At 41.6% G+C, this 72,089-nt stretch overlaps 1 protein-coding gene across 1 annotated transcript; it reads left to right on the top strand.

The window, feature by feature from the left end:
• The first annotated feature begins 1,451 nt into the window (after positions 1-1,451).
• nalf1a (NALCN channel auxiliary factor 1a) lies at positions 1,452-40,311 on the top strand. Its single transcript, XM_050063694.1, has 3 exons — positions 1,452-2,617; positions 32,640-32,811; positions 35,855-40,311. The coding sequence occupies exons 1-3, from the start codon at positions 1,937-1,939 to the stop codon at positions 36,151-36,153; spliced, it is 1,152 nt and encodes a 383-aa protein (XP_049919651.1). The 5' UTR covers positions 1,452-1,936; the 3' UTR covers positions 36,154-40,311.
• Positions 40,312-72,089: the final 31,778 nt, after the last annotated feature.

The following is a 72,089-nucleotide window of genomic DNA, read 5'->3' on the forward strand; positions in this document are numbered from 1 at the left end:
TGATATGTGGTGGCTGTTTTATAAAGTACACTTCATTTTAACGGATTGAAACATGGAAAAGAGTCGGTATTGTCCTTTAAAGAGGAAACAGGCTCCTGTCTTTTGATAAGAGCATCTTGCCTGAGGCTGAAACCAGGTGAGTACCAACCTGTCTGACTGGCACAGTGTCAAGACCACCGCAATATAGAGAATAGAAATGTCTGCTGGTGGAAATTTCAAAATAAAACAGTCATCACAAACTTTCCTTCTCCAGTCAGCACATGTTATTGTTTCACATCCTCTGCGCACCTGCATGCTTTTACTTGCAGGTGTTGTTTAATCTTAATTTTTCTAGTATACACCTAAACAACTGAGACAGTGTGTATTCTGGAGACTGAAATCACAGGCTTTCATTCTGAAGTCATAATTAAAACATTTCTGGTGACATTTTTGCGGGCTCTTTCTGACTTGACGCACCTCAGCGCCGACGGATGCGGTGACTGCGATGCGCGCGCATAACGTCAGAGATGGAGACGTTTGTGAAGGTAGCAAAATTAGGTAGAATAATACCGGATGTAAGGCGATTTGACCTTCAAAGTAAAATACAATATGCATCTCAAACTATGCATGCAGTTATTTGTACACACTGGAATATAATTTTGCTGTGTTGCAAAACGCAGTAAACATTATTTAGTGATATACTGAGCCAAATAGTGCACATTTGTAAAAGCACCAGCAGGCTTTAAGTCAGCATACATTTGCTTTAAAAGCTTTAACATTATAACAAAACAATTAAAATGCATTTTGAGCAAATGAGAAAGTTGGACTTTGGTATATCAGTGGCTCCTAACCTGGGCTCAGGAGATAGCAAAAATATAATTATGTTTATTTGCTCTGACTTCTCTAACTTGAACTTTTTCCCTGTGAAAATGCTGGATTGTTTTGCTTCAACTGAAACAATATGACTGGCATGTGCAGACTTCAGGAAGGACGCAGGGGGCAAACTCAATATTCAGAACATGTGCTTTTAAAGTAGCAGATGACTTTAATTTTGACAAAATTAAAAGCATTTACACCATAAACTGATGCAGGAAAAGCTCATAGCTATTCAAGATTCAAGAGGTTTCTTATCATGTACACAGCAAACATAAATGTGGTTACAGGCAATGAAATTCTTACTTTGCGAGTTGCTCTGACACCACTAAAATACACACTGACTAAACTAGAATAAATAAGAATAAATTGAAAAAAGAGTAAGTATTATATACAGTCAGATATGTTGTGCAAATATTGTTGAAACAAACCTATACGCCCTTGCTGCTAATATTAATGAAAACAGGACACAGGAATGGCACAAAAACAAAACACGCCAGACTGCGATCTTTATTTTGAAGGCTACAACCGGAAATGCTCGTGGTTATTGCCGCTGCCTTGACGCAGATTCCTGCAAACACACACCGTCTCTTGGCGAACATGGCGGCAACTTGACAACGGCAGCGAGATGAAGACGGTGAGGGCTTGAAAAAGAAAAGAGGTCTGTTACAGGCTGTAGGCCCATCCGCCGACACAAAGACAGACAGCTTCGCCATGTTGGAAGAGGATAGCGCCCTTGTCCCTGCACGACCGAGGCCAGGGAAAACGTAAACGCGTCGGTGAGTGTTTCTAAAAACGGAGTCGAGGCTACGCAGAGGAGCGGAGCGGCGCGGCGCGGAGCTCAGGGCGGGCGGGAGGACAGCGGCTTCACCGGTCAGCCATGGAGGATGCGGCCCGTGGTCGCCAGCGTCTAATTTCCCATCCGGCCCACGCTCATTTTAATGGGAATTACCGCTGAACGCAAAGGCAAGCCGGGACAACCCACCACCTGACATTTGAGGGGAAGAAAACGCGAAGCGGACCCCACGTCAATGACTGTTGCGGCAGAGGAGCCCCCACGGTGGAGTCGGCCGGTTCCCAAAATATGACCAGGGGTGCTGGGACGTGTTGGCAGCAAGAAGATGACGACGGCTTCCAAATCTGGCTAGAGCCCCCCCGCGACAACCAAAAGCCATTCACCGACTCAGAGAGGGCGCAGAGATGGCGACTGTCCTTGGCATCCCTCTTGTTCTTAACCATCCTCCTCTCTGATCACCTGTGGTTCTGCGCCGAGGCCACACTGGCCCGGACCCCGGTCAAGTTCGCATCCTCCCACCTCCTCTCACCCCAGACCCACTCAGCACACAGCAGCCTCAGAGGAAACACAGATGATATTTTTATAGGAAACTCTACTTTGTGTCCGCTTGAAACTTACCACCAGGATAGTTTATCTAAATACTGCTTTACTTTCGCAGATGCCGACGATTTGTGCGAGGGCCTTTCCGACAGAGAGGGGACGCGGGCTGTAAATATGAGCGATTTGTACCTTTCCTTTTGTAACTCCTACTCTCTGCTGGATTTGTTTTACGGCTCGACAAGTCCGGACAATTTGAACTGCAGCCTCGACGTGCTCGGCGATGGCGACACGAGCAGATGCAGCCTGTGCGTCCAGGCGTACCAGCGCTACGACCAGCACGCCCAGGAGAAATACGAGGACTTTGAGCTCCTGACTCAGAAATATGAGCCGGGGGAATATTCAGTGAGGACGTGCATGGAGCAGTGCAAGGTAGGCTGCAAGAGGGAAGGGGGCGGGTGGGGGGTGTTTGGAGGGAGGGAGGGGGGGGTTGATGTGGTGGCCATCTGTTGATTTGGGCCCGGATAGATGCCAGTTTTGGTCCTCCTCCTCCTGTCGCCATGGAGACGGATGACAGATTCAAGGAGACTCCCGGCTCCGGGCCTCATGTTCATTCATCTCCTCATTGTGTTTAGGCCCCATGCTAATGTGCAGATGGAGGCCCTGCTCGTGTTTTTCAGCATCCACACTCTTTTACATATCTCCCCTTTTAGTCCACGCGCTGTTCTTTGACATTGCAGCCCATAATCCGCCGGATCAGCCATCGATAACCTAGATATGGGCTTGTTAGAGCTGCTCTGGTGCTCGAGCGCTTACAGCCTGGCGTTTACAACAATCTAATGAGCAGGAAGGAAGGCTGTTGGCATATGCAAACAACTCCTGGAGCCTGTGTGTCCTGTGTGTGTTGTCGCAGTCCGCCAGGTGTTCATCATGGCCGCCCACTCCATATCGAGAGCGTTTCATTAAAGTCAAGAGGTGGTTTCCCTGCCTAATGTGGCGGAAGGCTTTCTTCGCTTCGACTTGTGTTTGCTCATTACCAGGCCCCGCGCTGCAGGCCTCGTGTCGGCTAGGCCCGGGCTCGCTGTTTGATTGCCATGCACTGTTTACCAGCTCGTAGCGCACGCAGGTGGGTCAGAGTGGGTTGTAATGGGTGTCCGGGAAACGGCCGCTGTGAGCACGCGGTGCCATAAGGGCTGCATTCAGCACCGCGGACAGCTCCACGGTGGCGCGGAGCTGTCCGCGGTGCTGAATGGCGCTCCCCGGCTCCATTCACAGAAGCCCTGGCCAATCCCAGATGGCCTCCATTCACCCAACCAGTAGCAGAGACACACGCATAGGCGTTTAACAAGGCCATCTGCCTGCTTATACAAACCCAGGTGCATGCTAGAGCCACATGCATGTGAGCTGGGCCTAGTGTGCAAGGCGAGCTTAAATCTAGAGACATAAAAACAACACAAAAGAATAACTGAACCCCTTTTGTGTGTGCTGTATTCATCAAACAGTGATTCACCTTCTTTTATATCGTCTTAGCTGCTGGATGTCTTAATCCTGGCAAAGACAACACAGCCTTTTTAGGGAAGATAGGAAGGAAGACCTCACATTAAACATTCACACACTTGTTGTGTTTGTTGAACAAAGGAGCTGCTGCACTTTCATTTACTGTTCATAAAATCAGGTTTTACAGTTTTATACTGAATGATTTTTGCGATCACAGTCAAGGGCGTAGGTTTCATTTCAGCATTTGGGGGTGGGGGAGTCCTCTGCCAGAAAATTTTGAGTGTCAAACAATTTCCTGCAACAGATATGATGAATTTTTATGCACTGATTTGTGCACAAAAAATCTCCATATTCACCACAAGTGCTCTGCTACTTTCATGTGTTTCTTGGCAGGGAAAAATACACGTTCTAATTATCGATGGAGATGTGTTCCCTGCGTATCCCCCAGAAATCACCTATGATCACACTCTAAAGCCATACTCTTCTAGTTAGCTATATGTTTGAAATGATCCTGCCTCTGAGACAGAAAAACTATCGGTTTTGATAATTGATCTTTGAAGTCATTTTTCAAGCAAGAATAGTAAAAAACAATACCAAGCATTCTCTGCTCCCTTAAATCTTTGTAAACTGAATATCTTTTGGACTTTTGGTCAAACAAAACAAGACATCAGAAGACACTTGGGCTCTGAAACAGGCCCAGGGGCCCAAAGAGTCAAGGGTTCCCCCTGGCCTTCACTTGCAAAATATTACTCAAATTAACACGTAGCCACCAGGAAGAGGCTCAAAATGACCACAAAGAGACACAAGAAGACCACAGAGAGGTGCAAAGGAGCTGCAAAGAGACACAAAACCACAAAAACATGATGCAAAGCCACCTCAAAGTCTGTGTGTCTTACCCCTGTGTTGGAGAGGGTTTAGGGCCCTTTGTGTTTCTGTACCCAGGGGCCAACTGTCGCATAAGCTGCCTATGAAAATGGGCCCTTTTTCACCATTTTTTAACATTGCATAGACTAAACGATCACATTAACCGACAATAGATAAATGAAAAGAATCATTAGTCGCAGCCAGTTCTGATAAAGCATCATTGGTGGGAGCTTCATATCACATCTCAGATAGCTGAAAAAAAGTCTGCCTCCCAGCGCCTTTACTGTTATGCTATTTTGTTATGTTTTATTACCTCAAGGTCTGTCGGTCGTCAGCTTTAGAATATGCAGTCATGCTACACAGGGAAAGAAAGGCAATAGCGATGAGTGTCAGTGAATGCCAAGGTATGCCAGCCTTTCCAGCATGTGTCAGCCATTGAGGAGTGCTCCCACTGAAGCCTTCCTTTCACTCCACACATATTTCATGTCTTATCCTCTGCCAGTCTTAAGCTACCATTTCCCCACTCTCCAAGCTCACCTCGTGGCACTCAGACAGAAAACAGTCATTTAGCCACTGACCCTACATAACAATGACTCTTCTCTGTCACCTTCTTGATTAAAGGTTTGTTCGAGTCTTAAACGTGTGGTCGGCAGCGTTACAGAAAGAGCGGTGTGACTCAAGCTGTAATGTTAAGCTCTTGTAGACTTAATGGCTACTTGCCTTGGAGAAAGCTTGCGGTAAATATGGCAAGATTATAGCGTGCAGTGAGCTGGCAAGTGTGAAAACATTAACCAAATACATACCTGCCTCATCTTCTCATTTCAACATGTAAGGGGATAGGTAGGTATGTATACAGTGTATGGTTACCCAAAGCCAGAGGAAGATCTCTGACATTTCAACTGATGATATTTGACATGGAAGGAAGCGTTGTGTTGTGCAGGAGGAACTCCTGTGGTCCGCAGGTGGTGCTTTGATCCTTCTAGCCTGAGGTGAAACATCACACAGTGGACACGGCCGGTGTGCTGTTCCTCACAATGGGATTCTCCATCATCTGACTCTGTGAAAAACCCACCATTCATCTTGACAGCGGGGTCGGGCTCCAAACATTTAAACCTGGGCTGACGCACTAATGCCGACTTGAAAGCAGCATTTTTTTCTCCACCTTATCCCGAGCGTGAACCAAAATGTCAGACTCGCTAGTTTCACAGGCAACAATAAAAAACAAACCTGGCTTCTCAAAAAGCATGCTGGCAGTACAACAAGTGTTAGCCAACAAAGGCCCGGGGTCTCTGCGCTCCATTCACATCATTTAATGTGGGGTTTCCTACCTGTTTTGCCAAAAAATCTGCAGTATAATAGCATACCTGTTATTGTCACCTATTCACATGGCCCATTTAAGCACACAGGTGTATAATTTTCAATGCAGGGGTGCACTACAGGTTAACTCAAAAGCCTTTTTTTAATTAACTGATTTTTGGGCACACTGTGGTATACTGCTGATATATTCATAATAATTAGGAACTATGAAGGTTGTCTTCTCCCCACTTCTAAGAGCGCAAGTGGCGAGGGGGGACAAGCAAAACAATCCTGGTGTTTGTTGTTATTAGGACTGCAACTAATGATTATTTTCGGTATTAATAAATATACAGATGATTTTCTCTATCATTTACTAATCACAGTTTCCCACTGCTCATTGGGATTCATTCAGATGTCTTGTTTTGTCAGACCAAAAGTCCAAAACACAAACATATTCAATGTACTATGGTTGCAGAAAATAGTGACAACCTTCCATTGCAGTTTCCTAAAGCTCCAGGTAATGTTTTCAGATCGCTTGTGTTGGCTGACCAACAGTCCAAAACCAAAATGTAATTGCGTTTTATAAAATATTAAGAAAACTAGAAAACATTCACATTCGAAGGCCCAGAAAACTTCTCTCTTTGTGCTCTTTTCACTGGTTTGAAGTGGGCATGGATAAGGTGATGTCACATACGTCACATACGTCCATGCACTAGTCAGGATTTAGTAACGTGTGTGTTGTTTGGTCACTGTCAATCAGATCTGATGACACATAACCTCGCCTGTTTTTGACTCTCAAGCTACAGATGAATTATACCTAAAAATGCTTTATTAACTTTGCTGTTGCGACCAATGTAGTCATGAATATTTAATATAATAGATACGTTTCTAAAGTGATGAAGTTTTGACTACAGCACAGAGTGTCTGCCAGCAACCAATTACTTGCAGAGGCTTCCTACAACTTGTTTCAACGGTTCCGATTTAATCAGAAGACAAATTAAACAGGATGACTAGCCAATGTGAAAATCAAAAGAAAGCTGTGCAAAACTCCACAATACAATTAGGTCCGAAAAAACCCCGGAGTCCGCCGCCGGCGCACCCCCCTGCTGTGAACGAATATTCGTTATAAATTCTGCCGAAGGTCCGAATGTTAAAAAATGGTATTCGGGACAGCCCTAAAAGCTAGTTGTTTTTTAGCCAGACATAGGTGGCATTTCCAGTGGCAACTGTGACACCAAAAGTGTTTATTTTAGCGAAACAGCAGTGGCAGTTTTAGCATTGATTGTGACACCAGGACTGGGTGTATTTTAGTGAGACAAAGCTGCATTTCCAGTGGCGACTGTGTCACCAAAAGCTGTTTTTGGCGAGACAGCAGGAGCATTTCCAGAGGGAATTGTTCCACCAAAGCTAGTTGTTTTTAGCCAGACATAGGTGGCATTTTTAGCGATGATTGTGACACCAGGACTGGGTGTATTTTACTAAGACATAGCTGCATTTCCAGTGGTGACTGTGGCACCAAAAGTGGTTGTTCTTGGCGAGACAGCAGTGGCATTTTCAGCAGCAATCGTACCACCAAATCTGGTTGTGTTTTAGCAAGACGAAGGCGGCATTTTCAGCAGCGACTGTGACACCAGAACTGGGCATCTTAAGCCAAAAGTCAAGTGGTTTTTGTGGATAAGCATAACCAGACGTAAACCACAGTGTTGTTGTAACATAAAGAAAAGTAAAGTTTCAACATATCTGCTACTATTTACTATTTATTCTGGCAATTGGGATGCAACATGGACCCACAGCTCATTTTTCCTCCTAGGGCCCTGTTAGAGGGTTGGTCACACAGAACATGTAGTTTGTTGGGGTTCCCCACCAGAGATGATGAGTTTGAAGGCTCTTTGTTTTGGAAAACATCCCAGTTTCCACCTGACGTGATCACAGCATGACACAAAAATATCTACAATTTTTCCCAAAACCACACTGACAATCGTTTGACAAGAGTAATGAACGGGCTGCACAGGTGTCTGCACCCTTGTTCCTCCTCCCTGGTAATTTCCTCCATTTGTGAACTTGAAAGACAGAACTCTCTGCACCTGGCCAAGTAATCACAGCCTCTCTGGAACTGAGCAGCTCTATCTGCTCCTGCTAATACTTCCACTGTATTATTACTTCTCCCTCTTTGACCCTCTATGACTCTTAGTGCTACTACTAACAACCCTGCTACTTCTTTCTCTGCTGTTACTACCACTACTGTGGTGTAAAATAATTTCAAAACACAATCACTGACAAGTCTGTGCACAAATCCATCTCCTCCCCCACCCTCCAGGTCCAATTGAATGTCTAATCTTAGCCGGTGTTGTGTGCAAGTGGAAAAGAGGACAGCGTCCACAGCGTCCTCACTCTTTAGATCCTTGTCATCCGCACACATCTGCATTGATCTGAGCTCTTTTTTGAGCCAGAGGGACGGGTGGCAGCAATACCAAGAGGTTGATCCCTATTGATTTGCACCAAGCCCTCCGCGTTCATTCGTCCTTCATTTGATAGTGGGCAGCTCCTCCGACCAAAATAGGGCAGTGAAGACATCATGATACTATCTGAACCTGTTGGATTGTACCAGAGACCTGTGTGTGCGTGTGTGTGTTTCTGATGTACAGTTCAGGTAGACCATTGTTAAAGCTGCCCTCTCTTCTTCTGTTATCTCCCTATCTACAACCTGGACAGTTTTGCAATTCAGCAGTAAATGATGTGTAACAACAAGGATATCAGTTCTCAGTTGGGGGGCCCTGAAACAAAATCTAAACACAGATGGAGCCTTGTGAAGTAATGCGTCTTCTTCTTAGGCTTTGGGAAAAGACTTGAGCTCCACGATTGGATGAACAAATCTGTCCTTTCAATGAAATCTCACTGAAATGTGTAACAAGTTCAGACACTTTGCAAAGTTTGGGCTGCAGCTGCATCGATTAGTCTGAGATTTTTAGCTAGCAACATGGCAAAGACTAGAATATCTCACCTACCATTGAATGGATTGCAATGAAATTATTTGGTACAGACCATAGACTGCATAAAAAATGAACATAGTCTTTGTTTTTTAAAGATATATTTTTTGGCATTTTTGCCTTTAATGCACAGGACAGGTCAGTATGAAGGGGGGAGAGGATGACATGTAGCAGGGGGCCATGAGCTGGATTCGAACCCGGGCCACTGCGGCAACAGCCTTGTATATGGGGTGCCTGCTCTACCACTAAGCCACCGACGCCCCAAACATAGTCTTTGTGATGTTACCCAAAGGTTCCTCAGGAGTCTTTCGGAGGCCCAAAGGGCAAAGAAGTGGAGCTTGGTTGGATCTAACATGGGCAGAATGAAGCCTGGTTGCTGAAACAAGCCCACCTAGCTTGAAGCTACCAAGCTAGCCAAGACTAACAAGCTAGGCTAACGAATGGCTCCACCACAACCACCCCAGACAGAGTGAAGGGGTGCTGGGGTCTCGCTCATAGAGTGAAGCACAATTTAGAATGGCATAACGATCGCTAACTAACGTAGAAGCTTTATTTTTCAATCTTACAAAAAAGCATTGTATTATCACTCTTGATTCTTCGCTGCATGCTGGTTTACTAACTGTGGCTAGTATACGTTCCATTTAGCATTGTTAGCCCAGCTGGGCCAACCCAAGCCTAATAATGAGCTGCCATATTAGCTAGTTAACGAACTAACTCACAGAAAAAACTGGAGGACAGATTTCTTGGACACTTCGCTTGTACAATTAACCGCACATCAGGCCATGTTATTTGTCAAATATTTGCATGAGAGATTCTTTAAAAGGCACCAGCACCACAAACATCAGTGACTAGCTGAGATGAAGCCTCGCAGGCAGCACCCACCTGTCACTCAAAGCAGCCATGCCTTTAATTATTCATATCTTTAAACCTTAATATAATTAAAACGGGTGAGTTATATAAAAATTTACCCGTGTACAGTTGTCATGAACAGGAAAATTAGCTATAGAGACCAAAACAGTTTTTTACCAGGCTGTAAATATGTTTTAGTTTTGCTGTGAAGTTGGGCATTGAGTGCCTTTTGGGATCGACTCACTTTTGGAGCTAGCCTCAAGGGGCCATTTGAGGAACTGCAGTTTTTGGCACTTCTGCATTGGCTTAATTTTTCATCCTCGAAATTTGCTGCTTGGTACAGTACAGACAAACATGTCCCCCTCAAGATGAATAGTAAGAACTTCGGTGACCCCTTGACCTTTTCTCTAGCACTGTCATCTGGTCGAAATCTTAATTCGTCCAATACTTTTGTTTCTGGCTAAATACCTGTAATGGCATCCCATCAGCCTCAGCTTTTCTTTGTGTTTAGTGCTAATTAGCATGCTAACATGGTAAACATATCTGCTAAACATCTGCATGTTAGCATTGACACTGTAGCATTTAGCTCATGGCACTGTTGTGTCTCCGTACAGCCTCACAGAGCCTCTAGCATGGCTGCAGACACTCATAATTGTTTAGTCTGAAATGTCAGAAAATAATGAAAATGTCAATCACAGAGTGAGAATTATAAATCTATTGATACTGGAGGGAAATCTGGTCAGAGCGTTGTACTGAAATCAATATGAAGTTGTCATAGACAGCCCATATCTCTTTGGCCAACTCCAAACTGAAAATGCAATCAATCAAACAGCAACATGTCTCTCATATCAGAGGGACAGAAGCTGGTATCCTTTCACGTCAAGGGCCAATATTGGCCTGCAGATCACTGAGTCCTGTATCAGTGTGGTTGTATTCTTTGTATTCCAGTGTGTCGTGTGTATCTGTCCAAACAGCAGTGATTATACTGGTTTTCAGGGTACCACTATAGCTTTGATTTGCCCCCTCACTTATCCCTTCAGTACTTGACAACAAAACATAGATACACAGACTCTCTCATGCCCAAATCTATCAGTTATCTTACAGTATAAATGTGGTTGATCTCATCTGCATGGATATCCTGTGATCACTCATGCTTTTTTTAATCGCTGCCTTCGTTAGCCTTTTATTCATTATTCATATTAGCCGACACAGTGTGAGTGTGTGTGTGTGTCTCAGACTCACACAGCCTCGTGTGCATCAACAAACGACAGATTGTTCACCCGTATAAGTTGCACAGGGAAGCGCTCACGTGTGATTTTCACCATTGTGTCTTCCTGCGGCGGTTGGAAATGCTGACCTTGGAGAGGATTTTGTCCCTTCAAGATGCCTGGCCCACTCCACGGAGGCCCTTTTATGAATGGGCAGATCCCTGAGCAGCATCCTAATGAGGCGGGGAGGAGAGAGGGGAGGCTAGCTGCTGCAGTGCACGGCACAGCTTCCATATTGTTTTAACTGTGAACCGCCGTACGGAGAGCAGATCACATCACATGAGATGACAGCAGGGCTGGAGGAGGGGGGGGAACGTATCAGGGAAAAGGGGGTTAAAGTGGGTTACCTAATTAACAGCCCTCATTTAACCTCTGTGCCATCTCATTTACAGGTGACATGTGAAGTCATTTCTCTGGCATACAGTAATGTTGTCAATTAAAGGTGACGTTTGTAATTATAGCGACATCATTCCTGTGAAAAGGAATGATTCCATTTAGCAAATAATGGCATTCCCATCAGCTTTAGCTATAACGTGTCTTTAGTGCTAATTAGCAAATGTTAGCATGCTAACACTTTAAACTCAGATGGAGACCATGGTTAATATTATCATGTTAGCATTGTTGTTGTGAGCATGTTAGCATGCTGATGTTAGCATTCAGCTAAAAGCAATGCCTCACAGAGCTGCTATATTTAGAAATATATGTATATTTTGCAATAGAAAAGGAAATCGATATCCACCTTATTTCTGAGGGCACTACTGTAGAAATGATTATGGCCGCAACTTCCTGTGAGATAGCAGAAGTAGCAGTAAGCTAGTTAGTCCCATAGACTGTCTGTGGTTAGCTAGTTAGTCCCATAGACTGTCTGTGGTTAGTCCCAGTGGCTACTCTTGGTGGCTAACCGCTAACACTGGTTCTTTGCCTTCAGTTTAGCAAATACTGATTTATTTTTTAACACATATTTCACTAATGTCAACGTAGCATTTTATAAAATGTCTTAGCGGAGCTCTGCTACCTGTTGCACTGTCCGTGTCTATAACGACTAACAACCAGTCTAAGCTACATTTTTTTCTTCAGCAACTGTGTTGAACATGTAACCAGAACAAAAAGGGACTGTTCTTGTTGCCAGAGGTACCATTGATATGAGAAATAAAACCACAAGAGTTTCACAAGACATAGCGACAAAGTATTAGTCCTACTTCCTTTATATCATATAAAAAAATGAATGCCAAATGTTATTTATTTTACTATTACTGAAGTCTGCTGCTATAAATTCAGCTTTATGTTTCGCTCGGAACAGTTTTTAATAAATCAGAAGTTTAAAAAAAAGGTGTAAACTACGTCGTTAATTCAGACAAGCGGAGGATTAGATGGGAAACAGTTAATACTGAATTATGTTAAATGTTTGCTGATTGTGTTAGTTAATAAGTCATCAGAAATTATCTTTAGAAGGAGCAGATGTTACCTTAAGCTAGCAGAGGTATGATCACATAATCCAGTTTGAGCTATAACAGGTGGTGTGTTCCATGTTTTATTTCCCAATTGCTCTTGGAAAGAAGAATAGGGTACTGTAAACAAACTGCTACCATTGGAAATCGCTGGAAGTTGCACCCATAATTCACGCAAGGTATCATGGGGGCTAGGAGTGAGGTGGATAGCATAGTATCGCGATATTTTTGCATGGCAAAATCGAATCAATGCAGACGCCAAGTATCAAGTAAATTAAACTTTTGGTAGTCTACTGGAATAATAAAATCATTTGCTTTTCTCAGTCGACTAGATAGGTTTCGCTACAATAAAATATGTTTCATTGGGGACATAATCAGCAGTTGAAATAAATGTAATAAATTGCAATATATAGTGTAATAATGCCATAATTTTTCTTATTGCAATACCCAGCATGTCTCAACACGTTAAAAAAATGTAACAATATTGTATTGTGACTCAAGTATTGTGACAGCATTGTAGCATAGGGCCTCTGGTGATTCCCTCTCCTTGTGTAGGCTGAACCTACATTTCCCATAATGCAACTCAGTGGTCTCTTTTGTTAGACCTTCCAGGCACAACCACATCTTTCAAACTCCAGTCTGTAATGAAGGCTTTCTGATACAAATTAGTAGTCTCAAGCAAAATATGACATAATCCAGATAACTTGATGTCATCAAGTTATCTCAAATTGAGACCTCATATTTTTCTCAGACTTCAAAAAGCTTCCTCTAAAGCCACAAAGGAAATTACACAGCTGTTACTTACTTATCAAGCATGACAAGTAACATTATCTTCATGTATTAAATTTGTGGAGTTTCTCCTTTTTTTGAGTGAAATTTTAAAAAGTGCATGTTGCCCTAAAGAAGACACAATCAAAATGACATTCTTAACTATATATATATCATATAAGTATAATTGGATTTAGTTGGCAAGCTGTTCCCCTGTGTAATAATAGAACAACCAAAATGTAATTATAGTAAAAACATTGTGAGAAAATGAAGATGTTGCAAGCAGGATGTTTTTTCCCTGTGAAACACCTAAGGGTCAGACTAATACCTCCATTCATTTATGGGCATGACATCAATTAGTCTAACAGTGCTATTGTCTGCATAGGTATTTGAATGGATTATTTTTACAGGGACAGATATAAGCCTGAATGCATATCCCAGCTGCAGTGTGCTGTATTGAATTTTAGTGTTTAACTAATGTGGAAAATACAGGAGCAGGATGGAGGTTTTGTGTCCTTGTTCAGAGGGCAGCAGCAGTGTCCATATCTGGCGGTGTCAGATCAGAAAACAAAAAATGACTCGGTAACTCCAATATCCTGTGGGCTGCCTTCAGACGATCACATCTGAATTCCCCACCATGAGGCGCTAATGAGATTATCTGACTTCCCCTTATTCCCCAGTGAGGTACCTCTCTCTTCATGTGCACTTTTTTTATAAGTGTCTTTAAACCAGGTCTGCATGTATGCTGTGGACTAGGTAAAAGGTTACGTTCGAATCTCTTTTAAGCTCCGTGTGGCCCATTAGGATGATTGAGGATGATGTTTGTCCTGGTAAATGAATTGTCAGTCACTGGACATGAGTTTTGTTTATGAGAGCGCCGTGCGATTTGTCTAACAGCTCTGTTTTCTCCACCAAAAAAAAAACAAAAAACCATACACTTACAAATCCATTAAATTCCTTAATTTTGTCTTATGCAATAAACTGATGTACAGTTACGACTGTACTGCATTGCCAACGTGATATTAATAGACTTGTATAAGGCTTTAAGTGTATTAAAATGCTTCTTATTTACATCATCTTCATTCTGTGCTTGATACACAGTGAAGAAGAAGAGACAGGAGGATAAGAGCAGATAATAGGAGAATAACGTCAGCCAAGCAAAGTATCAAAGTTAAGGTCCACTCATGTCAGAAATTGGTAAAAATTTATCCACACGTCTTTGCAAAATAGGCAGTGCTAGAGACTTGTGACGACTCATAGGTTTAGTTGGTTAGCTAGTGATGCTGACGAGCTAATGGCTAACAGATTAGCAAGTTTGGAACATGCTAGTGCTCGTCTCTCAAAGCTTTTTTCTGCTTTGTTCATATTGTGCTGTTTACTTTCCCGGGCATTTTCTCAGGATCATTTCATTTAGTAGAAAATAAGGAGATACGTCACACCATGTGGGACGGGCGCACCGTCTTGGTTGGTGTGTGTGGAGCCTGTTTTTGCAGAGTCTCTTTTATTGTCAATTGCCCAGCAGTCTCTTTGGGTGCTGCTGCTGCTGGAGACGATATTCACAATTATCCTGATAATGGAAATTCACCACAATCAACTTATTGCGAATGTTTTTATTGCGATATGAGAAAAAAAATTGTACTTCATTCGTCCCTGGTTCATGGTGATGTCACCAATGGACAACAATGGCTCTCTATGGCACAGAGGCTTTGATACACACACAACAACAAATAAAATACCCCAGAAAAAACATGTTGGATCTATATTCACAACGACAGATTCATTCAGAGTCTTACATGCAACACAGTCAGATTTTATTTTACGCTGGTGCATTTTAACTTAATGTAATGCTGTGTAAACGTATAAAACAAAGAGAACAATTGGCTGCCCAGAAGGCGAGTCTGCAGAGGAAGTACATCATAAACAAAAGCCGTGTTTTAGGAATAAACTCATTGTAGTCAGACTATGATGTTATAGTATAACGCACACAGTGAACATACTGTTTCCTGTGGGAGGGGAAGGAGGCTTTGTTGCATCCTGCATGTGAGAATAACAGTCGGCTATTTTTGTTGGAACCATACCAAAACATTATTCCATATCACATCGTATAACTTCATTACCAGCAAAATAACCATGTTGATTTGGGCTTTCTGGGAGGACGACACTGCACAGGCGGTCTTTATATTGTCTTTAACATCTGACAACAACAGTTTGTTGAGAAAATCTAATCATATTATAATTGAGATGAGATATAGCTGTGGTATCCTGTCTTTGAGTATTGCTTGCTGCTAATGATACAAAGATCCCTCTCTACCTGTGGTATCCTGCCCACAGATACTGTACAGGTGCACATGTAAAGACACATTTTAAAACCAAGTTAAAACAGGGTGACTGTGACTTCACTGCTCAGCCACAGTGAAGTCCAGTCCAGGAGGTAGTGCACTCTTTATGTAGCAAGGCGGGGAGTAATGGAGGTAGATGTGCAGAATATTCACATCCTCGCCTGGCGATGGGTTTCATGGTGTGCAGTGATCTGTGAGAGGATGTCAAACTGTTATCAGAGCCACCTGGTACACCCACAGTCCTGGTGTTGATCCTGCGGTGACCTCTCCCCCACATCCTCACATCTGATCTGCCAAGTGGCCACCTGAGTCGAGAGGCGCTCCGCAGCGCTTTGAGGAGCTGCCCCGCTGTCACACTGAGAGCCCCACTCCCATCTCCTCAGCAGCGCTCAGCCCTGCTAGAACAGGAGATGTTACTCGGAAATGCTCAATCCTCTCTCGATTCTAATAGATGCTCTTTCGCACTCAGAAGCAGCCCTAATATGTCCCCGAGATATCGGGAAAGTTCTTTTGCAGCCACAAGGCTGTGATGTTAACTGCAGAGACGGCAGGAGGAGGGGGTGTATCATGGCAGGAGCTTGTGGGCGGAATGGGAGGCCTCTTGGCTGTTTAACTCTCATTTTGTCCTTGTGTATTCATAAAACATTTCTGGATAGCTTTAATGACATTTCTGAGAAAAATCTACCAGAGCTCCAGCATGCATGTTTTATTCCTAACTTACTTAAAGCTCTATTGCTTTTCGACTCCTCCTGAGCCACCACCATCAGTTTTAGTTTTCTCAATCCACCTTAGCCTGTGCATGAACTGTTGGCACGATTTCCACTTATCTCTTTCACGAAACTGATGTCTCAGGGAGTTAGCTCCATGCTACAGGTGTCTTCCCTTTTTCTTCGGAAATAAACACATTTAAAAAATGTTTTACCCTGTTACTGTTTCCTGAAAAAATGATGACGCCTTCTTTCTTTCTCAGGCAGTGGCAGATAAAACGTCCACACTAACAGTGTTACACAGGGATAGCCGTCCTGACCACACTTATCTGCCCTCCATCACTCAAACTGTGATCTTTCACATTTTCACTCCCTTCCATGCCAATAAATCTATGCTGATTGCTCTCCCCCCTCAGGCTGATCATTCCTCCTCCTCCCCTCACTGTCATTACAGCCAGCACTCGTCTGATAATGGTCGTCATTTACAGTATTTACCTTGAAAAGTGATCATGAGTGACATCATTCTGCTCATGTGTTACTTTCTCAGGGTGCCCAATCGCAAACACATGGCAGAACCACAAATTAAATTTATTCCAGCAACATTAATTTCACATTTTTATCGTGCTATTCTCACAATAGAGTGATCAAACATTTATAAAGATTCTATTGACTTAATATTAATCCGTTCCAAAATGTATGACTCTGACTCAAGATAAGAAAGTGCATCTCTGCGACTTTGAGACACTGAGAATTTTTGAATTAATGCAGAGGAAAATATTGTTATTTTTACTTAAATACATTTATATAACAGCTATAGTTATTAGTTATGATGCATGATTATCAATTAAAGTCACTACATAAACCTGCTCAGGTTGCAGTTGTGCAAAGGTACATATGGTGGGATTTATGTGAGGTCACTGTGTACTAATAAGAAAGATAAAGTTGTTATTATTTTCTTTCCTGTTGCAGAAGATAACTGGTGCTCACAAATTATTATTATTACCTCCTCCAAGGAAGCCATCTATCGGGCCTGGTGTGTCTGGTTGTTTGTCTGTTTGTCAGCCTCAGTTGCCTGGGTTCAGACCTTTGAATCCGTTCCAGCAAGTTTGAGTTGACTGATTTGTTTGGCATTGTGATATGAAACAGTAGTTTCTTGGTTAAAATAAAAAACAATCCAATGAGCTCCGTAAGGGACCGACAGTAAGCCAAGATAGACGCTGCTGTCGAGCCTGTTCTGAATCAACGTGTCCTCTCAGTATTGACCAACATCACAGTTTTTTACTTCGCTCCGCTCCACACTTAAAACCCTGGAAAAACAAGTACGTTGGCAAGACTCTGCATCAGTTTGGACCTAAAGTGACGTTAGATTGAGCAGATATGTTGGCTTCTAGTGATTGTTAGAGAAAATCGAGTCCCCTTCTCCCACAGAAGCTGGTTAGAGTGGACACAATTTAAGACTAAAGACAGAGTGTTAGGAGTGGCAGCAGAGGTAGAGGACTCAAGTCACATGACTTAAGGTGCTGACACACCAAACCGACATCAAAGAACTAGCGACGACGAAAGCCAACTGTTGCGTCGTCTCACGTCACCTCATGTCGCCCTGTGTCAGTTGCATTTGAACACACTACACAGACTACATCCGACGCCCAACTAGCACGTACATTCTGCGCCTGCGTGAGAGGAAATAACTCAAAAGGGGAAACCGGAAGTCCGAGGAATGCATGAGATAAACAAAGTAGCGGATGCATAGCAGGTGTCACTACAGAACGGACTATTACATCCAGACGGTCCCGGTGTTTCCTCCGGAACCTAGCAGAGGCTAACTGGCTGTGCTTCCCTCGGGTCATGCTGCGGCTAACGCTCCGGTAGCCTCACAGCTAGCCCCGGTTTGTTATTCAGGTTAAAGTGGGAAGAAGCAGCGGGTCTGTCGGGCAGCTGAGTGAAGTGGAGCCTGAGGAGGAAGCACCGGTTAGCCCCGGTTTCACTACAGGCAGATGCACTCGCTACAGGGGTGAGGAAATAAAACCTGAACAGCCAATCAGAGTGATCTCTCTCACCGACAAGCTCCGCCGATTCAACATGCTCAATCGGCCGAAAAGCCGCCGACAGGGGTCCAACTAGTGCCAACGGTGCAGGACACACCGCAAAAACTAGGGCGACAGACGCTCAACGACGGCCTGACATTGGCCGACGGCCTACCGTCCGTCTGGTGTGTCAGCACCTTTAGACTTAAAACACATGACTCAAAAGGATGTGACTTTTTAAAAAATTAGACGTTTGTATTTTTCTGGATATTGAGAAGTTATGCTTGTTTTTGAAACACGATCGGGTGATTTCTAGTGCCGTTTGTGCAAACCTGGCAACCTACAGCAGAGGCCAACGTACAAGGCAGCTATCATGGAGGGAGCTGGTCCAAAATGATAAAATTTGGATTCAAGGATTATGTTGTCGATGACAGCAGTAAGATGAGATCTGTGTATGCAAAGTTTGTCACTCAAAAGTCAGTGACATAATCATCACATCATCCAGCTTCATCTGTTTCTACCTTCAACATTGCGAGATAGGGCATTTGACCTTTGCAGACGTCTGTGCTCTCTGAGTGCCCTTTTAGTTTTATTATTATCTGTCTCACTATGATGCGTGGACTACTTTAAATTCTGGTTTATGTCAGTGTAATCTGGAGACTCAAACAAGTCATCGTACACACAGCTAGTATTGAGCTGAGGATGAATGGGTGCTGATGATAGTATTGCTCAGTCCAGTTTGTTGTGGTTCGCGTGTGACAAAGTCCCCACTCAGCATTTATCTTGCTGTGTTTATCAGGGAGTGACATCTCGGGATGTGTATGTGTGTGAGGAGGGGGGGGGGGTTCAGTCAATATGTCCTGGGCTTAGGTCAAGCCTCCTGCAGTCAGCAGGCTCTGCATCGATAGAGAAAGCAGAGCCACCCTGACCTATTCAGCAGCCTCCCAGAGCTCTGATCCAGCTGAAAATGATTTCTTTAAACCTTTGGAGAAGAGAGCTGCAGAGCTGGAACTGTGCCAACAGGGATCCTGCGACCAGAGCACGGCTTCATCTACGCAACATGAAACCAAACCGAGGAAACAACCTTGTATCTATCAGATATTACCCCCGTTTCCCACAGTAGATAGGAAGTGATCTTAGATCTACCTGTTTTGTAATCTAACCAATTCATTGCTGCGCCTCTGTGCTAAACCAGGCTGAAAACAAATCCCGCCATGCACATTCATGACCATGTTTTCTCAGAACTTATCTACAAAACATGGTTCAGGGAAGTGAACGCCATCTTTGTCTTCATGTCCTAATAGGTAGATCCATGCTCCGTTGTCCTATAAGACTGTGTGCTCTACATGGCATTTCCAGTTAAAGGATTCAGGATTTCTGGAAGTTCCTGGAGGCCTGTCAATACGATTGATGGATCGCTAACCAACGTCACAAGCTTAGAATGTGCATCTTCATGTTGTGTGGATCTGGTGCTGTCTTGACTTCTATCATTTTGAGGACAAACTAAAACTTCATGGTAACACAAAAACAGTTGACATTGAATTAAGATACTCATATTGTGGCCTGACAATATGATTGATAGATCACTAATCAAGACCTCTGTTTACAGTTTATACATTTAAATGCTGTTCTGTGTGATGTGTTTTTATCGCTGAGAAATTGACAGGGCTCTCATTTTGCGTCTCTGTATTGCTGTCTGCATTATGAGCATTTATTTATGGCAATTTGCACAAATGAAGTTGTTCTGATTAGTGTGAGAAAGCTGAGGTTTGAAACGAAAACATTTTAGGGTTGCACACACACTGGGCTTAAGTATTCTGGAGTCTGGGGAGCATGTATTTCATAACCACTTCACAAGAAACAAAAGATCAATTATTTGGGGGCTTGTGAAAAACAAGTATTTTCAATGTAGTTAGTACCACAGTTTCATTTAAAAAATCAAAATATGTATAATAAGATTCTATGGCTTAATTAATGGTCTGTTTTTTTTGTGTGTGTGTGTGTGTCTTACTGTATAGTACTACAATGAAGGATGTTCATATTTAACATGACCAAAGTCTCAAATTATGAGGTAGCCATATGTAAAAGTAATCCCTGTGACAAAAGCTTGAGGTTTTCAAACAATTTCCTTTTCTCTGGCTCCAGTATGACGTCATAGTGTGCCGGACTAATTTATTTGGTCATCTGCTCCAGGCACTGCTAAAGGAAGCTACATGCTAACATCAGGGAAACATGTTAACTTGTTTGCTGACGAGCTTTTCTCCCAGATTTCTGATCATATATCTGCTGGAACATGTTCAGTTGGTGATTTTCACCGTTGAAATTGCAGCTATACTCCGATACACTCATTCCCCAGCTGCAAGTACACTGCTAATGTACATATAGCTAGATGTTAATGTGAGGGTAACATGAAATTTTGGTTTCTGATGTTGTTAATTTCTCCCCAATTGACCTTTTGCTAAGCCCTGATCCTTGGTGAAGGTCCATCAAACTTTTGGAGTTAGCCCGGATTAGGGTCTACAGTATGTTTGAAGGAGAAATCCAGGATGTCAAACTGACTCAGCATCAAAAACAGGTTAAAAAGTTGAAGATAGAAATTACTGCTAAAGCCTCTACATCACAGTGTAAAAGTGACCCACTATACCGCAGCACCTGTAGAGCAGGGTGGCTCTTTATTCTCTGTTATAATCATTAAAAAGCAAAAGCAGCAGTGTATTCATTCAGACTATACTTTTAGTAGCATGCTAGCTAGCTAACCCTTAATTCTTCAAGGTTTGAGTTTGGTTTTAGGCACAATGTTTAGCTTGAAATTCACGAACAAGCCTGAAAATCTGACACAATTGCATGAGAGTCAATGGAGTACAGCTGTATAATTGTTGGACCCTTGTCGGAGTTAGCCGATACTCTATGGATGGCCAGTCTGCGTTTGAAGGGCAGGACTTAGCGAAGGGTCGGTTTCAGATCTTAATCCTGCTGGAGCACGTCCATGTTGTGTTTAGAAGCTTTTGTAGGTGATTTTTCATGGTAGAAAGTGCTGCTATTCTCCGTTACAGTCATTCCTCAGCTGCAATGACAGCATAGACACTGAGATATGAAAAACCTGGAAACACTGACCAATCAGAGCAGACTGGGCTTTTTTGGGAGAGGACTTAAAGAAACAGGCGCTAAAACAGAGTGTTTCAGACAGAGGGGGACACAGGTGATCAAGCACAGACAGTATGAGGAAAATGAAATTTTCTATGATCATTACAGCTATGAGCGTGTCCTAGTAGAATCATTACATGTGAGTGTGAACCTGTAAATGAGAATAATAGATCCCCGTTAAAATACAAATTTAGAGTATTGTGCAACTGTGGCAGAGGCTGGAGCTTTGTAGGTGCCTTCAAGCTAAACATATGCATCACACAAACATGCTCACTTGCATAGGTTAGGCCGAGTCAGGTTTATTTATAAAGCCCAAACTCACAAGTTTGTCTCAAAGGGCTTTACATCTAGAAATCACGCTGGATTACATGTTATATAATTTCCTGTGTGAATCCCTCGTGTGTATGAAGGCAAACATGTAAATGGCGGATTCCGAAAATAGATTTGCCACATATTTATGTCGATACTCTCCAGGCTCTCATTGTGCCTGCATCTCACTAAGAAATCCTCAAATGTCATCTGATCTATAGGGCTGTTTCGTGATCCCTTTCCCCTTTGTCGAGTGTCAGTCAACCTGCCTGTGTCAGAGGTGTCATTCATCTTAGCAACAGCTATAGCTCGGACTGAGTTCCCCCTCCAGTTTCAAACCCTCCGGCTATTGCTTGCCAGAATGTTCTCCAGGAAAGAAAGTGACACAAGATGGCATGTTTAGGCTCAGTAGTCCTCCACCACATCCCCTCTTTGACCCTGTTTCCTCAGCAGAGCACTCGTTTGTTCGAAGATGACACAGTAAATGTGCAAACAAGGGTTGCACTGAGATTGCAAACCATCTAATTTGATGAAAACGCTCTGCCTCAGAGTGTCATTTTCCAGGAGCACACATACAGCGCCTGGATACGTTACATCACCGGGGAATGGGATGTAATAAGTAGAGACATCAGTGCAGGAAGACAGACACCCGTATGCATCCCTGTCCTGCTGGATTATTCGACGGTTGTGTCAGTGACCCGAAGCGGCCACTGAGGTTTGAGTTGTGAGTGCATCAAAGTCCTGTCAACATTTTGTTTTGTCTGTGAACATGCTCCTTCTCATGAAAGTCTCATAAAGTAGACCAGGTGACCACCATCTTGAACTCCCCCTCAGAGATGTTCTAATGTGAGGGTTTTCGGTGTCAGTTGTAATATTTTGCACACTCAGGACATTACGATGCAAAAGACAAATGCCTCTCATCAAGTGAAGAAAATAGCCCAGGTAGTGTGAGAGCTGCTTCCTGCTCTACAGCGGCCGTGATTTGTGTGAGCGGCAATGATCTGTGTCATTTAGCTTCTAACTGGGATCTCACTCTGCAGCTGACTCATATGCTTTTTATAGCCGTCTCTGTCATTCCACTTTATAGCCGGTGTGTGTGTGACACCGTCCTGCTGGGAAGAAAGAGAGTGTTGATACTTAGCGGCATGTTGAGTTAAAGTTTTTACATACTGACAGCTTAAACCAACATGACTACAGCTAACTTGGCGCTGGATTTGGGATGTAGAGTTCAGAGATATCCTGCTCCTAGTTGAATTTGTGGTTTTATTGCTGCTTTTTTTCTGCTGGCGGGCCACTGCCATTGGGGAGTACTGTTGCCATGAGGGGGGGTACTTGGTCTGCAGCGGTGTTTGAGTGGGTGGAACATGTCAGGTGGTATCCACGTGAATGCCTGAACCAAAGGTTTCCCAGCAGAACAATGCATTGGAACAAAATAATTAAAGTTATTCACTTTACCTGTCAGTGGTTTTAATGTTTTGGCTCATCTGTGTATAGATATCCGCTTGTGTCGTAGTTTACCTCCACTGCTTCCTTCATTTTTGCATGGAGCAGCTGTTTAGCGTATGTTGTTTAAAAGCAGTCAGCATTGGTAATTCTGTCCATTTATCTGTATAGTACTTGGTCTTCCCTTTTCTTGTAATTACTTTTCAAGCATTTTCTCAGTATACTCAGTTAATATCTGTCTATTTTGTCAAATCCAGGAGCCATTACACCTAATAAATGTATAATTCTGGACTATTAGAGATTTTTTATCCAACTTTGCATTTCCCTTTTAACACCACTCCAGTATAATTGAATTTCTTCACATTCCTTTCAACACTTAGATGATGCAGGTGCATCCTGCATACTAATTATATATATTTAGGGTAATGAAAGGGGCTCTATATGACATTCAGAGCATTCATATAGCAGCAAACGACTGTTTGCTATGTAAAGATATAGTGAAGTAATGGCGCTCTGAGCAGGCTTCCTCTGTGTGTGATGGAACACAAGCTTCTCTGTTCTTTGTCTTGGTTTGCCCATTGCATGTTAGTGCAGGATGACATTGTCTAGAGGTGGAAAGCCCAGCATTTGTCCCCAAGTGCTGCTCAAGGTAGCCCTGTTAAGGCCCTGACACACCAAGCCAACAGTTGGCCATTGGTCGAAGTTGGGCTGTTGGAGAGTGTCTGCTGCCCTTGTTGGTGTGGTGTGTCCTGCAGCGTTGGCCCTCGTCAGCATTAGTTGGCCTTTTTTCCACCGATTCAGCTTGTTGAATCGGTATCGGCACAGCAGAGCCCGTTGGCAAATGCAATTGCTCTGATTGGCAGTTCAGCTCAGGACACGAGAAGAGAAACGGAAGTGAGGAATGTAAACAAAAAGCTAAAGTCAAGAAAGAGTGAGGTATGTTCTGTCAACATTGGATTATGTTGTTAATGTGCAAAGTGGCAAAGTAGCATCCAGACAGTCTCCAGGTTTCCGTTTTTTAATAATGGTTACAAACTACTGTCGTCTGCTGGTATGGAGGGGTATGTCTGCTCACGCAGGTGCAAAACATATGGCCAAGACACAGCATCTAGAGGCAGCAAGGGCTCTTGTTGCCGCTAGTTCTTTGATGTTGGTTTGGTGTGTCTGGGCCTTTAGCTTTGTCAGTACTTTGACTTCGTTTGAGCACCAAGCATCACAAAAGTAAACATAGAGTCAGTCCCCCCTCATCCCATTGGGATCCCTGCAGTCTGTTGGTTTGCCCAGCAAGTGCAACCTGATCTGGGTGCCATGATGGAGCCAGTTCTCTGCAAAGATGTGGGCACAACAGTCTCCGAACTCCTGTTGCTAGGCCAGCCCGAGTTCTATTTCATCCATTACACTTCTCCTGCCACCAGATTTCAGCCAGGAGCAGGTTGGGTAGAGCAACAGTCCTCTTCTACAAAATGTCAGAAAATAGTGAAAAATGTCTATCAGTGTTTCCCAAAGCCCAACATGACGTGCTCAAATGTCGTGTATTGTCCACAACACAAAGACATTCAGTTTACTGTCATAGAGTAGTAAAAAAAACCCTGAAAATATTCACATTTAAGAAACTGGAATCTTTGAAGTTTTTCTGAAAACATTACTCAAACCTTTTAATCGATAATTGATTAATCATTGCAGCTCGAGTTGGACAAAGTCATGCATGTGCTGAAACAGTTGTTTTATTTGTCTCCATACAAATGTCCTCCCAGTAATCAGCATCAATGGAAGGACAATTTCAAATAATTTCTCCAATTTTTGCTTTGCTATAATTCGTGACAAAAAAACAACTAAAATTCAGAAACAGTTTTTCAAACGAGAGCAGCCAATTGAAGTTATTTTGTAACAGAAGAAAACATTTTAAAGTGGACACCAAAAGTTTTTCTTCTTGTGAAGTGTTTCTTCTATGGTTTTATGTTGCAGCTGCTGCTTAGGAGTAATTTTAGTTTGACATTTTCCTCATGGTGGTGGTAATTTCGCTACTGAATGAATATTGAGCAAACACTTCCATTTGTCTGCTGCTCAGTGGTTCCTCTTGTCTGCAGACAAGCTCTCCCACAGTCCTCTCTATGTCAGATGACAGGCATGTGAATGGGAATGGTGAGGGGAAGCCCTACGCCACAGCGAAGCAGAATGGAGGAAGAGTTGCTTTGCATGTCAGATTTACAGGAACTGTCAGCCTGAGACGGCCGCTGCCTGTGAACTGCTGGATGCTGGTAGAATGACCAAAACTGACCCGCTTTTACAACACAAAAGTCACAGGGGGGGTTATCCATCTGAGCGGAGCTGTGGATCCCCCTGAAGCCAAGCAGAGGGAAATGCTTTGTAGTATTAAACAAGGGTCATCTCATTACATCACAAACGTGACATTTCTCTCTCTGTGGTTGCTAATTTATAATACATTGAGCATTGAAATAACTCAGTAATTCTCCTCATCCTTTTACATGTAGTCCAGTTGGTTACAGTACCCCCCCTCCACTCAGACACACACACACACACACACTCTTTGTTGAGACATGGTTGTTCCACTATTCGATTTGAGAACTTTTCTCGCTCTCAGATTGATTGATGCTACATGACAGCACACAGGCAGAAAACCCCCCTGAAGGCATCAGATGCACATTTTTCCAACCTGCCAATTATTTTTTTTGCCAGACAGAAACACAAACTAGAAGCATTTAAATTGAACTGAAATTAAAATTCATGTTTGCTACAAAATCAGATATAGCCTATCCTTGACATTTGTTTTGGCTTGTGTAGGCCTAGTTATTTGGTTAAATTTGTACTTACCAAAAAGAAGAAATCTAAATTGTGCTTTTTTAGCAGTGATAGTGCAGCCATAATAGTGTTCTCCGAGGTACATGAATTTGAGTGCAATATAGTGTTGGGTGGCACGGTGGTGCAGTGGTTAGCATTGTCACCTCACAGCAAGAACGGAGTCCTTCTGTGCAGTTTGCATGTGTGTCAGCATGGGTTTTCTCCGGGTATTCCTCTAAATTGCCCGTAGGTGTGAATGTGAGCGTGAATGGTTGTCTGTCTTTATGTGTTAGCCCTGTGATAGTCGGGAGCGTATCTATGTTTCCCGGGTTCTATGTTCCCTACTTAACCCTGCTAAAAAGGTTCTATGTTCCCCACTTACACAGAAAAGGTTCTATGTTTCCCGGGTTCTATGTTCCTCGCTCAACCAAGCGGGAAACATAGAACCCTTTTTGGTTGAGCGGGGAACATAGAACCCGGGAAACATAGAACCTTTTTGGGTGGTAAGCGAGGAACATACAACTCGGGAAATATAGAACCCGGGAAACATAGGGATGACCCCTGATAGTCTGGCGACCTGTCCAGGGTGTACCCTGCCTCTCGCCCAATGTTAGCTGGCGTTGTGTTGTTCATCCTTAGCTGAAGAAGCTGCTGCTTTGTCCCATCTGCGATTCAAACACTCCCGACATTACTTAGTGACTGTGTCACTTGTCATTTGTCATCACCACATCTGGAACCATGAAAGGAAGACAGCTAACACTGGCTATAGCATTATAGCTTCTATAATATGTAACAAACACAGTGCTGAGTGTGTGGGAGCTGCAGATGACTCAGGAGGTGTTAAGATAACATGAATAAAAAGTACTGTCCAATGGGAAGAAATGCTAACTAGCTTCCACATGGCTAACTAGCTTCCATTTTCCTAATGGGAGCAATAGTAGCTTCCACTTAAGCTAGGCTAACAAGCATCCACTTTATAAATTGAAGTATTAGCAGCTTTAGCTAGGCTAACTAACTTACACTTTATAAATTGAAGTATAAGCAGCTTTCTGTCAAGCTAGGCTAACTAGCTTCCACTTTATAAATTGAAGTATTAGCAGCTTTCAGTCAAGCTAGGCAAACTAGCTTTCACATTATAAATTGAAGTATTAGCAGCTTTCTGTCAAGCTAGGCTAACTAGCTTCCACTTTACAAGTTGAAGAAGTAGCAACTTTCAGTCAAGCTAGGCTAACTAGCTCTCACTTTCCGCTTGAAACTTAAATGCTATTTCCCCAAATATGTCCAAAAATATTTTTATCTGTTGTTATCCTAAAGCTGCTGTATCACTATAGTATATTTCCTTACACACAAAGTGAGGAGAATTCAAATTTAGTCTGACTTACTTTATTGTATCTAAGACCACCTGATGCCTTTTCTCTAATATTGGGTGGACTCTGGAGGAAAGTCTGAGGTTTCTGGTCATGTTTCTGGCCAAGGTTTGAAGTTAATTAACAAAATGTAAAAGAAAAAGTAATATGTACTGCAAACCAAGAGTCATTTAGCTGAAGTTCTGAACAGTATGTTCTGGCTGTAAGAGAGCTGCCTGCATACAGAAAAGAAGCAGCCTATGACTTGCTCTACAGTCTGCCTCTTATATAATAGTAATAATCACTGTGGTGAAATTCAGATGCCAGTGCTGCTGACACTTATCTGCCAAAGCGTCAGCGTTTGAATCTTAATTTTTAAATGTTATTTTTAGGCTTCAAAAGATTTGCATGTAAGCACTGGCAGAAAGTGTCTTGTTGGCGTATTTTATATCTCTGCATTAATGTAAATTTCAAAACATCAGCATCACATTGATTTCATCTTTGAAATCTATGATTTGAAGCGTTGGCAGATGTAACACCTAAAGGGGGATGAAGCGCTGTGTGTACAAATGGCCAGGCTGGGGCTGAAATCAGCTGCAGGCATTAAGCCTCGGTGGAAATGGTCGGCAGCTTGGTGTCTTTCCTGTCTGTGTCTCTGGGCTTCAGTACATTGTTTGAAGCAGACTAAGCTGCATGGCGACAGAGGCTTTTTGAGTGCCAGGTTCCCATTCACACTGATCACACATTAGACTGATCAAATCAGACTCCAGGCCTGCTTCCTGACTAACTCAATTTGCTCTCATACGCTTCCCTTTTCACGCTGAGCACACGCACGCACACATTTACACACACACACACACACACACACACACAGACCTGGTTGCACGCTTAAACATGTGCACATGAACAGAAAACCAACAGAGAGTGGGGCAGTACCCATTGAGCTCTAATGAAAAGCAGAAAAAGCCGTTACCTTGGCAACTGCCAGCATACATCTTCAGGAGGACCCAGATTTCCTGTCTGACTGCGATCGTATTGTTTTGGTTCTCTTTTGATAGCCGCAGCATCCCTAGACAGATTATCTCACGGCTGGCAAGAATTTATGCTAAATCATCGCGAATTAAACAACACCCATTTGTGCAGACAGGAAGTCGCCACACTGAAAATCCCCAGCCGAGGATTTATTGCCTCCGACTTCCACAGAATACCCTGAACTCTTAAAACACAAATGTAATCAATGATCTGAGTGATTTTATCTTGGCCTTGAGCCAGGTCCTCCTCTACGCGTTCAGCCATAGAGCCCCACTACGATGAGTTCACTGTTGCCAGAAGCAGGGAAACATGGGAATTAAACTATCGATGTGATTTATTCAAATTACCCTGTAACATACAAAGGATGGTTTGAATGAACATGTTTATTAAGACAGAATATCTGCAGGAAAACATTTTTTACCCTCACCAGGAGCATAACCTGGGTCCAAATGGAGACAGATCTCCCATCTAGGTACTAAAATCAGAGTGTTGACCTTTTTTTGAAGGATGAGTATATTTCCTGGAAAACAGTTAGGAGGATTTAACCCCTACGGTTCAGTTTATTCCACACTGATACTGTATCAACATGAAGTCATACGTGTCTGGAATATATTTGCTGTTGCAAAGCATCTAGGTCCACGGTGTTCTCATCATTATCATTCTCATCACCATCACCATAATCAGATTATTATAATTATTATAATTGCCTGTGCAGTGTTTGTTATCTTTGTATGTCGGTCTAAACAGGACACAAATCAGACCCCCAATGTGATTTCAGCATCTGAAAATGCAGGGGAGATGTGAGGCATGAGATATACATTTTAAGCTTTGTGCAGGTCCTGGGTGTAATTTAACCAAACATCCATGACACTTTAAAACTACAATGACAGTTAACTATCCCACCTCCGAGCCATAGATGTTCCTCTGTGGTTAAATAACACAGGGGGTAATTAACTATGTGCAGCGTGTTCTCTGCTGTGACATCTCTCCTTGGGTTTAGTGTTTGTGATGATGTTTCTGTAGGTGGCTGTCACTGCACATGCTAAATGCTAAACAGGGAATGTAAAACTAACAAAGTAAAAGTTCACTTGATTGTGAAACATAGCGTGTGAGACATAGCGTGTGAGCACCGCGACAAAGAGTGTATCTCTATGATAATTTAAAGGTCCTAAAAATATTTTGTCAAACGTCTAAGCTATGAACAATGGGGTCCCGCATTTACAGTACAGAATATTTTTTGACAAAGTTTGAGCAGTTTTGGTCGTTTCACATGAGCGACGTGTGTCAGTCCTTTCTTTTCTCACGTGGTTTAAAGTGGGTGGGGTTTAGCAGGAAAAATGTGATGTCATGTATATGGGGCACCAATCAGACTGAACATTTGAATTCCTATCTGATGACAGTGGATCATTTGATCAAACCGGATGAGGCAGTTTTTGAGTATTCAACTCTTTGATTGTTTTTGATACAGCTGAGAATATTTAATTCATAAAGAAATATAGCCACATTTTCAAACAAGATCATATTTCTTGCAAAACAATGCTTTTGTATGTGTAAATCTGTCTGAATGCTGAACATTTTATTATTCTCCCACCTGGTAATTACATGATTGCCACTAATGGTTTGTTTTGTCTGTGATTCACGACTTGGAAGCGGCTGTTGTAACCCCTTTGCTTGAATGTGTCAGGTAGTCAAATGACTCTCTTAACACCCTTCATCACTTAACAGCGCCACATTTCCCCTATTATATAATGGGCAGACCCTTCCCTTGCTTGCTCACTGATTTCTGCAAGACAATGGGTGACATACTGTGTTGCCATCCTATTACAGGAGACACAGTCGGCCGATAGGATGACGTAAGCCGTTGGAGTTGCTGATGTTGACAATACAGTAACCTTGTGTGGGTTGCACATGGTGCGGCACTGCTTTGCTTTGCACATGACTTTCCACTGGTTGATTACACAGAATGGTGTGTGTTCACTCGCTGGAAACCTTGACAACATCTATATACTGCTATTGCTATTTGCTACTGAGACAGGACATGTGACATTAACAGATAGCCATTATCTGCGTGAATGCTGACATATAGGTAACCACGAACCTTAATACAGCAATGCAAAGGTGTGATTTGAGTTTGATCAGTTGGCATAAATTGTATGTAGCATTATAGTGGGAAATGATGGATAATTTTTGTACATAAAGATAAATTAGTTACATTATTGATGACTTTTTAGCCATGCTAACAATGTAGCTCTATCAAATGTGGTTAATTAGCGCTGAACTAAAACGCTTAGTGCTAATAAGCTAAAACGCTTAGTGCTAATAAGCTAAAACTCTTAGTGCTAATGTGCTGTAATGCTTATTACTGATGAGCTAAAATGTTTAGTACTGATTAGCTAAAATGTTTAGTACTGATTAGCTAAAATGTTTAAAGCTAATTAGCCAGATATGTTAATTAGCAGCCCCTGTCTGTACTTTGTGGTTGCCAATTAGCCAACGTTTACATGCTAACATGCTATATTAGCATGTTTGTTTTGTTTCTGTGAGCATGTTAGCCCCACTGTTAATACGTACAGCCTCACAGAGCTCCTAGCATGGCTGTAGACTCGTTTAACCATTGTAGATCAATGTAATTTTATTATACAGGCTCGCCACTACTAATGCAGGTGCATTTTTAATAATTTAGTCCCATTTTTTATGAACATATATTAGGCTAAAGGCTATGTATTACTGTTTTTATTGTGGGGTATATGTTCATTTACTTTCCAGTGAAGTTTTCTGTTTGAAATTAATATTAACAGCAACTATAAACAGTTACTTTTACTACTTTTGAAAAGTTGAATCCTCAACTGTACAATGCCCTACTAATATTTTTAAAATTATTATTAAAAATGGAGGGGATCCTTATTAAACATGTTTGTTTATGTCGTGTGTATGATAAAAAAAACAATCTATACTGTGACTATTTAACTCTCAAATGTTGCTATCAGTATTGACCTAAAAAAAAAATCCAGATTTAATCAGGCTATGTTTAGTAAAGACACCCAGTGAACTAAAAGGGGTCATGTATTCTGATGTATTCTGCTGGCACATGAAGTGTTTTTGTCAGACCCAGAGTTTGTTGGTTTTTCTTTGCTTTTAACCCTTTGTATAAACTTTATTTAAGCTCACGCTGTACATGTACAAGCAAAGCAGGCCTTGTAGCGTATAGGCTCACATGTAGGCTGTTTGTCGCACACAGTTTCGACGACCTTTCATCCCACCAGGTTGGTAGAGCTTTTTGCAGCATGAGTTGGTTCTAAACAAATCCGATAACACTCTCTGCACGATGGATTTTCTGTGCTTTTTGCTGTAATTTCCCTTCTCTGGTGTTAATCCCAGTAAAAAGCACATGACGAGATAGCTAAAAATGAGAATGAATCCAGACTGTGGTTTGCCCTTGGTTCATTTTGTTTTGCTAAGCTTTCCAAGCCTGAGGCTTTGGCTATTACATGTCACCATCTGTCTCCTTATGCACATACGTCTGTGCATTTTGTATTACATTCTGCCTCCCAGTGAACTACGGCAAATATGACTCGGGAGGAGACAAAAACTTGATTTCATGACGTTATTTGATGCCACCTGATCTTGAATTGCGTTGCTATACCTGGACAAACATAGCAAAGAAAATTAAAGAAGGCTTTTTTGGGCAACAGCAATATAGGAAACAATTTTAAGTCATTTTTCAAGCAAAATTACAAGGACTTAGAGCTTTTCTTTGTCTTATATGACAGTAAATTAAACATATTTGGGTTTTAAACTGTTGGTCACACAAAACAAGACATTTGAAGATATCACCTTGGCCTCTGGGAAATGGAGATGGGCATTTTCTGCTCTTATTCTGACATTTTTGTAGACCGAACATTCATTGATTAATTGAGAAAATAATCAGCAGATTAACTGTTAGTTCCTTTAATATACATCTACTACCTGCTGGAGCAACCCCTCATAATCCATAAATAAGCAAATCATTACACTGTATTTGGCATGGTTTACTTTCTGTTAGCTAATGTTCTGCAGTAAGATTGATTCAATATCCCAGAGGCTCTGCTAGGCTAATATATCCTGAGCTTTCATTAATGCATGGAGTGCTGGGTGTCTATTTTTGAAAAGTGTTTGTGTCTGATGCTCTGTGGTTTAAATATACAGGTAATTACTTTCCAGCACAAGGTGGTGCAAATCTACCATTAACAGAGGGAGGCCTGAGACCCAGCAGCGCCAAACAACTTCCACCAGTCCTCAAGCGGATCATGATCCAGCATCTATTAATGTCATCCTCTCTTCTTCTTTCTCCTCAGACAGCCTATAAGCCCTGGCTGTGTGCTCAGTATTTCCCCACCACCCAGCAGTCCTGTCAGAGGAAGGTACCGTGCCACCAGTACTGCCTGGAGGTCCAGCAGAGCTGTCCGTTCATCCTGCCCGATAACGACGACCTGATCCACGGCGGCAGCCCCAGCTTCATCTGCACAGGTTAATACCCACTCGCTGTCCAGTGTTACTTCCTGTTTACAACAGCAGCAGATTAGTGCGGACATGTTTGCATGTGTGGGTGAGTGTGTGGCCTTGCATTCTCCACTGCCTCGGAGAAAACCTCATTTAATTTATGTCAGTGAATAGGATGCACAGTATTAATTCATGCACAGTGTGTATCTCCATATTTATTGGATGGTATTCCTCCAGGAAAACAGGTGAGGGGTGTTTCTGAAGGCTTTCTGATGACATCTAGTGGCGCGTTTGAGCACAGCTGAGCTCAGACAAGGACATTTTAACAATGCATTGATGAATTTAATTTGGCCTGTCTCTCAATATTTACTGCAGTTTATACAGTAGTAATCACCAAGGACCAGACGCTGGCTGCGGGCCAACAAACAAGTTATCTGGAATCTGAGCATCATAACAGCATCATCAACACAGACACACTGGTGTTTGCTCTTCTCTTATTCTGGCCAGTGAGACATCCTCTGCCCAGGCTGAGCTGGAAATTATGTTAGGTCAACAACTTTCTATGAGCTAAGAGACTGTAGAAAAATTATTAGTGGGGATGGTGCTGTATTCTGCAATAGCGTAGCTGGAATATTCATTCTTTAATGTTTGCTAAAAATGTTCCACCTCTAATGTACCTGTTGCTTGCTTCTGTGGAAGTTATTATGCCACTAATAGATTAGAGCAGGGGTCTTCAATGTTCTCCAGGCGAAGGACCCCTTAGCTGAAAGAGAGACAGAGCAGGGACCCCCTGTTGAGTTTCACATTAAACTGAGCCTACAACAACATGTAGGGTGGCCATGTATAAACATACCCTTTTATGGTGCATACAATACTAAACTATTGAAATAATAATTATTGGCAGATTCATACAAAATGATCTATTGTTGCTCACAAGAATGCCCGTACACTTTAAATAATAATACATATAATTGGCCAATATGTTTCAATAGTACATAACTGCTTGCTATTTCACCTTGCTGTTATGTACATTAGCTAGCTCGCATGACTGCACAAGGTTTCATGGGTATCATAAGTGTTCTGTACTGTAAATTAAATGCTTTTTAAAAAATGAATAGGCCAATTTATTTTTGTTAATAATATGTTAGATTCATGTCACTGTGTATTTCCAGACATATTTTCATTTTTTGGGGAAAAAGAACTTTATTTGAAAGCTAAATTAAATTACAAATCAATAATTTGGCAGGCTTCTGGCGCTCCAGATCCAAATGTTCTCTCAAAAGCCTCAAATCTGATACCTGTGTGTCATTTCCCCTCAGTCTCTCTGACTGGAGCAGCAAATCAATAGAGCAAAAGTTCTGTTCTCTCTATTAGAAATGCTGTTTACGCCAAATTCATTCCCTACCTGTTATGTAACTTGAATTCAATAACATCATACAATTTCTGCCACTTTTTAGGTAGATGGCCTTGTCTACATATTTTTGAAAACAGATATTTTTTCCCTCCGTTTTAAAATCTTCATTTTACAAAGTATCTCTGTCCACACTAGAGCACAAAACCACCCAAAGCGCACGTACAGTAAAGTGTACAGGCTAACAGCTACTGGAGATCTCATTGATTCCCTTTCAATTTAAGACTGAGCTCACTCAAACACACGAGTGATGCTCTAAATATGGAAAACTTTTCCCTCCATTTTTCGTCGACAGGAATCACACTCTGAAAATTGTCTATCTGCTGGTTCACTTTCTGGCAGACACTGAGGTGGAGCAAAAACATTGGGTGCAAAAGATGCCTCCCTTTGACCATGAATTGGTGCAGCAATACCAAATTCAGGAATAAAGTATACATGAGACCAAACAGTGCTAAATAAACGTTGGCAAACCGGTACTTTGTCATTGTTGTTGTTTCTAGCATATGCTCATCACAAAAATGCATGCTCAAATTGAGGAGATGATGTAACTGATTAGCAAATGCTCTGTTTTACACGTCCACACAGAGGCACAGTAACCAGAGTTTTAAAAAATCTGCACTTCAGAAGGCGTATTAAAATATCACTCTTTCAGTGACCTAAAACATGCGGATGAGTTTGTAAAATGATCTGTAAACCTGTAGACAGGGCTGTAGTCATTCTCAACATCTGTTGTGTTTCAGAATGATGAAGACAGTTGGAGAACAATTAGATGCAAAATAAGCTGTAGGCTCTACGGGATATTTTTTTCTTGGTAAATATCATGTTTTTCCCAGAAGATGTACAGATTTTTAGGCATAGTATCTCAAATGGATTGGAAGAAAAATGCGTACAGCTGTTGTAAATGGGAGGCTGAGCCCCGTATGTTTACAACACGTGGCTCCGCCCCGTCTCACAGGTGAGACACAACCCTCAGGGAAGCCAGAGAGATGCTATTTGGTCCATCCTTTTGATAACCTTTAATGTTTTTAATTTAGAAGTAAGCATTTTTCATATCAGATTAGCCAGTCCTACGTCTGCTCTCATCACCCCTCCACCCCCTGTGCTTCAGTGAGTAAGAACTAAGTGAAGTTTGCCCTCAGCAGTCTAGTTTCCCCTGTGCAGGTGAGAGGAGTGACAGCTCCTTTAACACTCTGGCAAGTTAAGACTTCCAGAGTCATCAACTGATGCAGTGGTGCGTCACCCTCGGTGTGGTCGTGGACTTTAATTTGAGTTCAGCTGAGGGTCACTGTGTCTGCTCCTCCGCATCGTGATCGGAGCTGCAAACTGATGTCTCGTGTGCTCGAACTGTTTACAGAGCTGAAAGATGTCCAAAAGGAAGTTGATGAGAAAAGCATAGCTGCACTGTAATTAAACTGTTTAATACAAAAGAGATTGTTGGTATTAACAGATGCTGTTTTTAACTGAACTAGAGCAGTTTTCAGGCTTTATTCAGACGCCCTACTTCCATTTACTCCTAACATTTCTCCTGAAGACAGGCTGTAGCAGACCTGTACTGTATCCAGCTGACATTGGCCTTTAACTGAACCTTAATTAAACAAATCATATATAATATTCATATAAATAGTCATATAAATTTTTCTACTGCCATCTCTTTCTCAGGGCTCTTGGGAGATCACCTATCAGACAATGAGGCGGAGTGCTGTGACGTCCGATGGGACTCCAAAATGGACAACCCTTCAGGCGGGACACTTAAAAGGACTGCTTCTTCCTGCCAGCCCGAGGGGGCCTCGGTCACCTCCGCTGCCACCCCAAGACTGTGCAGCGGGCGACTGAAGATCTGCCTGCTGGCCCTCGTCCTCCTACACACTGTCATCATCATTTCAGCCTCCCATAATTCGACGTTGGTGGGCGTGGCTGCCATTTTCTCGCCAGAGGAGAGTGCTTCTAATGAGGAGTGAACCTTGGGGGTCGAATCTGGTGCTCGCTCGAGAGGATTATGGCTTTTACAATGTCATGGCTGCCAGGGACACATCTGGCAAGACATGCTGGAGATGCCTCTACAATCTGCCGCTGATGAACCATCAACCACAGGAAGTGGGAGGGTTTTAACTGGAGCTAAGGGTGCTGGGATTGGACATCGACCGAACCGAGATGTTTGAGAACCACCCCCCTAAAGAACTGACCTCTTGCCACTTGAAACCTGCTCATTTGTTTCTATTCCATCCAAATGTTTTCTAGCATATTGTCCCTCCTCTCCTCCCCTCCCTTCCTCCCCTCCCTCCCCTCCCTTCCTGGCGTTTTCAGTGTGTATGGATGGCACGTCAGGGGAAAAATGGACATTGATGAAGTGTGCGCTCTCACTCATCATTACCTTTAGATTTTTGCTGCATTTCTTTCAGGTGCCAGAATGTTTTGACATATCAACTGTGTTCCACTTCCTCTTCTCCATCACCTTAGAGGCATCTTCTTACTACCTTGTATGTGATGTTGCTCGAGGGCCTGTCAGGACCAGCTCATCCATCATTCATGTGGGTCTTGTTTCTCTGAAAACAAAATGTATGTGATTCTTCTATATTCTAATGTTCAGCTTGTATTTTGTCCCACTAGACCTTTTTCTCAACCCCTTACGACGGTACATGCCTACACGTTTTAGGACCTTAAGTGCTCTGAGACTGGCTCGCTTTCTCTGCTAACTTGTTGGGCCATTGAGCAAGTTAGGAGTGACCAAGTGGGAAAGGTAGTGACGGTTCAGCTGATGATTACAGGAGTTAACGCTGAGCCTCGTCACTAAACAGTGCTCCTGGACGGGAAAGTGGTGTTCTCTGGTTTCTAAAGTGTTCAGTTTACCTCAGACGGTAGTGTCGGTGTTGCGGACACAGAAAGTATTTAGAGTAGTCGTACATGAGACTGCAGGGACAACCCAGGGACACTAGAGGACAGTTGCATGATGCCAAAACACCAGGGGCCTCATTTATCAACTGCGCGTACGCTCGTTTCTTCACACAGAATCCAACTTAGCAGTTTCTTTTTGTGCTTCTCTGTTTTTATTTTGAAATCTTTCAGAGGAGAGTAACATTAACATCACAGTAAAACAAAACTTAGACCGTCTTTAGTTTCAGTTTTGTTATGAGAGGGGTTGAAATCAAATCCGAAAGATGTGATTGGATCACTCAAAAGTGGACTTAACTTAGCAAATACAGGGCAATACAGAGCATAGGAGCTACCAGACTGTTGACCTCCACCTATGCCACCATCACCCACATTGTTAGATCAGGAGGAGGCTAAGTGTTTGAATAATTTAGGCTTCAACCACATTCTTTAGTAATGGCTGGAAAACTTTCCCAGCTGGTTAAAGTAGTGTTTATGAGCCATGATCAAATTTCACACTTGCTGTGACATCTGACAACAGGAAGTGAAAAGCATGTAAGTGATAACTATATTTTGAATTCAGCTGCATTAAAAAATAGTACTCACAGAGAGCAGGAGGGGCTGAACGAGATTGTCTCCCTCCAGTGGCATCCCCAGAAATTTTTCATAGGGGCAGCCAGATTGGGCCACGGAAATCTTGGGGTGGCACCAAAACCAAAAGCCATAACTGAATTTTAGGAATTCGATATACTCTGGTTTCTGATTTTACAGTTAATATTACTAATTATCTGATGTGCATAGACTTATACCAGCACAGTTAATATTTTGAGTTCCACAACAATCCTATTTTGATGTCTTATGTATCTATACATGTCAGGTGATTCATTGTTCTTCAGATAGGCTGGTTGTCCTTTTCTTTAAAAAGACAAATATACAGCTTTAAATTGAAGGGACCATTGATTGCAAGGAACCTTTACCTCTACAGAGGAGTCCTCTTAAGTACAGGGGAGACTCATTGGTACCCACAGAACCCATTTTCCTTCAGATATCGTAAAGCAAAAGTTCCACAGACCCAAATTTGGAGCAAATTTGGAGTATTTAGCCCCCTTCCTGACAAGCTATGCCAACATGGTTGGTACCAACCTACTTTCGGTTGTCCAGTTTGACAAGATACTGGTACCTTAGAGCTAGCTTAAAAAATGAGAACACCATAGCCTCTTAAAGACAGTAATGTTGGCTGAGTTGGGGCCAGCAATTGTATCAAGGAGGTTATGGCCCTACCTGACCCCACATTGGGGGGTGCCACTGTCTCCCTCCCTCCTTCTCTCTCTCTGTCTCTCTCTCTCTCTCTCTCTCTCTCACTCCACAAGAAACATCTATAAATGCACAGTAGGGAGCAGATTTTATTTTGTATAATGAAGTTCTTAAATATCTGCAGGGAAAAACAATCAGCGATTGTCTCTTCAGTTGTCAAGTCAGTAGGAAAAAGCCTTGACGCAATAGTTCCAAGACAACAAATGAATCGTGAAAATAGTGGTAACATCGTAGAACACAGTGTAACATAAAATAAGACCAGCTGAAATGCAGGAGCACAGACTCATGTCCACAGATGTGTTGCCCTCTTTCTCCTTTCTCTTCTTTATAGACAGTTCCTACGCACAGAACGAGAACTTGCCCTACGCTTGCTTTGATAAATGAGGCCCCGGATCTTTGAGTGCCTCTCTGCTGCGTACGCCCAGTGAGGCAGATACTGGCAATGGAGCAATATAGAAAAAAAAAGAAGAAAAAATTAAAAACAGCCGGTGTTAGTGTCCTACTTTGTGGCATCTTCACACTACTGTCGCCTCGGCTTTTCTGTATCGTAGAGTAGGTGCAAGTGACCAGCCAGCCAATCAATCAATCAATCAATCAGTCCGTCGACTCTTAAATACCCTTAGACGAGCTGATCAACCGCTATCTCTCACAGACTAGCAAAGGGCTGTGTTAGTGTCAGCGTGCGAGGAGTGTGAGGAGTTTTCAAGGGCTGATCCATCCAATTTTTCGTTTTTCTTTCTTTCTTTTTTTTTTTTGCATGGCTGCTGCCGGTTAAGTGCACATTGACACGAGGACAGGTCACGCAGGGATTAAGAATACTTTAAACTCCCCCTTTTGAGCTAGGAATGCAGTGAGATCGGGCGGGAAAAAGAGATTACTCCAAAATAAAATCTGATACCATGAGCAACTAGTGATATACCAAAAATTCAAATCTCTTTAACGAAGCAGCTTTCTGTCCTCCATCCTGGTTGCCTCAAATGATCCGAGTTTCACCTCCAAATTGTTGGCTGTGAAAACATGGTATAAGTCCCTCCCCTTCCCCATTAACAGCTTGACCTTACCTCGCCTCACATCACACGCCGACCATCGGTTTGCTCTTCACACACACATCAGAGTGGGATGTCACGTGGGAGTCTACACTCGCCTCTGGATTTTCATCGACTTTAGCCCCTGACCCCAGTTTACTCTCTGATCCCTTTTTGCTTGATATTCTCCTGTGACGTGTTGTTTCGTTTGTTTGTTTTCCTTGACAAACTGTGACGACGAGAACTACATTCCCTTGAAGACAGCAGCGGATGTAATAGGCCCACACTTTGTGCTCCGTCCCTTTCAATCTCTAGCTGTTCACGATCTGAGTCCTGTGGATCTATGCAGATGAACCCCACCCCAAAACTGACCCCCACCTACCCTCCCTGACCACCACCACCACCAACCCCCCTTGTCCTTTCTGTTGTAAATATGTCCTGAGGATGTGGGATCCCAAAATGGCCGCCCTCCCGTCCCCACCTTCCCAGCCCTCCCCTGCCCACTCCCCCACTGTTGGAATCTCACTGTGTTTTCTGTTCGCCTCCTTGGTTTTTGTCTGTTTTTTGAGATTTTTGCCGCATTTTTCTGTTGTCTAAAGCAGTGGTGTGAGTTGATGAGTAGGACTAAGTTGGATGTTAAAAAGACGAGATGAAGAGGTCTTGAGAAAAATATACAAAAAAATGAAGCTTGACTTGAGAAAGGGTTCAAATATAGAGAAAAAATTATGATAAAGTTGTCATATTGTCATACTAGAGATGCTTTAGTTTGCTAATTTACTTTCTTTTTTTTCTACAAAAGACTTGGATGAAATTATTTATAAAATGCGTCCCACGAGTCATGATCTTTTTTGGACGTGAAACAAATACATTTATTAACATTTTGTTCAAAAGAAAATAAATATAAATTATGTTAAACATTACTGGTGTTTGTGCTTTTTTCACTGTCTTTGACACTGATAATAAAACCCTGAAGTGTTCAATGTTAGATACATTTAAAAAAGACAAAATGAAATAATCACATGAATAAACTGTGTATAATATATAATTATTATTTCTTTTTTTTTTTTTAAATATGATTTTAATTAAATTATATATATTTTAATTTTTAGTTTGCTTTTATTTCATAATGGAATTTTCCCCAATGACACTAATATAATTATGTCACTTTTAATGACAGTGGTGATGTCACTGCCCACTTACCTCTCAACCAATCACATGCTCCCTGCCTCTGGAAAGCTAGCAAGCTCAGCAAATGCCACCAAAATTAGCCAGTTAGGGACTGTTCATTACTTATGAGAGGGGAGAGGTGCAAAAATGTCAAAGCACTGGGGAGGGACTTGTGTTTTTTATTTTGGCTCGGCGGGGGCAAGGCATACAACTTTAAATGGCAGCATTTTGTATTAATTTTACTGTCGATTTTTCAAGAAAACATGCCTTCCAAAAAGAAGGAAGCATGTTTTCTTCAAACCGTTTAAAAAATTGCACCATTTATCACAGTCGGAAACTGTAAAAACAGAAATTATCGTAAGATTTTCAAATTTCCGACAGTCTTTGAACACATTATGTGGGACGAAGGCTTCCATGAAAGACTAAAACACAACCAAATCTAATTTAAAATTTTGATATTTCATCAAACAGATACTTTATTCTTCTGATACTTTAACAGTTTGCACTCATTAACCAGGATTTCCTCTTCAGCTTTGAACTTCCTGACATCAAAGGGTAGGTTTTTAAAATCTACCAACACCCCAGCCATCCCACTCCTCTGATAAGTAAAGAACAGTCCCTTAGCTCTTAGAGCTGCAATAATGTCAGTAGTGCTGGTTCAACCAACTAGCTGCTGCTGTGAATAAACAGATACAGTCACACAGGCTGGGGGCATTTGGAAAGGATAACAGCACTGTCATGAAGAGCAACATCATGAAATGGGAAGAAAATAGCATTAAATAAAAGTATTACTGGGAAAATGTCTTTATAAAATGCAGACTTTTTTTTTTAAAGGGCATTTTTAAGTTGTAAAAACTCTTATGAAAAAAAGAATGAATAATTACATTTCATAACAATGAGATTTAGTTTAAATTTTAATTTCTTAAATTATTTCACGACTTATTCATATATTTTAAGCAATGTACTTATGTTATCATGCATGTTTTTCTTAATATTAAACACTTCTGAAACTCATCTGACCTGCAGTCATATACAGTATAATCCAGTTTCCCATATTCACCAGCAGAGGGCAGAATAGCCTCATATTCCACAGTTCAGACCACTATGAATGTCCTAATGGAACAGATGATATGAATAGCTCCTCAGTCTGACATTTTATTTTTCTCATTTTTAAATATAAAACATCATTTTAATGGGGCAAAAGACAAGTCAAAATTATATTTGTAGATATCTGGAATTGCATTGTTACTTGTGATAATGCCAATTGTGGGTATCCATAATGACATTTTTACAAGTCAAAATGTATTTTGGATATTAAAAATTTAATTATGGATGTCTGAAACGTGTTTTTCATTTTGGATATCTGAATTCTGATGACTGAAATGACATAAATATCTAAAACTGAAAGCCCAATACACATGAATGGCAAACGTGACGTCATTTGTCCTAGGAAGAATGACGTTATGGATATTTAAAATGTTTCTTTTGACTAGGAATAATTAAATTACAGAGCATTTGAACCCGTGCACATGCTTGGGCGCGCGCTTTATCAGGTGAACGAGAATGATATAATCAACGGTACACATGTGACGTCACCCGTCGATTTGTGGCCTGCCGTTTTAAACCCTGAAGTTCGGAATTTCGGCCGCCGCCATTTTGGTTTCTTGGGCCGCAGCGGTTGGCCCCTGAGAAGACGTGTGAAACTTGTTGGAGGAACTGCATTTGACACACGAAATTAGCATACTTAGTTAGCAGTGGATTTAACAGTACAGTTATTCACAACTTGGACTATTTTAATGACAAGCAGCTTTGGTTTTGTTGGTGGTGGACCCTTACAGACCAAAGGAAGATGGACAGGTATTCGGACCTTCCCGCTGCTTCAAAGGTAAGTTAACATTAACGGCAGCTAGCACTTTGTTTTTTTTTTCATGTCTTCTGTTTTACATGTCGGTGTCCCATATCACTGAATGAAATATGCTATGGCGCTCATGGTATCCCTAAATTACCCATATTGACACAAGTTTTAACATTTAGGGTATAGTCACACTGGAGCCAGTGCTAGCGAGTTAGCTTCCTAGTTAGCTTGCTAGCTTATGAATGAATGTTGGCTAGCTTGTTAATTAATACTGTGAATTATGATTATTGGTGCATTTTCAATTTTCTTAAATGTCTTGCCTGTGTCCCCACTCACTGTCAGCCTGGCAGCATCTCTCATGTGGGGTTGTTTGTATTTTTCATGGCTTATATCATACAGTTGGCCTTTTTGAACACATAAAATTGCGATACCCAAGTGTATTCATATTTACTTATCCCCCTAAAATGCAGTAGCTGACAGAAATGTGTTTGTACCTCTTATATGAACTGACAAAAGATAAACAGGGACAAAGGCTTTTCCCTTAGTAACAAAATAGCAATGAAAGGTTAATGCTTGTTGCGGTGTCCACTGACAGTTGGTTCTTTTATAATTGTCTTGTGTTTTGTCTCTTTTCTGCTTCAGGCAGCGTCATTCACGCTAGTCAAGTGCCGCCCCAGCACCCACAAAAAGCGTCGAGCTCGGTCGCGCTGCGTGGCGTCAACCGGATTTCTATTGCACACTCCAGTCAGCTAGGCTGGGAAGTACAAAATTGCGCTTTTTCAAGGGCGGCGACGCGGCAAGTCGACGCACGTCGAGCCGCCACCGGTGTGGGTTTGTAAATAGAAAATAATGGGGACGGCTCTTTTGACGCGCGTCGTACGGCGCCGGTGTGTTTTGACCTGGAGGCCATACTGGGGAAGGTGGTTGTATTTTTTTTTGATAATCATTTGTATGCACAGGCTGCAAGTGCCTGTGTATAGAGGTGGAACTTGTTGGTTTGAACATATGGCCTCTGTTGTGTGATGTCACTGCACTACTGTATATTAATGCAACCTATTTGTTACGTTTATCCACTTTTGTGATAAAATAGATGAAATGAAAAGAAAGTGGTTGCCAGGATGACATGTTAGCAATTTGGAGAGTTTGGCTGTGGGATGCTGTTCATGGTTGCAAGGATTAAACAGTATTGGGCCATGTGTGACAAGTTATGCAAGAAAGGTGGTGACATGCAGCAAAGGCCCACGGGCTGGTATCAAAACCCTGGCCTCTGTGACAAGAACATTGCCTTTAAACACAGGACGGCCACTCTAAACACTTAGCTACTGGGCGCCCTGTTAGTGAATCATTCTAAAGGCAGTCATAATAGTTGTAAAAAAAAAAAAAAAAAGGCCATGCCCTCACTGAGCAGCAGTGAGGTGTGCATTTTGTGGATCCAGGTGTGGCAGCAGTTGCTTTAGGGTGTTGGATCAGGACTCTATTTTTGCGCTCAGGTAAGAGTGTGGAGAAACGAGAGAGTCCAGGCCTCTAATGTATTCTGATTATCTAGATGTATATCAAATCAGGTACAAAATACTCTGTACATGTGTCGTCTATCACAGTTTGTGTGTGTGGTTCTCTAACAATATAGCACAACAGTGTACTCCAATTTTTCATGGACGCACAGTCGCACATGTGAAAAGAAATGTTCAATTATAGCATCCCAGCTTTCCTCTCCTCATCTGTACTTCTACAAACTGGTGATCAGGTTTCTCACAGAATGAAGATTTGATCATACAAACAGTTTTGAGGCAAAAAATAGACATGCAATTTACTTGTGGTAACTGCATGTCTTTAAAGCACTGACAGCTCTTGTATCCTGCACTGTAACTCCACACACTCATGGTAATGCAGAATTTCTAGTGAGTGCACTGCAATCCACTCAGATGGAGACAAGAATTAACCAATACCTTGATGAAGCCACAAGGTAGCAGCATCGGACCAGTTTATATTCAAGAGTGTGCACTGTTTCACACCACATGGATTTCCCTCTGCAGAGCCAAATACAGGAAAAACATAAGAGTACAAATAGTTTGAAAGTAATATTTTGAATTAGATGATTTTAGGTTTATAGATATTTAGAAGAATCATAGCATTTAAAAGGCTGGAATAAGTTTAAATAAGAGCATACATACCTGAAGGTCCCAGTGGCGAATGTGAGAGTGAAAAATCCCACACTACCTGATAATTAAAAAATATGCAGTATAATGTGCCTCTATAGAAGGCAGAGTGTGTTGACGTGATGTATCTACTATAACAACAAATTCTCCATAGAGATGGTACAGTACAGGCAAATAAATTCACTAAAATATTATTGCCAGCAACCATCATTTTAATATCTTTACCTCTGATGTAAAATTTTGACGAGCATCTGAGGTAATGTGGACACAAAAACCTGTCTATTATCCGCAGATTAGCATGCTCTCAATTTCCAAATGATTCCCATGACATGTCTGTGTGTTAACAGGGACGAACTGCAATTTCCTTTCTGTGGTATTTATTGCAGTTTCCCACAGCAGAGCTCACACATCTCCCACTCGTTTTCCCTCTTTCTCCCTCAGACCCATATGTCAACTGACCTGACATTTCCCTATCTCATGTGGCTCTTTTTACTGTGTGGGCTGTCAGACATTTGTACAGGAGTTGAGAGTAGAGGAGACTTCTTGAACTCTGAAGAAATCAGGAAATTCCTGATTGTGTCTTCAGTGTGAAAGTGCACTCCTTTATGAGGCTTTCTGGGTCTGTCCATGTTCACTGATGCCATTTGGACATGCCAGAAATCCACCCTAAAACATTAATACTGTTAAAACACATTATTGGAGTGTAGTTTTCTCCAAAGAGCATGTCTCACCATCTTCCCCTGATGTCCAGTAATCATACACTGCAACATCCCACATAGAGACATGTGTACATACAGCGCTTGTGTTTAAATCAAACAGCCCACCACCAATCAACACCAAAAAGCTCAGTCTGTGTTCTTGCTGTCACACACTCTAAATGAATCGGAGATGCCAGCATCCCTCCCACATCTCGTCCTCTCGCTGCCCACTTTCCTCCCTAGTCAGAGTTTATTTATTGAACAAACTGGCATCTAACTTGCCCGAAACGCTTCAGTGACTTGACACCTCAGCTACCATCGGCCAACACACCATCCATCCGATGCCTGGGCTCGTCTGCATCAAAGGCCCCGCTGCAGCAGCAAGTTGGAGGGGTGACAAAAAATCCTGGCTGGGTGCATTTGTTGTTGCTGCTGCTGCCTGAGGCAGAACAGCTGGGGTTACTACTGTACATGCAGCTTTGAGGAGTTCCGTTAGTTTGACATCAGAGTGAAGAAGAAGAATGTGTTTACACGATCCCCTTTGTGTAAGGAAAGTGCAGAAGCAAGGTGCACCACAGACTAATACAACACTACTGAAGTCCAGTGACTCTGCAGTCTTACATCGTGCCCTCTGGACACGCATGTCACTTCCCATCTGTCTTGTGCACTCTGTCGAACAAGCTCCTGGAGCCATTGTGTTTTCGATCTAGCACCAGAAAACAACGTTAAACTTTAATGCTATGCTATGAGTCTCTCCATGTGTGTTGTTGCATTTGAAAACATAGTTTTTGGTGTATGTTCTTTCGGGGAGAATTTGTATAGAAGCAATTAAAAGTCAAAACTATTCATTATCGGGTCACCAAACTGTGGAATTTGCCATGACTGATCACACAGGAAGTGTTTTGAGAGGTGCACTGCATTGCCTTTTTTTTTTTTTTTTAATTGAATAACACTAGTGTCTTTTTATTGTTGCCAGGCAACCACGCCACACCTCTTTGCCCTAACCTTCCTGTGTAATCAGTCTACTGCTTATTTATTTATTTTATTTATTTCACAGTAATTAGTATCTAGTTACTAAAATTGACAGGCAGAGGGTACTTTCTGTAGCTCTGGTTGAGGGTGAGAGGCTGTCAGTAAATAGTTTGTTGGGCACAAGGAAACAGAGATCTGTGTGGGTACATGAGACCCTAAAAAAGGGTGGATCATGGGGAGTACCACCAGTTGGTCCCGGAGCTTTGCCTCGATGATGGCTGTTTCCAGGCATATTTCAGGATGATTCGGGGGCAGTTTGACAACCTGCTGTCTATCATCGGGCCGTATAGCGCTGGGTATCAAGCAACCGCTACCACCAGTTTCTCCTCCATTGTTTACCAACTGTAAACTTGTTGTCCTGACCACCACAGAGGCCCACCTCTCAAGTCATCCAATTGGACCATATGGGAAAAAAGCAGAGGGGACGCGGGACGCTTTTCCCCTTTGAATTAAAGTTTTTTCCAAAGCACTCCGGCAAAAACGCCAGGCGCCTAGAGCGCAGAAACGGGAGCTTAATTCTCATTGAAAACAATTACAAAATGCTTCCTCCAGCTGCTAAAACACTTTCTGTATGATCAGGGCTTTAATGTCAAATTTTAAATACTGAAGATCTTATAAGATTAAACTGTTTTACTTTGCTTCCATAATTTCAGATTTAATTCCTGGTTATAACACCTACAACCTAGATCAATTTGAAATAAATTAGTAGATCTAAGAAGTTATTATTGGTAAGTAGGGTTGTGTGATATGACAGTAGCTATATACTGTGCAATGGTGGAAATCTGGCAATAGGGCTTCCTACCGTGGGAGCTATTCGGGGCACACTACGTGTACCAAATCAGGGTTTGATTCTTGCGTGATTTGCAATCTTGCAAATCCAGCTGCCTCCCAAGTTAATGTGATTTGGGCAGACATGAAAGAGGAGAGTGAAGTTGTAAATACAGAAAAGTGTAATACTTGAAATGATTGTTCTCAGGAAGAAAGGAAGAAAAATCCAATGTGATGAAGTGTGGTACGGTTAATTTAAACCATTTGATTGAATTTTTAGAACAGTTACTGTATTGTGTTATGTAGACAGAATCACTGTGATGTTGGGCTAACAACAACAATCACGTCCGGGTAGACAATTGACATTTGAGATCAGTTGTGAAAATATGTGAATTCGGCAAACTTGTTTATTTCTGTTGTCATTTTCAACTGTAACATTTAAAGATATATATCTGATGTTTCTGCTGTGCTTATTTTATGTACCATGTTGCTTTGCTATCGTCTCTAATAAACCAAATCTACCAGCATGGAAGCTAAACAATGTACTGCTAGACGGGGCTGCAGCAAAATGTATTTTAGTCACCTTAAAAAAGCAATAATGGATTAAGTGTACGCTATATTTGGAATACTTGCTCCGCTTTACCTTACACTAACGAATCAAGGCCGTGGTAGACCAGCAACTCCAATATATAGTGAAGTGAAATTACTGCTTTTGTTAAGGGATTGTGGTGGCTTTGAGATAATGGCTTCAGTTCAGGGCTGTTTGATGGAAAGGTAAAATACTGAAAATATTCTAAATATTTTGCGTGCCTAAACTGATATGAGTTTTTAGATGCGCCAGTTTCAGTGGCTAAAAAAAATAACCATTTGAGGCAGTGTTTGCCTGGTATTATTTTATTTTATGTATGTGATGCAGGGATTTTATACCCACAAGTGTTTATAACCATTGTGATTTGGTCTGCTATTACCACAATATTCACTTACATGTATTGCAATAGAAGAGGTTGCCCACATCACTTGCTCCATAAAAAATAAATAAAAGGTGATCATGTGTTGACACAGTGTTCGCATTGTTCCTTGAGCTTCATGTGATGAATTAGCCTTGGGCTACTGCTGTCCCTTTGTTGTAATTCAGTTGTAAGTGGCACTGCAGTAGGTAGAGGTCATGTTGATGAGAAACATGCTGAAGGTGATTTTTTTCAGTGTTGGTTAACAGGTAGCTCAGTTTTTTAGCCAAGGACAAGGGTTACTTATGGGAAATGTAGGCTGGGATTAAGTCTGCGTGTTTTTCATTTCAATGTAGTTATAGAGGAAGACATGATAAATACACTATGAAACTGACTTTAATGAAATCTGGCAAGCTATGGGTGTTGTTATTGCATTTGTTGGCACAGGATGCACTATCTGAATCTCCATGCAGTAAACTGCCACTATGTGAGGTGAGCAATGCAGGGACACAAAGTCATCTTTTTTTATTCTGTGTTCAAGAATTTTGTAGAAAGTCACAATTGCCAGATGGCTTGTGAGACGCCCCCTGCTGCACCAGACATTTAACAGATATTAATCCTCGAAAATCTTCCCCTCTAGCTTCTTTACACATTTTGCCTATGTATTTTTTAAAAACCTTTAACTGGATGAATCATTCATTACAGCATGCCTTATAATTGAGCTTTAATGTCACAGGAAAGTTTTCCTTCGATGCACACTTACCATTTATAAGTGAGCCTTCTTATTTGCAATCAATCTCTTCTATTTTCTGTCTCTGAAAATGTCTTTAATGTCAACATGGGTTGTCTTAGAGACAACACGACAAGCGTTCTTCAGCTTCACTGGCAGCACGACAACAGTGGAGGATACCAACACACATCAATGGCTGTTAATCAATGTGATCTATAGTTCAGGGTGACAGTGCGTACACTTAAAAATACTGAATTGGACAAATAATTAAGCCCTTTGCCATTTTGTCTAATTGAAGCTGATATCATCATCATCTTGCTCCTACTTGAGAAAAGCAAATCTCAGCATTAAAAATAGAGCAGCATAATCACAATCAAGACACTCAGCGAGAAACGCATTATAAAGGTCAGTCACAAGGAGTTAGATCGCCTGGCAGACAGAAATGACAGTGTGTACTTCATTTGTTCTGCTGATGATTTTGCAGTCTGACATTTAATTTGATTTTCAGCATGGAGGATGTAGTGTTATGTAGTTGAGAAGCCCACTAATGTGATGTTTGTTCAGAATCCCTGACAAATTTAACTTCCTTTTACTTTCCAGATGCTATCCAACATATTAATAGTCTAACATTTGTGTGTTGCCAGTTGTTTAATATTTGCATGTGTTACAGGTTTATAATAAAACATTGAGCCCACACTGGTGCAGCACATTTAATAACGGGCTATTTCACCTTGAAGATGGTAGTCATTAACACTGTTCATAATACAATTAGGACACACAGGTCATATAACACCTCATGTAGGGAATGGGAATGAGTTTTCATCAACAGCAAGCCTGCCATTTTAGGAGGATAAGGGTGCTATACACTGGTTGTTTACTGAAAATGTCAAAGAACCTAACTAACACAAAACAGTTTTTAGTGGATAAGATTCAAAACACCAAAAAGAGTAGGCCTGTTTATCGTATACAGCCACACACAAAGCCCCAAACAAATAAACCAGCTTATTTCTGGCTGGATGACTGTGTAGTTGTCATTTGGCTTTGAGATCTAAAGGCCCTGTACTTGCCTGTTTGTAAACTGGACATGGGACTCCAAAGATTTAAAGTCTTAGCTGACAGGTGTGGGTGCTAACACTAGATAGACACCAAATAGAGATCAGGGAACACAACGTTAATGGGTGGCAAAATGTCAGTGTCTGCAAGTATACTTCAGTTTGTAATATTTTGCCTCTTTTGCCTCTGTCAAGAGCTTGTCCTTTTATGGGCATTTGTCTTTAGCGAGTACTTAAAGTATACATTATTGATGATGAACTATTGACAGATGATTAGACCGGCAGCTACCCTAAAGACAAGTTCCCTAGGAAGTGGGCTTTGAAGCTAGTTTTCATTGTGGCCAAACAGTGGAATTACATCAGTCACATGACACCATGTGGCCCAAAAACACTTATTCCCAGACGTCACAAGCCTTGCAAAGTCACCCATTCACTGTGTGAATTTTATCCATTCAGTCTGATACATTTAAAATGTCCTGAAGAGTTAATTTTATCCTTCCAACAGAAGGAGTGCTGATAATTTTGGTAATTTTATACGCTGCAGTTGAACTTTTTGACTTCAAGCACCTCTGAGCAACTTTATAGGAATGAACGTGGCCCCGCATGCAACACTATATCCAGTTGTTTTTATGCATCCATCCATTCCCGATTGTAATTGTTGGCTAACCCATAGACCCATTAGCCTGCTGCTAATACAGGAAGCCTACCTGGCTAGGTCCCTAGAAAGCTAACATGTCTAACTGTGCTTTTACACAGTCGCAATTACACAGTACACTGTTTACAGGTCACAATAAAAAAGATATTATGACGTTTGGAGTTAACTAAACATGCATCCTCTCTGTAAGCGCTCTAGAGTGTGAACTAGAGGTGCACACATTTTTAACACTGAATTTTCAAACTGATCTGAATGAATTATTGAAACGTACAGAGATGAGAGGCAAAAGGAGAGAGACTAAAGAAATAACAATCAGTCAAAGGCTGAGCTTAACACACACACGCACGCACACACACACGCACACACACACACACACACACACACACACACGGTGTGAGGTGCCAGCTAGCCTACAGCTACAGTCTGCACTGAAACAAAAATTGGCTTCTTTCTCTCTGTCTGAACTTTAGCTGTAAAGCTCCTCATTGGTGACTGAGAGCATGGCTGTCAGCTCTGCCATGATACACAGTACGTAGGAATATGAAAAGACAGCCACAACCACAGAAACAATCAAGATGTGATAACTAGGATTGCCACCTTAAGTGTGAAAAAAATAACGAACATCTTGCCAGCAGTCCCATGCTCAGGGGATATAAATCAAGCGAGGGGTCTGGGGGTCCTTCCCTGTGAGATTTTGAGTGTTAGACACTTAATTTTCTGCATTCTGATATATTTCAAACTCCTCTGCTCCTCTCAACATGAATGTAAAGGGAGCAAAGTGTCAATAACAGGCACAGTTGCATGGATTATAGGATAAGGCTTAGTAGGCATCATATAATAATTTGATTTAATCTCAGTTCCACACCCAGGGCCAGGGTTGTTGTGTCTAGGAAAACAGAAGTATCAGATTGGGACCTGGTATCGGCAGATACTCAATAATAAATGACTCAAAACAGGATCAGGGGCAAAAAAAAGTCGACCGGGACATCCCTAAATAAAACACCACAAATATACACCAGCAACAACTAAACTCAGCATCTAGAGAAGTCTGGGTTATCATGGATTAAGTGATGCCACTCTGTGTTCTCTGCCCCTCCTGCTGAATGTTGAGTCAGGTCAGACAGTCCAGCAAGGGCAACAGCAAAGTTTGCCTTGTACTCATTCCCAGTGACAGGACTGACTTTCTGGTGGTCCATCTGCCATTCAGATCGTAGTTTTGGACAGCCTCTCTCTTTTGGCATGCAGACTTGAGCTGGAGGTATTCGCTTACATTTTAAAAAACAACCAGTGTCTGAGTCCCTGTAACCAAGGCAACGGTGACATTGAGTGACAGGCCTGTCATTCCAGGTATCATTCTCCTCTGCATATTCTGATTTAACACTTTACTGCTATGTCATGAAACTTTTGGTTTTATTATTATTCCAGGTGTGTGAAAACATAGTGTATACATGCAGAGCAGGGTGTGCATAACAATACAGGACAGATGTTTTAAATCTCTGTGCTATGCTAAGCTAAACAGCTGCTGACTGTAGCCTTAAATTTAACAGTGGTATCCATCTTTTCACCTAAATCTAAAAAGTGAATAAGCATACTGTAGCTCCCAAAATGTCAAACTTTAGTTTCACAGTATCTAGTGCTGTCACTGGTAGAATGAATACAGTTGATCAACAATAATATCCCTCCATCTCCATACACATACTCACAACTTCTCACAAATTCAAGACCACTCAGTCAGTTCACCATACCCCGGTACAAAGTCAGCTGTCTCTTTAAAAAGTTCACTGGCAATAAGATGTTTATTGCTGTCAAATCTGTGAAATCCTCCGTGATGTTAGACTTCCAGGTGAAGTTAAGTCAAATTATGTGAGAATGAAAGGAAGCTGTCATGAGCACCTGAAGTAGTTCTCATTACCGCGCATTGATTTAAAACATGAAATCTATCAAGTTGAAATTGGGTTATAATGAGTTGCCTGACATGTTCACATTCAGGCTTGAGGAAAGTTGGCTTGTACTCAGGGGCAATTACAGCTATTATATTCATGAAAGTCCTCAGAGGAAGCTGGAGAAAAATCTGCCACTAAGGGAAAATGTCTCCAAAATAGTTCATGGATGTTGCTGTGATTACGCTACATCCACTTACACAAAAACACACACACTGGCCAATTTCAAATCAGTGCGTTCCTCCCACACGGCATGTGTGTGTCAGCATGCAGGACAGCATCAAGTGTGGTCCCCAGGGCGACCTGAGGCTGTCGGCGACCTGATTACCTGGAGAGGATAGAGAAATGAGGGTGTGCAAACACTTAAAAACCCACATCACCCACACACACATTGATTGGAATCAGGGAAGGGCTGATGAGTGGAGAGCAAAGGGGAAATGTTTGTTGTGGAGAGACGAGAAGAACAAAGCGCCGGACTGCATGTGAAAACAAAGCTCCCTTTTATTTCTGTGAGTCAAGTAGCTCTTGTGCTATGCTGCTGTTTCTGTGGTCGAAATACAGTACAGTTTGAGTTAAAATATGAGTGAGTGAGTGTGTGTGTGTGTGGGTGTGCGCGTTTACTTACATTTTTAACCCCCCCTCTTTACAACCATTACATCTTCTCCAGATAACTGCTGGTGGTAAATTAGCCATTAATCTTGAAATCATTTGAATTTCCTTCCAGCGCTAAAATGAATTCAACTCAGAATCAATCACTGAGCTCTTTGGCCTCGGGGCAGATGGAGGAGATTGGTCTTAAACTACAAAATAATCACTGCACCCTTTTGTGGAGCCGTCAAATGGCTCATGGTTTCTCCTTAATAGCAGTGATACAGCAGAGAACACAGTGGATATTTCATCACTAAAGTAATTCACTCATCACTTTAGGGTACATAGGAAAGCTACTAATAATGAGCTTTAAGTCTCTATCTTTTGCCAAACCCTTAAAGGAATAGGTCAGCATAGGCTATCATCTTAGCTTAGCATAAAGACTGGATGCACTGAGAAACAGTAAGCATGGCCCTGTCTGCCCACTAACACCTCTAAAGATCACTCATTCACAAGTCCTTGTGCTTAAGTCATACACGAACAACATGTAAAAACGTCAAGTGGGGTTTTTTCTTTCCAGGAAGTAGTGATGTCATTTTCAGTTTATTCTATTTTCTAGAGCCCAACACCCGTTAATGGGTAACTGTTTAAAAATGTGAAAATAATGTGAAATACAAGAGGTGTTTCCTTTTAGTCCAGCACTCCAGTGACTAGGGATGGGCAGCACAAGCAAAAACACTATTCGAAAATCATGGCAACTATTCGACGATTTTTCGAATAATAATTATTTTGTTTTATGCTTGCTTTGCAGACAGACATGCAGCTTGCCGCGTTAAACTGTGAAAATGTAGTGCCCACTTCCCACCCTCCAGTCTCCACTGCTTCGCTAACTTTAGCCTTGGCCACTTTGCACTGCAAAGGGGCCACTGCGGCTGTGGCTCAGAGGTAGAGCGGGTCGTCCACCAATCGAAAGATCAGTGGTTCGATCCCGGGCTTCTCCAGACTGCATGTCGAAGTATCCTTGAGCAAGATACTGAACCCCAAATTGCTCCCGATGGCTGTTCCATCGGTGTGTGAGTGTGTTTAAAAAAAACTGAGTAGCAGGTGGCACCTTGTACGGTAGCCTCAGCCACCAGTGTATGAATGTGTGTGAATGGGTGAATGTGACTCGTAGTGTAAAAAGTGCTTTGAGTGGTCAGTAGATGACTAGAAAGGCGCTATACAAATGCAGGTCCATTTACCATTTACCACACCACCCAGGTCGGGTGGGAACTAGCTAGCGGTGCCACTCATTTGGTGATTACCGCTAGTAACGCCATCCCCTGGTAGAACATTGCTTCAGAAACATGGTGGCCACTCTCCCCTCTCACCCCAGGTAGCTCTGCTGAGTAATCCGCTTCATTTTGAGCTGCAAAACTCCTTTAGCATTGCTAATTGTGTTAGCGCCCCTTGCCGTGCTGACAGCTAATGATAACATATTCTACAATGTCAAAGGGGATTTGCTGCTCAAAATCGAGCCACTTACTCAGCGGGGCGACCTGGGGGGGACACTGGATGGTTGGCACAAAGTTTCCATGGAAACACTGTTGGGTCTGGACAGCGTTACAAGTGGTAATGGCTAACACTAGCTGCCACCAGACCTTGGTGGTGCGCAGTGCAGTTTATTGAAGAGTAGCTACTTAAAAGCTAGTTAACCTTTAGATAGACATGTGTAACCGGTTAAAAATATTCTTGGTGGGTAGCCAATGACATGCTGAACCAGAAGTTACCAGCATTCATTGTCTTTATGCTTAACTTAGCTAATTGCTTGTGTAAGCCCTAATTTAATATTCCGACTACAGACATGATAGTTGTATGAAACGCCTTATCTAACTTGCAGAAATAAAGAAAAAAACATATTTCTCAAAATATCAAACAATTCCTACAAGAAAATGAGACTTGAAGGACTCAGATAGATGATTGCTCAAGACGATTCATGCTCAAAGATTATTCTGCCTGCGCTAACGTGTTGTTTAAAACATCTCTATTGAATGTTCCAGTAAATTTCAGGTTCAAAGTAAAAGTGGCAAAGTGGCAACTCTGAGCCAAGAGCTCAGGATGTCCTCTTCACAGTCTGGTTGGTTTGGAGTGCTCTTGCACTTTGCACAGCTTAAGAGGTTGGAAAAAAGCAGGTAACTGAGGGTGAAACACCTGTTAAGTATTTTGCCAAACACCCTCTCAGTATCAGCACATACTGTACATGTGCACCACACTTGCTTAACTTCATTTGTTTCACAAGTACCTTAGATTGATTTGTTTCCAGCACAGTGGACAGTGGGAAGCTATTGGCAGTGCTGCAGGCATGCAGGCGCAGAAAGATTCTTTCCAAAGAAACCCTCATAAATAAATCAGTGTCTAAAACAGACAGGAATGGGATTAAATCATCACTCAACAGTCCTGCATGGGGAGATACTGTTTTCTGAAGCCCTCTGTGAATAACTTAATGAGAAATCCTGCAAGTACAAGGCACCTTTATTTCATGCATACAGAGAATAGTAAAGGAGCACAAGCTATAAAAACAGATTAACAAGCATGCCAAAAGTCAATTTACAGGATGAAAGAATTGTAATTAGTCTCCTCATGTGAGCTAAACGATCATCAGACCACAAATTTTGTTAGTGAGACGCTTGAATTCTGACAAAATGAGGTCACTAAGGTGAGCAGGCTGGAAGACAGTCAGTTAAACAGGCAAACAAAGTTGTCAGAGTCATAAAGCTTAAGAAACTTTGTGTTGAAAGTATTTTCTCCGAGCAGACTATAATTCATTCACGCTCAACTCCCAGACCAGAATCTTTCACGCTTAGGTGGAGTGATGGAGGAAAAAACTCTGCTCTGCCTCATTTCCATAAATGGGCTATTCTTTAGAGCCTCGCAGTGTGAATACATTTTAGGAAAGCACTCTTCGTAATGCCAGTTCCTTTTTGAAGGATTGAACTTTTGTTGTGTCTGTGTTGTAGCAGCAATGATTTCCAAAAACCCCTGCTGAAGGCCAAAGATATTTCACTGCAACACGCAGGAAAATAAACAGCCATTATTGGAGTCAAAGCCAAGAAAGCAAGAGATCTGACAGTGAGAATATCAGCTTGATCCATGACTTTAGAAAAGGACTGCATCTCAAGGACAGACAATTCCATTAATAGAGATTAAATTGCAGGTGAAATGGTGCCTGACGTAGCTGCTATTACTATGATGGTGATGTTGTTTGATGAGAATTAGCACGATGAGAAATGGGCAGGCCTTAATAGGTGTAAGCATTAAAGAATTATGCCTCTGTCCTTTCCTGTTTGGGTATCTTTGTTTTATTGCCTGTGCTATTGCAAGATTAGCTTGATGGCAGCATGGCCACTGGCCAGGTGGGGGCTATGGCAAATTTGGGTCTGTCAAAACATTTTAAAGTAACTAAATTATTTACCAAAAGGGAAATCCACTAAAACCCAACAGAAACAATGAAAAAACAACAGGTCTTAAAGGAATTAATGTAGAGCTGTATTGTAAAACTAAAAATGCAATCTAAAGCTCTTCTTATCAGTATTTAATATCGGATCAAATCACTAATTGTGATGTCAAAATGTGCTTGTAGTGGCAAACCCAAAGAATTATAATCCAACTTTGCAGTTCCTGTTAACTTTATCAAATGTTTCATTGTCTTTGAGCTCAATGTTTTGGTTTTCTGTCTCGTCACTCTCACGGCTCTCATCGGTGTAGTTTTCATCTGTGGTCAGCTGCTGAAAAAGCTCTAAAAACCAGCAGCACACTACCTGCTCAGCATCGAGCATTAGCTGCAGAGCCAGGTATCTCCCTCAGGAGTTGGTGGAGAACAAAACAGAGCTAAAACAAAAGTAAAGCTACTCACTTACATCAACCAGGTGGCCAGAAATGCAAGTGTATACAAACCCTAATGTGTCTCCATTTGCAACTTTCCATATCAACTTTTAAAGAGATAATATGGCAATGTTGTGTTTAGGGATGGGCAAACGATCAAAATTCATTATTTGATCATCAAAAAAATTAACGATCAATTATCAATCAATTGATACGCGAGTATTTCAAAAGAGAGAAAACAAAAGAGTGCAGTGCAGACTGTCGCCGCAAGAGAGCGCAGCTGCCCCAGTTTTGAGCTTCAACCCCCCAGGCCAAAGAGGAAGAATGGCGCGCATGCGCAGTTCACCCGTGGGTGTTTACAACCGTTGCCAGCCAGAGTTACAGGCTTCAGTTTTCAGCAAAACCTCCATCTTTCAATGGCATAGTGTTTTCAGAGGCCTCAAGGGAAGCCGCCGAGGCTTTGGAGAGCGATGAGAGCCTCCGTCTGTTTCTGATTTTTTGCCTGGCATAGGTCCGGCGGGGGTCTCGTAGGCCTGTCGAGCCGCCGTGCTTGCCGGGCGGAAGGGTCTCGTTGGTACGGCGACTCGCCGGGCGGGGGGTCTCGTTGGCACGGCGGCTCGCCGGACCTATGCCAGGCATTGTAGGGGAAACACTGCGACTATCGATCAAAATTATTTGTGATCGATCAAAAGCCTTAACAATCAATCATCGATAATCGAAAATTGATGCCCATCCCTACTTGTGTTTCAGCTGGTCTCTGCCACCCCAAATGTTGAATATATCACTTAGTGATGTTATTGCAGGTTTGACTAAAAGTCAAAACTGAAATTTACTTGTGTGTGACTTAAAAATAGGAAGGCAAACCCACACTCACACATCCTTTATACACACATAAGATAGAGCCGTAGTGTAGAACTAGAATATATATAATAAGAATAAATAAAAAGATATGAGAATTACACATTAAACATATGGGACAGCAACAAATAAGGCCAGTAGCCGTAGTCACACATGGAACAGATGGCAACAGTATTTACTGTAATTAAACCTCATGTCCTCTTTGTATGTCTTTGTCACAAAATTCCTCCAGAGCCAGATGGTTTGAGATAGTTAGAGTTAGGTGTTAAAATTTTGTGTAATGCATATATAAATGGAAGTCCACATATGCAGTGTGCAAGATAGTATCCAGCCATGTTTGTTTCTGATCTTTGGCGGTTATGTTGGAGTAATTCTGATAATAGTCTGAGGGTATGGTGTGGTGTTAGCAACCTATATCAGAAGGCTCTTTTCTATCATATTTCAGAACATGAAAGCGTGACAATATTGCATAGTTTATTTATGTGCACAGAAAGGTCAACATCATAAGTCACTTGAGATTTTATGATAGCCTATCAAGTGATATAACTTGAGCAAGGATGGAAAAATGAGCCAGATGGTATTAACAGATCATAGTGAATATAACATAGATGTAAAGATCTTGTTTTCTACAGCTCTTTTTGGGAAATGACTTTTTCAAAATACAATGGACCTGTCAATTGGTCTTGTTAAAGGGTTCCTGAAGTACCAGTCTAAAGAGAAGAGTCCTTATCTCTAAAGCCTTTTCTCTCATAAAAGTGAAACACTTCACTGGAACGAAAATTCCACATTTATCACTCACTCACTCTCTCCTGTCGGTCTCTTTGAAGCAGTCAGATTGATTTTCTCTGGCTGTCAACATTTTGCAGCAGTCCAGTTGCCAGAATAAAATGTTGGCTTTGCACATGTTTTGCAAACCACGGACATGTTACATTTGTGCGTTTCACACGTATCATATCAACATTTTACAGTGACTTAGTTAAAATTACATGTGTATGAGTTTCTCATCAGGAGGAGGAGGGGATGGTTAATGTCGTGACACCTACAGTAGGCGAGATGGCTGCCAAGCAGCAGACAGCAGCAGACTACTGTTCGAGAACCACAATTCAGGACATTTTCAGCCAAGTTTGTGGCAAAACAACTGGGTATTTTTTATTGACACATTGGGACATTTCCAGCCATGTTTTGGTGGCCAAGCTGAGCATTTTTTAATGACACTTATGGACATTTTCAGCTGTGTTTTTAGGGACAAGACCAGGTATTTTTGAACAACACATTGTGGCATTTTCTGCTGTGTTTGTGGCAACAAAACCAAATTTTTTTTAACGACACTTGAGGACATTTCCGGCCATGCTTGTGGCGACCAAACAGGATACTGTAAAGGGACAGTTAGACATTTTGGCAAATTCGCCTATTGCCGTAATCCCTATAGTCATAGTAGTAGTAGGTACATTAGTAGGTACATTACCTTTAGTTGTTAGTGCCTGCTGTTCTGAGATCAGTGGGGCAGAGCTGCCCGCTGAAATGGAGGTGAATGGTACAGCCCCCTCTCTCCCTCAAAACTAATCAAATACACCGTCAAATGACTTCATAACGCTCTAGTGGAAAACACATGGCTTGCGAATTCCCCACACTATGAAATAATCATGTATAATTAAGTAACATTAAGACACATGAAGCAAATACTCGGAACTACTTTCTTGAGTAAACCACTGGGCGGAGTGACACAGTGTGCACCTGAGACAGTGCCATAGTTATTGCTTGTAGCCTTGCATTTGCGGTATCATCAGCTGGACGCACCAGAAAGTTTGAGAAAAGTTTACAGAGTGTTGTTGTAAATCATGGTTTACACATGTATTGTAAAAGGTTGCGGTAACAAGCCGAAGACATGGAGCAGAGTGTTTCACTCTGTTTCACATAGTTTCACGTAGTACCAACCAAAAATACGGACAGGATGAAACAATGGCTATTTGTGCTGGACATCAACCCCAACGTGCCTGTGGAAATGGTCTGGAAAGTGTTTGTTTGCTCCAACCATTTTTTACCGGAGGACTACAGTGAAAGGATGGCGCGCAGAAACTCAGGAATGGTTCAAACGCTTTTTTTGAAAGATACTGCCATACCATCTGTCAGCATCACAAAACGAGCAGACGTGGTAAGTGATCGTTGTGTATTTTGCTCAGCAATCTCTCTGCTGTAACGTTACCTCCATGTTGAGTAACATTAGCCTACAACCCAAGCATGGTAAATAAGGCTAAAATGCAAATGTTGTGGTTATGTTATGGATAAGTGCTTGCCCAGAGCATATAGTGAAATGACTGGCATTACTTCTAATTGCTGGGAATAAACAGACTGCGAGGGAACATTTTATGTTGTTGTTCCCTCAGGAGTTGTGGTGATTTATGAGTGTGGAGTTAGCATGTTCTCCCCGTGTTTTGGTGATTATTTTCAGGCGTACTCTTGTCCCATCCCACCATCAACATATGTTATGTATGTAACATACAGTCACTGGCCACTTTGTTAGGTACACCTGTGTAATCTAATGCGATCCAGTAGAACGGCTATACCATGATTTTTTCCCCCGAAGCTTATAAATTTTCGGTTATTGTTGAAATTGTCTAGAAAGTGATGATTCTACTTGGTTTATTATTGAGGTCATAGTGAATGGTGGTGGTGTACTGGGGTGGCCTCCTAATTTTGTCTAATTGAGGGGGACAAAATATTAGGAACACTTTTAAGTATATTGCACTCCAGTACATCAGCACCACCCACTACGACCTCAATAATGAAGTAGAATAATCACCTTTCTGACAATGTCAACAAAAACTGAAAATGTAAAAGCTTTGTAAACGTAGAATGTGTGGCAGAGCTGTTGTATTGGATTGTATTAGATTGCACAGGTGTACCTAATAAAGTGGCCAGTAAGCCCCACATTTACACTACCAATCCATGCTGGCTCTGGGTCTCCCCTCAGCCCCTGTTTGCTTGGCAGCCTCAGCCTCTCTTCTTGCTCTCTCTTCTTCCAAAACCTGTAACTCTTCCTCTGTATATTCTGGCTTCTTCTCAACAAACTTGTTGTTTTGATGATGGGAGTAACTGCACTAAACATAGGCTGTTTGAAATCACTCCGCCCAGCAAGTACTGTATGTCTGGAATGTAGTTCCAGCTGTGCATTTGGCTTCAAAACAACTCTGTCTCGTAATATTACATTATTATTTCATAGCGTGGTGAATGTGTAAGCTACAAGTTGTCCACAAGAGCGTTTTGGAGTCATTTGATGATGTATTTGAGTACTTTTGAGGGAGAGAGGGGGCTGTACCGCTCACCTCCATTTAGTGCACCGAGCAGCAGGCAGCTCTGCCCCACCGATCTCAGAACAACAGGCACTGATAATTAAAGGTAATGTACCTACTCATATGACTATAGGGATTATGGCAATATGCGAATTTGCCAAAATGTCGAACTATCCCTTTAAAGCAGAACATGCTATAACGTAAAGTTTCAACATATCTGCTACATATGAAATGTACAAATTTATGTTATTGTGGTTTGCAGAAATGTACAATGCCAACATTTTTCAGTTTGTTTTTCACTAGTCAGGAACGTATTTATTCCAAAACAGGTTATATGAGCCATCTAAAACTACTGTAGGTCCAACTGACTAGGGTCGGGCTATGCTGGAAAAGAACTGGTTGGTACGATGTGTTGTCGTCAGAGCACAAACGTGTTTATAGCTCTTCCAAACAGCCACACTAGGGCAGATTGTTAAGCTGGCAATCATAGAGATGGGGGAGATGTCATATTGTCATATTTTTACAGTCACTGCTAAAATAAATTCATAGTGTTGCATTTGCTTGTTCATATAAAACAGATTTAGGTTACTTTATGCTCTCTTTTCTTTGTTTTATTATGCCTCAACTAAACTGATTCTGTGATAAGCATTGAGCACTGCCAAAACAGAGATGACCTACAGCCGAAACCTGCGCTTGAACACATCTTGTGTCAACAGAGATGAAGCTTTCACTACACCTCCTTGATTATAACACAACCCTCACTTCTTCTTTCATTTATTGCCAGAACAAAAATAGTTTTATATCAGACCAGTTTGGTATTTAACTGCATTTGGCATATTGAGTGGATGTGTCACCATTTGATCATGTAGGCTGTAGCAAGAATCAGGGGTTCTCGTTGGTCTGTAGGCAAGTTACACAACATGCCCTTCACTGTGGGGTGTCTGCGGTTTGTTTCATTCTTGCCTTTTGAAAGCCCTATTAGTGAAATGCTGCAATAAAAGTTATATAGTCTACAACATGTGATATCAGCTCTCAGGATTTAGTTTCCTCAAGGGAGGAAAAAAATAAATAAAAAAGACATGAACATTAAATGATAAAAAAAAGAACGGTGTTTCCTTCAAATGGGATTTTTTTGTACATGGCTTTTCTTGGTAGTTGACAGTTAAACAAGGCCTCTCCCTTCACTGTTTTCTGCTTTGTTTCATCTTAATGGGTGATTATAATCTATGTCATCTGAAGACACACAGAAAACAAGCCGAGCTGACAATGAAACTCTGCACAGTTGAAGAAAAATTAAAAGAAAGCAGCAGAATGCGGCAACTTTAAATTACTTCGAGGCTGCTTAATTCAAAAGGCTGTTTGTGGATGCTCATTTATGAGGCTGTGAAGAGGCCCGTACTGTCTGTTTATCTGGCTGTCGTCTCTTTTTCCAGGAAAACTGAGTAAACATTTCAAACAGAGCCATTATCTTCTCTTTGAAATTTCTGGAAATTATCATATTTCTTTGAACACTGAAAGGAGTGAGTCATTTTAGGGCACTTTACTTCCACAGTTGTGAAATTGGGATGTGGTGAGTTTTCTGAGTTTGACCGAGGAAACATCACATCTACAGTCGTTCCTGTACATTGGTGCTTCCATCTGGAGTTTTGATCCTGTGAACTACCAGTGATGCACATATAGAATACAGATTTGAACATGATGTGCGTTTCAACATGGAAGATGGATAATAAAGGCCATACATTCTTATGGCCTGAAGACGCCTGTATTTGCATGCTAATAATTCACATTACAATTGTGTATCTTAACATTTCTCATTATTATTACTGTGATACTGCTGTTATTCTGCACAGCCCGCACGCACATGCTGTAATTGTCCATTATACAATATTAATACCCTCATTTTTCTTCATCATATTCTATCTTTCTTTGCCATATTCAATAACTGAAAACCCAATTTCCTCACAGGGAACATTGAGTCTTGCTGTACTGAACAGTTTTGGACAAAATGTTGCATGCATGAGAGGTGCATATGAACCTAGTTTCACACAAAAAAGCGTTACAACCCTTATTCCATGCTTTGTTATTGCATGACTGATCTTCCTCTTTCGGAGTACAGCCTGCCTCGAATAAGCCGTCAGACCACAATTCATCCAAATCCGCTAAAGAGCTAATTATGAAGCATGAGCTCATTTTAACTCTGACCTTCACTTCACTGGAGACCTTTGGTTTAGCCCGAATGTTTTTAAGAAATGAAAGCAAACCATATTTTGCTCATCAAGTTTAAAGATGTACCCCAGCTTGTTTGGACTTTGCAAATTGGGCAGAAATGAAAAAGCACAGATCAAGGGTCAGTTTTTGCATTAAGTGGCTTTATCTTCAAGTAGAATAGAATAAAAAGTAAGCAGTAACAAGGACTCAGAAGTTAGGTTTCTTCTTTCCCTGACTTCTTCCAACAATGCAAAATCTATTTTTGGTTAAGTATGGACTGCATGGATAACACTTGCTGGGTTAACAGCTGAGGGATAAACAGAGTGACCCATTATAACCTGCCATGCTTGTTTTAGAAATAACACCATTTAGATGAACAGCACAACAAGGATGAACCAATCTTTTAAGCACACCAAGCGTATTGACTTAAGGCATTTACAAACATGACTTGTTGAATAATAAAGTAAGTTAAATGTTTGTATTTTAACCTCACCTTTAGCATGACTATCCTTGAAGGTTATGTGCATTGAAACATTTGCACAGTGAAATAAGAGCTTCAGGATGTGACTCGTCAGGTGATGAGTGCTGACACAGCTTTCGCAGATGTCAATCAGTTCGGAGAAAAAAGATCAAAACCAGACGACTGAAAATTGTTTTTAAAGGATAAGTTGTACATTTTAAGAGACACGTGCATTCAGGTTTAGTTCAGGCTAGAGTTACACTTTATTTTAAACCACATGTTTGCATAGACAACTGGCTGCTATGTGAAGGAAATTGTTCACATACTTTTCGATGTACAATGTGTGTTACTGGAGGATTCCACCGGAGGGCTCACCAGAGAACTCAGACCATATAGATCTTCTGGATTTGCATGATGTAAACAGAAATCTGGTGGCAATCTAAGAAGTTACTATATTAATTCTGAGATCACGGCAGAAAAACTGACAGCACTGCCATCATAGATGCTATGTAAAGCCCCTAGATAAAGCATATCGAGACAATGGTGAGATGAGTATATTGCAAACTTGGTCTGTTCGCTTGTCTTTAAAACTTTCTGCAATTGTTGTCGCTGCTGATGTGCCTACTGACCCCTGACTTTGTCACATCACCATAGTGCCCCTACACTGCCCCTACTGTTCATATGCTTATTGCATCTTGCAGATGCGTAGCATTAATTTCTGAGGAACATAACCAGCGCTCCAAAGGTACGCATGATATGCAAGGCAGATGTGCATGCAAATGTAAAAGCAACTATATCGTTGGTTTTTGATGAGAAAATCTCTATTTTTACACTAAATATTAAGCTACAGCCTGCGGGCAGTTAGCTTAGCTTACCATACATACTAGAAACAAAGGGAAATGGCTAGCCTGGCTCTGTCCAAAGGTAACAAAGTCTGCCTACCAGCACCTCTAAAGCTCACTAATTATACACTACATCTTGTTTGAAATTTGTAAAAACAAAACAAATCAAAAAACACAACAACAAAGTGTAAAAACAACAAGTTAAGGTTATAGAGGGGTTTATGTGCCAGAATATTTCTTGGCAGAGTGCAGTGATGTCCTGGGGTGTTGTTGTCACTGTGAAATTGCCAGCATAAATTCAAGGAAGTCACTGCACCTGGCCAAGAAATGGTCCTGAGAGAAAACGTGTTGAATGATTAGCTTTAGAAGGGCTTGTAGGTAGATTTTCTTACAATTGGATTAATCCAGGCTAGCTGTTTCCAGTCTTTATGCTCAGCTAAGCAAAGCTAAGCGGCTGCTGGCTGTAGCCTTATATTTATCATGCGAGTGGCATAAATGTTCTTATCTAACTCTTGGCAAGACACAAAATAAGAGTATTACCCCAATGGTTGACCTTTTCTTAAAAAGGGTATATCCGTTATTTCAAGATTAAAGATTACTTTATTTGTCCCAAGGGAAATTTTCCTTGAACATAAAGGCTGCCATACAAAAATATAAAGCACGGTAAAAAAATGTAAAGTGCATAGCACAGATATAGTGCAGACACGGACAAAGGGATATTTAGTGTTGTACCTGTTACTACTCAGGATCAGGTTCATATTCTGTCAAACTAGCCTTGGGAAAATGCAGCCTGAGAGTTCATTCTTGACCTTGCAAACTGCATTTTGGTAAAAACTAATTCAAATAACTTTTTTTGGCAAACTAGCCTTGGAAAGTTTCTTAATTTTTGGTCAGGCACATCTCAGTGGACGAAAGCTACAGTATACCTTGCTGGCAATTTAAGCCATGACTTGTAAGAGCGCTAGATTGCAGTTTTTCATAGCAGTTTTTCTGCTTGTTGAGTGTTGTCCGTCTAAATCACTGTTTGTTGTTTGATGATTGGCTTTGGCTTCCAGCCACTGGGCTTTGTTGAATCTCAGTAGATGGTGCCATAACTGAGATTTAGCTGACCCATACTGACTGACTCCCACCGACAGAAAAAAAACTCCATTGTCATTTGTCACCTATTCTCTCAGTGTGGGTGGAGGACATTGACTGATTACTTTAATGGAAAGAACAAATGGGACAAAAGGGATACTGTACATTAAGTTTGAGGATTATATAACTGCTACTTGTTTTAGATGACTTCAGAAAGGTGAAAGATGAACATCAGAGTGCTGTACCTTCAGCCTCTCGTTTATATGGATGCCTCAGGGGTCATGAACCCAGCAAACACACTCTGCCTTTTGCTCATGTGACTCCTTACTTCAGTCCCTTGGGGCCTATGCCTGTCAGGATGATTGACAGCATCCTGCCAGGCAATTCAAGTCAACACCTCTCTGCTGGATCAGTCACAGAATGATGTTTCTCTCAGGGGAGTTAAATTGCGTTTCATATTTCATGTGCCACTCTAAGAAAACTGACAAAATCTCAGTTAGACTTAGTGCCATATTTGTGACATTTCACATAAGCTGTGAGCAATGGAGGTGGGTAAAAGGTGCTGAGTTATTTGGAAAGACTCTCGTATCTCATCTTTCCAACACAAAGCAGAAGAAGATAATCATAACTACAGTAGGTGTTATTAAAAAAAGACAAGCAAGTTAGATGTGCCAAAAAACCTTATCAGTTCTTTTTATAAGAGGCTCTCATGCAAAACACAAAATAACATGTCAGTATACTGCAACAGCCACCAGAGGTGTGGACTCAGGTGACATGTCTTGGATTCAAATCCAACTCGAGTCACAAATTTGATGACTTTAGACTCAACTTGACAAAATCAAAAAAGACCTGCAGCTCAACTTGGCTTGAAACACCAAGTGTCGCAGGAATGAGTCCTAAAACTCGGGAAGGAGTAGGCATCTCGCCACTCGCGGCTCCCTGATCTCAGAGTTGCTGAAGAGAGCACTATGACTTTTAGTACTTATAACTCCAAGTTAAGGACCTGGGACTTGACTCAGGATGTGTCAGTCTTGACTTGGGACATGAGTGGAAAGACTTGAGATTTACTTCTGACTTGCAAAACAATGAGTTGGTCCCACCTCTGCCAGCTGCGTGACACCTGCTGCCAAAAAACTCCATTGAAGTCAATTAAAACATCCTTAAAATTTCTTCACAAGTATGTATAGTTGTTATTACTTTAACAAAGTTTCTCTTTGGGGGAAAAAAAAGTATTTTGGAGCGTGTTTTCTTGAATGAAGCGTGCCTCCGCCTATCCCAGTCAATCATGGTGGATGTCACTTTGCCATGTCACCTCAGCTCCACCTAGACTTCTTCCCCTTTGATGAAATGTGGATTGTCTGGCTCCGGCACAGTCTTTCATACATTTTATTTATGCAGTGTCAAAGGGCATGTGATTGATAGTAGCTGGTGAACAGTTTGTTCATTAGCTAAAGTGAATACATTCAGTGACCGAAGCACCTTTCCTGTTCACTCTTATTTTTTGCATTTCTAAATGCAGTGTCCTGTAGGATCCAGATATTTATGTTATTATTGATTTGTGCTCTAACAACTGTAACTACATTCACTGAGAGGGAACAGAAATGAAATGTAATTTGTTATTGTCTCCATCCAAACTGCTATAGTCTGTATTTGCTCAGACATAAGCGGTGACAGCATTATAATGTGTTATCTCAGACGAGTGAACACTGATGGTATTGACATTTTCAAGAAGTCCTTTCCCTGGCTACATTTATTGGATCCAAAACACAAACTGTTGCTGTAATGTTCTGGTTTATGTTCCATCTTGACTTGGGGACCTTTTAGTTGAGACTATGAAACTTTTAAGTGAAGAAACACCATAATCTTCTTCTTCCAAGATAAATTCCTAAGCAATAAAACAGAATCAGTAAACTGTTGCTAATGCTTTTTTTAGTTAATGACAGCAAACTTAGGATGGATTTTGTTGTATCATAGCAGGGCTGCCAACTCTCAAGCTTTTGAAATGGGACTAGCTCTCATGCAAAGTAAAAGAAAGCCACTCCGTCATTAACAAATATAACTACATATGTTAATAGGCTTTCTCTGCACAGTCTGAACTAGAAAAATACAACATGGAATTAAATTAAGATAGTCTGTAGCAGGTTAGATTAATGAGGCTCGCCTATAATTGCTGAAATGTCTCTGCGACATGACCCCATATTGTAACAGTAGCACAAGCAAAGCAGAGCAATTAAGTCAAGCTAATTCAATAAAATCAGATCTGTTAAAGTCTTGTAACATTAGCCACCGTATGTATTGGTCATACCAGACCAAGGAAGGCTGTAGCAGCAAAACCCCTGAGTGCGATGAAGTGAACAAAGGCAACTTTTCATTTGTTATTTCTTCTTTAAAAGTTACAGTCAAGAAAAACTGAACTATATGCTTTCTGTCGAAACAATATTGATTGCATGCAGTGCAAAATCGTTGAATTTTTTTCAGCTCTGCGTCTTAATCATTGAAGTCTGTGCTCAGTGTGAAGCTTCGTTCTCTGTTTATGTTGAGCTTAATCAACACCTAATCCTGCTGCTTTGATGTCACACTGAAGGGCACGTTCATCTCTGGGAACAAGGAAGCATTCTCAACCCAAAGGGCTGCATTATCTGAGAAATCCTTTGGAAGCTTTGAGGCATGTGTGATATTTTCAGCCTCTGTGCCTAAGTGCAGTCTGTATGTATTTGTAGGTAACAGCCAAAACACATGTCATATTGGTCTGATTTATAGTCCAAAAGTATGTTCACCCTCTCTTATTCTCCCTCGTCTTTCTTTCTGTCATCACAAACATTTTCTCACATTACTGAAGCCAGAGCAGCATCCCCCGACTGCCCCTGTTGGCTTACAGACTCTCTGAGAGAGTGGAGCCAGCAGCAGGCGGCCCCGCGCCACCGTGCCATGTGGTGTGGCCTCAGAGATCACCATTTTCATAATGAGGTGTCAAGGAGGATGACGGATGATGTCTCTCCTCTCCTCCTCAGATTGGACTCCAAGGTACAGAGACTTGGCAAACTGGGGCCAGAAGGAAATCAGAGAGCAGAGAAAATGTGGGAGATGTGGGCAGCGTGACTGAGTCGCGTGTTTTTCCATCCCTCCCATTAACAGACACATCAGCTGTGACGCAAGCGTGGAGAAGTGCCATAGTCCCAGATATTACTGCCAGGATCAGTCTGATCTGCTGATTTCTTTGGTCTTAATAATCTGATTCACACTGAGTCATTGGCATTGATCAACAGTTTGAAATTCTATTATTTTATGCTGTGGGACAGTAAAATTGTATTCATTGCCACTTTATCTGTGGATTAGACCAGGCTGTGTCATTGCTACCTCGTCCTCTGGCTTTCTTTGCGTCACTACAGGGTCTCTAACTGTCACCATGGTTTCATGTATGTTTTAGCTACAGGTGCATGTTGCATATACAAAGCTCTGTTTATGAAACAAAATCGAAAACTCTCTTTACCTGGAGCTCTGGATTCATCAGTAATTCACGATGAAGACATGATGCCTTATGGAATTATTTGTTTCTTTCATTCACACAAAAGAAGATTTTTTAATAATCTTATTTCATATTTGACTGCTGGGCAGTTTGTGTTTTGCCCTGGACAGATGTTAGCTGTAAGCTAGCTAGCAGTGGACACACCATCTGTGTCTGTGTGTTTATGTTCAGTGCAGCCTCTGACTGAACTGTGAACTCTCCAGAAACTCTGGTTCTCTCTCTTGTTTCCCTCCAGTCTTTCTCCCTTTTTCCTCTGGTCTCTATACATTTATGAAGCAGATTCATTCTGTCTGAACACTCAAAACACGCTTGCTCTCTGAGCATACTGAGGCAAAGAAGTGCTCTGAGCTAAATGGTAACAATGGTAACGGTAACAGGTTGCCATCCTCACCATTTTAGTTTAGTCTTTATAAAAACTACAGGTGACAGTTCAGGTAGATTTTGCTCTTAATAGGCTGGCACCTATTAATTGGTAACTAACCGGTTAATTTTTAAGACAAAAAAGATTTGAAATACAGGAGGCCTTTCCTTTTAGTTAAGCGTTCACTGATTCAGAGCGAGAGTTTCTTCCACTGTCTGAATCCTCTCTATTCTATACGGGGTGGGGGGGGGGGACTATCGCACATTCACATATATGTAGTTTATTGTTGAGCCACAAGTGTCACGTAGGTTTACATTACCTGTAGTCTCTATATACAGACTCTACATTCACATGCAAACTCTGAATCCATCGCAATGGTTCAGCATACTTACTTATATATAAACGGAAGTTGTAAACGGAAATTCGCCTCCTCCGCCCAAATCAAACCGGAATGCCAAAAAATCGGGGGTCTGCCCCCAGAGGCTGTATCGCCGTCTGCTGGAAGTCAGACACCGATGGGTTCCGAGAATGCATTACCTGAGGTTTAATCACTTAACGACACCGACTACCGTGTGCGCACAGCGAGAGAGGAAAAGGAGAGATGCTGTGCTGCTGCCAGAGGAGTTGCTGAGTGAGTTCCCTCTGAGTGGCAAATCGCTATAAGAGTCTGAGAAGCCAGGGGCTGTTCAGAAAACATAAAGGACGCCCAGGCCTAACGACACCACAGTTTATTTCACACTACCGGAGCTGTTCCTCTCTTTAAAGCCACCCTGAAATTGATAATGGTTTAGCTTTAAGCCACGCTTGTTGGTGCCGTGGGTAACAGCATGATGTCACTATGTCAGCAAGTCAAAATATCGCGTTTCATATCGAGTATCACAAAATGAATTTTTTATATGATATTAAAAGTGATACCAGTATTATCGTGAACAAGATGATATGGCACACCCCTACTAAGGATTCAAATAAACACAAGAAGTTTGTGTCAGTTAAGTTTAGCTTGACTTTATTGTTTTGGATCACCAAAGCCACAGGGATTCATCCTATAGGTATTATAAATATCTCAGCAAAATGTTATGGCAATTGATCCAAAAGTTGTTAAGATATTTCAGTTTGGACCAATGTGGTGGATCAACTGAGCAAATTTATTTACAAATATATAAAATAAAAAGCTAAAATCCAGAGCAGTGTGTATATGGCCATAACACAGTATTGTTCCTAATCAATACATATTATTATATTTATACACTTTGAAAGTACTTCTTTTACATGGTTAGTGGCTCTTTGTGAAAACACAACACCCTTGTAAATAATCAGATATAGCTACACCACCTCGACGTGTGGGTCAACTCATAACATCATTAAAACAAATAACTTCGATGGCAGTGTTTACATGGCCAGATAAATGGAGACTTTGAATCCTGCTATGCTCCCGACACTAATTATGACCTTACTTTCATTATGATAATCAAAATGAGGCAAGACTTAATCAAATTACCAACCAATTATTGGTGTGTATGTAAACGGGAGGTGTTCCCAGTGTGAACTGTGCGGGAACTGGTGTTGTTTGATGTGCACTCAGTCTCTGAGGCAGACTTGTAATAGGGTTGGGTGTGCAGCTGTGTTCAGTAATTATTTTATCCAGTCGGGTATTCCTAATTAGAAAATCATCCTGATGTCAGGATGGAAATTAAATTAAATTTAGTTCCATGAATAACACTGAAAAGCTTTCTTTTTTTTCCCTCATACATGACACTCGTGTGACTTACACATGTATGAACAAATTAAACAGGAGATCATTTTACAAATGAGGCTCCTGATGTTGTCTGTAATGATCACGTTAATGAAGGCCCTGATGATGACGCTCATTATCAGATATTGAGAAAATAGTCCCTTAATGCAGTGCAGCTACGTTTAGATACCACGAGCTAACAGCCCATCATATTGATTTGTGTCAGCGCCCATGAATTTTTTCTTCAGGGTTGTTTATGTTGTAGCGAGAGGTTTCTTAATGTTTCCATATCTATACTGACTGAGCTTTACTCTTTCCCCAGTGACTGTGCTTTACATTAAAAATAAATAGCATCTAACAAACCAGACACAATTTTCATGACTCAGTACCAGCTAGGTTTGAGAAATAGCACATACATATTTTACAGAGCACACCAGATCCCAGGTGTTTGGATACTGAATATATTTTTATTTATTCATGTTAGGTTTGGCCTGTCTATCTCTCTGTCTTTCACTCACTCAGTTCTCCCTATACATTAATAGTTCACTCTGTAGTGAGTGCATTTATAATGTGGCATTGTTAGCAGCTACTTTTTTCAATCCATTTTGGGAATTTTTGAGAACAATAAAATGCTGGCCACTAAATGATGAGCACTATATAGCAAAGAGGGAGTGATTGATTGTGGATAAAGCCTTGACGACAGGGTTAGAAATTAGCACCAGCCACCAGCCAAATGCTGGTAAAATATGCCAAGGGCTGCTAGATTTGTGTCACTCACCAGCCAAAAGAACAATGGTAATCTATCGAGTGACTGGTAGATTTTGGAACCAGCCACAGTAGCAGGTGGACAAAAAAAGTTAATTTCCAACCCCGGTAGTGACTAC

Source organism: Epinephelus moara, chromosome 15, assembly GCF_006386435.1.
Source record: "Epinephelus moara isolate mb chromosome 15, YSFRI_EMoa_1.0, whole genome shotgun sequence".
Classification (NCBI taxonomy): domain Eukaryota; kingdom Metazoa; phylum Chordata; class Actinopteri; order Perciformes; family Serranidae; genus Epinephelus; species Epinephelus moara.

Bases quoted from the DNA above. Each gene is read 5' to 3' on its own strand.
- nalf1a (XM_050063694.1), top strand. From the start codon at position 1,937: ATGACCAGGGGTGCTGGGACGTGTTGGCAGCAAGAAGATGACGACGGC. The intron at 2,618-32,639 runs GTAGGCTGCAAG...CTTTCTCCTCAG, and splicing joins CGTGCATGGAGCAGTGCAAG to ACAGCCTATAAGCCCTGGCT. The intron at 32,812-35,854 runs GTTAATACCCAC...TCTCTTTCTCAG, and splicing joins CCCCAGCTTCATCTGCACAG to GGCTCTTGGGAGATCACCTA.